This window comes from Oncorhynchus mykiss, chromosome 28 (assembly GCF_013265735.2).
Source record: "Oncorhynchus mykiss isolate Arlee chromosome 28, USDA_OmykA_1.1, whole genome shotgun sequence".
NCBI classification, from domain to species: Eukaryota; Metazoa; Chordata; class Actinopteri; order Salmoniformes; family Salmonidae; genus Oncorhynchus; species Oncorhynchus mykiss.
In genome coordinates, this window is record NC_048592.1 from 4287766 (window position 1) to 4359079 (window position 71314).

The window sequence follows — 71314 nt, forward strand, 5'->3', positions numbered from 1 at the left end:
AGTCTTCGATGGATGGGTCGCTTCTCGGACTGCAGTAGGTCGTTTCTCACTGAGAGACCAGAACAAAGAAGCCACCTGAATGTCTGCAGTAGTCTTCTATAGTAATATCCTACTCTTTGCTCCTAGTCCCGGCAGTCTGTAGTCTCAGCCTAATGCCACATAGATGAATCCCATCATTAAGTACCCTACGCAAACGGAGCGACGGAGTGTCATATGCGGTTCGTTACAGAATTTGAGCTGGACTAAAGTACATAAAATGTACGCTCAGTCACTGGGGCGGGCACCAAAGCATAGCACACACAATTGCCTCAAGGACTATATTGCTGGTTGTTCACAGGAAAGGAAAGACCAGGCAAACAGAGATGGCAGAATGGAGAGGTCTGACATCATTCAGGCAAAGGGAGAACAGCCCCATTCACTGCATTAAAAACAAGCAACAAGCTTTACTCTGACACTAGCAGACACAGGAACCTGTGAAGAGATGATAGAGATGTGTGTAGTAACTTAGGGCCAAGGATAAGACTACCCTGCAGCTTACAGGATATATCAGGGGCCTTTTGTGCTCCAGGTATGAGTTACCCATAGGCACAGCCTAATCTATAACTAACATTACATTTACTTTTGAGTCATTAATCAGACGCTCTTATCCAGAGCGATTTACAGGAGCAATTAGGGTTAATTACATGCTCAAGGGCACACAGATTTTTCACCTAGTTGGCTCAGGGATTCAAACCAGCAACCTTTTGGTTACAGGTCCAACGTTCTTAAGCGCTAGGCTACCTGACGCCTTCATTAAGGAGGGGAAACACAAAACTGACCTCAGATCAGTGTTTATGGCAACTTCATCCAGCTCCTCCTTTTGTGTCTTTTGGGATAAACAGCAGGGCAGTTAGCTGATAAAGCATTCACTTTCAATTTCCCTTTTTGAGTATCCCTCCCCCGGTCCCAATGCTCTTTGGTGTATCTATCTCACCACTTCACCCACCTGAGTACTTTGGAGTAGGATGAAATTGACACTGGTCTAAGGTCAGTATGGTTAGCATTTGGGCAGAGAAAGGTAAACTAATCTGATCCAATATCTGTTTGTAGAGGAAACCTAAAAACTCACATCTCCCCACTTCCCTCTCACACAGAGCATGCATTTAGGTGAGCTGTGGTCATGAACATTACACCAAAGGTGGGGGGGGGTCTCAGTCATACATGCCAATGGGCAGGCTATTCACGATGGTATGATATTGCTGACGTAGAGACAGTTTGTTTCTGTATTATCTTCTGACCTGTTATGAAGAGAGAAGGGGATATGGCATCCATCACTGTGCATGTGAATAGGGCTACTCAGACCCATGCCTATGGCAACTGATCTGGGATCAGTTCTACATATTAAAGTTCTCAATATGGCCATTGTAGGCTGAAAAGCAAGTCGGATCCTGTTACAGGTATTGAAGGTAAGAAGCAACCACAAGACCTAGGGACCCTGGCATGGTGGTGCTGCTTTGCCCCTTGATGGTCAGTGGTTAAGATGTGCACTTGGTCCCCCTGGCGTGTTGAAGGGCGCATGCCCACTGCGGTGACGCCGCAGCTCCATGTGTGTTGAGAAGCGCACTATTTGGCAACAGAGGCGATAGCGGGGAGGGCAGAAAAGATACAAGGTATACCCTGAATTTAAAAAAAATACATCGAATAATTGCAGCAATTGTCACCCTAAATACCTTGGACGAAGCGCAGTCGACGGATCGCTGTTGAATCGACCGAGTAAGTTGATTGAGGTGTTCCGAAGTTTTTGGGGGGGAAGTGGATTGAGGGAAGCCTTTTATTTGGATTTATCGAGAGCCAGCTCCTCTTCCTCCACCTATCTGTGACGATAGAGAAACTGATGGGCTGTTGAAAAGTAGCACTTCTCCGCAGAATGAAGGCGTTTACGGTTGGGAACGGGCTTCATACGTTTATAGAAGTTGCATCTCCGGGCTTTATTCTTATGGACACACATAGTTTGACAATATTTCGTATTTTAATTTCACCTCACCAATCTAATTTTAGAATGGGCTCGATCGAACAGAGACTGTCAATCTGGATTGTCGTGGACTGGGATTATTTTTAGAGCAGCACATCGTTACTTAGTTATCTTTTTTTGTCAACCCATGTAGATGGTTTGCCAGTGCGAATATTCATTATCATGAAGTACTTAACACATGTAATACGTTATACTACTATTTAAATAGAAAGCGACTAGATTTAGCCAGTTTTGGAGTTGGCATTCTCCCCAACGAAGACAAGCTAGCCCTGGCTAACGTCCTAGTAGCTACTTGTTTCTCACGCCTGCTACTTTAGGTTAGTCATTTACTAGATTGGCTTGGTCCAGGTACCTGGTTTATTTTCTAATGCAAAAAAAAAAACTCGCTACCGTAGCGCAATTTGAGCTTTTCGTGTAACTTAAATGCACCAAGTTGTGGTTTCGTGAACTGCGTGTTGGTGTTTCACTTTTTTGGGGACAAATAAATAACTGGACAGGTACTTGTAGCTGGCAAAGTGGACAATACTAATTCCTTGGCATTATTTATGCTCGCTGGCAGCTAGGTTATTTTCACGGTTGCGCGGTTTCTAGACATGTTGTAATCGAACGGTCAGAATACAGCGTGGGCTGTGTTTCGTTTTTAAAGGGGGGAGTTTGCCTGTTCGGGATTTTGATGGTTAATGTGGGGTAGACGGTGGCGTAATGGTGGACGGTGCCTTGGTTTGAGCCCCTACCCTAGTCGTGCCACTTAACCCTACCGGCAGCCAGTGTTCTACTGTATCAAAGTAGTCCTTGGTAATCTTCCTACTTCTGCAACGACCATGGTCTTCCTCCTCTTAAAGCTGAACGCACACACATTTACACAAACTCGCACACACTTTCTCTCCTCCCTAGCGGTATGAGTCGGTGGATGCAGTGCAAAAGTATCTGAGCCAGTCACTGTACTGTAAGGCATGCACAGATTCAGTGAGTTGTGTTCAGTTGTCAGTTCCTGTACACCTCGGGTGTGTCCAGTTTTCTTTCGGCTGCTCGGAAAAGTGCTTTTTTTAAAATTTGCTTTTTTGTTCACTTATGTCAGTTTTGGGCTCACTTTGGTTGGTGAAATATAGGCCAATAATGCAGAGGATTCTTGTTGCCAGAGTGTCATTTAAGAGTAGCCTCTGGGTATGGGTCCTTAGTTGTTCCTGTTCAGGTCACATAGTCAGGAAATACTCAGGCCCCTAGTTATGTGTAACAAAGTAGTATGCCATTGGCTCCTGTTTTTTTTTTAGAAACAATTAGCATCTGAAAATGGTTTGCATGATAAGGCTATCTGCCTGCTGTCGTGCTGACTGGTTTATCTTAGGGATTCTAGAGTAATATGAAAAAAAGGTTCTGGAATGGTCAATCATTTGTTTGGCAGAGCAATCACTTTGGGGGTTCTTTGCAATGTGTTATCACATGGTTGCATTAATAAGCACCCTAATGGAGACAGAGATCTGTATACAATGACAAGATGCTCATGTTTCCGCCCCAGCAATGGGAGTCGTTGTCCCGAAGGCAGGCGACAAGCATAGGTTCAAAATAAGCCCATAGAAACGCATTGGGCTTATTTTGGCGAGTCCAATCAATTGCTTTGCCTCTTCTTCTCTGACAGGGGCTTCTTTAATCAGGGGGACCTTATAGGAAAAGGTGGATACCTAGTCAGTTATGCAACTTAAATGTGTAATGCATTTAACCCTACTCCTCTGAATCAGAGAGGTGCAGGGGGCTGCCTTAATCGGCATCCACATCTTCGGTGCCCGGGGAACAGTGGCACGACTAGGGTAGGGGCTCAAACCAAGGCTCAGGGGCAGAATAATACATTTTTACCTTGTCAGCTCGAGATTCGATCCAGCAACCTTTCGGTTACTGGTCCAACGCTCTAACCACTAGGCTATTCAGTAAGACATTCTGGGCACATTGTAATATGGACTTGGGTGGAGAGAAGCAGAGTAGAGACTTTATATCACTTGGCAGGCCTAAACAGGCTGCCATTTCAGGCAGTCTTTTCAAAGAGCTCTTACACTGAAAGTGCATCATCAATTTCCCAGTATTATTCCAACCTCAGTGTGTGGAAATATATATCAAACACAGGACAATCATGTTTTTGACTGCACTGGGTCTTCAAGTTAGGAGCACAACATATCATTTAATATTTTTTCAATCAATTTAGATATAGCCTATGGGCATTTTCATGTAAAAGGACCCATGATCACCAAAATGTGAAGTTCATAGGAGCATATCAAAATGGGTGTAAAATGAATGCTAATAGTATATATTTTTGGGAAATTAAGACTTAGATACTTATTTTTAAGATGTAAAATGGTTGAAAAATGTAAGTAAAAGCTTTGATTTCTGAAGAAACACATGGAAAAGGGGTCTTAGAAAAACATCTACCAGAAAAGGTCTTCAGAAATACATCAAAGCACAATGTTGATAAAGACCCCTGCCAACTAATATGAACACTTTCTGTATTTCGTTTTGGATAACATTTTTGCGTTTTGTAAGTTTAAGAAACATTGCCTTTTGCCTTGAAATGCCATTTCCAAAAACCCACTTTAAGATATTTTCAAATTTCTCTCCCTCATGAGGGAGAATAATGAAAGTTCACAGAAGTATCAAGTTATGTAGACTTATCAATTAGTTATAGTGATTTTACCAGTATAAATTTTGTTTTTGAAGTGAATAAAACTCATAATTCCGTTGTTGGGTCACCTGCTACTGTCCTCCCTTCCATACTGTTATGTTCAGTTCATAACTTTTTCTTTGTCTTTCTGTCATCTGGTGTTCAAACCAAGAGTGTTAAACCAGTCTGAGTCTGGAGTCGAGTCTGGACTCTTGCTCTCATATATATATATATATATATATAGAGAGAGATATTTATAACTCAGCAAAAAAAGAAACATCCTCTCACTATCAACTGCGTTTATTTTCAGCAAACTTAACATGTGTAAATATTTGTATGTACATAAGATTCAACAACTGAGACATAAACTGAACAAGTTCCACAGACATGTGACTAACAGAAATTGAATAATGTGTCCCTGAACAAAGTGGGGGTCAAAATCAAAAGTAACAGTCTGTTGTGGCCACTAGCTGCATTAAGTACTGCAGTGCATCTCATGGACTGCACCAGATTTGCCAGTTCTTGCTGTGAGATGTTACCCCACTCTTCCATCAAGGCACCTGCAAGTTCCCGGACATTTCTGGGGGGAATGACCCTAGCCCTCACCCTCCGATCCAACAGATCCCAGACGTGCTCAATGGGATTGAGATCCGGGCTCTTCGCTGGCCATGGCAGAACACTAACATTCCTGTTTTGCAGGAAGTCACGCACAGAACGAGCAGTATGACTGGTGGCATTGTCATGCTGGAGGGTCATGTCAGGATGAGCAAGGAGGATATCTTCCCTGTAACGCACACCGTTGAGATTGCCTGCGATGACAACAAGTTCAGTCCGATGATGCTGTGACACATTGCCCCAGACCATGACGGACCCTCCACCTCCAAATCGATCCCGCTCCAGAGTACAGGCCTCGGTGTAACACTCATTCCTTTGACGATAAACGCAAATCCGACCATCTCCCCAGGTGAGACAAAACTGCGACTTGTCAGTGAAGAGCACTTTTTGCCAATCCTGTTTGTCCAGCGACAGTGGGTTTGTGCCCATAGGCGACGTTGTTGCCGGTGATGTCTGGTGAGGACCTGCCTTGCAACAGGCCTACAAGACCTCAGTCCAGCCTCTCTCAGCCTATTGCGGACAGTCTGAGCACTGATGGAGGGATTGTGCGTTCCTGCTGTAACTCGGGCAGTTGTTGTTGCCATCCTGTACCTGTCCCGCAGGTGTGATGTTTGGATGTACCGATCCTGTGCAGGTGTTGTTACACGGTGTCTGACACTGCGAGGACGACCAGCTGTCCATCCTGTCTCCCTGTAGCGCTGTCTTAGGCTTCTCACAGTACAGACATTGCAATTTATTGCCCTGGCCACATCTGCAGTCCTCATGCCTCCTTGCAGCATGCCTAAAGCGCGTTCACCCAGATGAACAGGGACCCTGGGCATCTTTCTGATGGTATTTTTCAGAGTCAGTAGAAAGGCCTCTTGAGTGTCCTAAGTTTTCATAACTGTGACCTTAATTGCCTACCGTCTGTAAGTTGTTAGTGTCTTAATAACCGTTCCACAGGTGCGTGTACATTAATTGTGAAAGGTTAATTGAACAAGCATGGAAAACAGTGTTTAAACCCTTTACAATGAAGATCTGTGAAGTTATTTAGATTTTTATGAATTATCTTTGAAAGACAGAGTCCAGATAAAGGGATGTTTCTTTTTTTTTGCTGAGTTTATATACACAGTACAAGTCAAACGTTTGGACACACCTACTCATTCCAGGGATTTTCTTACATTTTTACTATTTTCTACATTGTAGAATAATAGTGAAGACATCAAAACTATGACATAACACATATGGAATCATGTAGTTGGCAAAAAAGTGTTAAACAAATAAACAAATATTTGATATTCTTCAAAGTAGCCACCCTTTGTCTTGACAGCTTTGCACACTCTTGGCATTCTCTCATGAGGAAGTCACCTGGAATGCATTTAAATTAACAAGTGTGTCTTGTTAAGTTCATTTGTGGAATTTCTTTATTTTCTTAATGCGTTTGAGCCAATCAGTTGTGTTGTAGCGGTGGTGGTATACAGAACATAGCCCAATTTGATCCATATTATGGCAAGAACAGCTCAAATAAGCAAAGGGAAACGACAGTCCATCATTTCTTTAAGACATGAATGTCAGTCAATCAAGAACATTTCAAGAACTTTGAAAGTTTCTTCAAGTGCAGTTGCAAAAACCATCAAGCGCTATGATGAAACTGGCTCTCATGAGGACCGCCACAGGAATGGTAGACCCAGCGTTACCTCTGCTACAGAGGATAAGTTCATTAGAGTTACCAGCCTCAGAAATTGCAGCCTATATAAATGCTTCAAAGAGTTCAAGTAACAGACACATCTCAACATCAACTGTTCAGAAGAGACTGTGTGAATCAGGCCTTCATGGTTGAATTGCTGCAAAGAAACTACTACTAAAGGACACCAATAATAAGAAGAGACTTACTTGGGCCAAGAAACATGAGCAATGGAGATTAAACCGGAGGAAATATGTCCTTTGGTCTGATGAGTCCAAATTTGAGATTTTTGGTTCCAAGTGCTGTGTCATTGTGAGACGCAGAGTAGGTGAACGGATGATCTCCGCATGTGTGGTTCCCACCTTGAAGCATGGAGGAGGAGGTGTGGGGGTGCTTTGCTGGTGACACTGTTTGTGATTTATTTAGAATTCAAGGCACACTTAACCAGCATGACCACCACAGTATTTTGCAGCGATACGCCATCCCATCTGGTTTGCGCTTAGTCCCACTATCATTTGTTTTTCAACAGGACAATGACACCAACACACCTCCAGGCTGTGTAAGGGCTATTTCACCAAGAAGGAGAGTGATGGAGTGCTGCATCAGATGATCTGACCTCCACAATCACCTGACCTCAAGTGTGCAACGCTGTCATCAAGGCAATGGGTGGCTACTTTGAAGAATCTCAAATATAAAATATATTTTCATTTGTTTAACTTCTTACGGCTGAAATCACTTTAACGGGATCGATTTGACAACAGCCAGTGATATTGCAGGGCGCCAAATTCAAACAACAGAAATCTCATAATTACAATTCCTCAAACATACAAGTATTATACACCATTTTAAAAATAAACTTGTTAATCCCACCACAGTGTCCGATTTCAAAAAGGCTTTACGACGAAAGCATACCATGTGATTATGTTAGGTCAGCACCTAGTCACAGAAAAACAGCCATTTTTCCAGCCAAAGAGAGGAGTCACAAAAAGCAGAAATAGAGATAAAATGAATCACTAACCTTTGATGATCTTCATCAGATGACACTCATAGGACTTCATGTTACACAAAACATGTATGTTTTGTTCGATAAAGTTCATATTTATATCCAAAAATCTCAGTTTACATTGGTGTGTTATGTTCAGTAATGTTTTGCTTCCAAAACATCTGGTGATTTTGCAGAGAGCCACATCAATTTACAGGAATACTCATCAGAAATGTTGATGAAGATACAAGTGTTATGCATAGAATTATAAATATACTTCTCCTTAATGCAACCGCTGTGTCAGATTTCAAAAAAGCTTTACGGAAAAAGCACACCATGCAAAAATCTGAGTACAGCGCTCAGGCATCAAAACAAGCCATACAGATACCCGCCATGTTGTGGAGTCAACAGAAGTCAGAAATAGCATTATAAATATTCACTTACATTTGATGATCTTCATCAGAATGCAGTCCCAGGAATCCCAGTTCCACAATAAATGTTTTTGTTTGATAAAGTCCATCATTTATGTCCAAATACCTCCTTTTTGTTCACGCATTTAGTTCACAAATCCAAATTCACGAGGCGCAGGCACTTAGTCCAGACAAAGTCAAAAAGTTATATTACAGTTCGTAGAAACATGTCAAACGATGTATAGAATCAATCTTTAGGATGTTTTTAACATAAATCTTCAATAATGTTCCAACCGGACAATTCCTTTGTATTTAGAAATGCAAAGGAACGCAGCGCACGCTCATGGCCGTGCGCGAGACTTAGCTCATGGCATTCTGCCAGACCTCTTAATCAAACAGCTCTTATTCGCTCCACCTTCACAGTAGAATCCTGAAAACAAGGTTCCAAAGACTGTTGACATCTAGTGGAAGCCTTAGGAAGTGCAATCGGACCAAATTTTACACTGTGTATTGGTTAAGCGAAGACTTGAGAACCTACAAACCTCAGATTTCCCACTTCCTGTTTGGATTTTTTCTCAGGTTTTTGCCTGCCATATGAGTTCTGTTATCCTCTCTGGGATAGGGGGGACGCTTGCGTCCCTCTTGGCCAATAGCCAGGGAAAATGTAGAGCGCCAAATTAAAATAAAATACTATAAAAATCAAACTTTCATTAAATCACACATGTAAGATACCAAATTAAAGCTACACTCGTTGTGAATCCAGCCAACATGTCAGATTTCAAAAAGGCTTTTCGGCGAAAGCATAAGATGCTATTATCTGATGATAGCACAACAGTAAACAAAGAGAGAAAGCATATTTCAACCCTGCAGGGGCTACACAAAACGAGAAATAAAATATAAATCATGCCTTACCTTTGATGAGCTTCTTTTGTTGGCACTCCAATATGTCCCATAAACATCACAAATGGTCCTTTTTGTTCGATTAATTCTGTCAATATATATCCAAAATGTCCATTTATTGGGAGCGTTTGATCCAGAAAAACACAGCTTCCAATTTGCGCAACGTCATTACAAAATATCTCAAAAGTTACCTGCAAACTTTGCCAAAACATTTCAAACTACTTTTGTAATACAATGTTAGGAATTTTTAAACGTTAATAATCGATCAAATTGTATACGGGACTATCTGTGTTCAATACAGGAAGACCACAAACTAACGCTACCTTTCTGGTCTTGCGCAAGCAGTACACATAACGTGACAGTCATTCAAGATGGCTGTACTTCTTCATTACACAAAGGCATAACCTCAACCAATTTCTAAAGACTGGTGACATCCAGTGGAAGCTGCAAACAAGTCTCTTAAATCTAGTTTCCCAATGAAAACTCATTGAATAGACAGTGACCTCAAAAAAAAAAAAAAATCTGAATGATTTGTCCTTGGGGTTTTGCCTGTTACATAAGTTCTGTTATACTCACAGACATGATTCAAACAGTTTTAGAAACTTCAGAGTGTTTTCTAATACTAATAATATACATATCTTAGCTTCTGGGCCTGAGTAGCAGGTAGTTTACTCTGGGCACCGTATTCATCCAAGCTACTCAATACTGCCCCCCAGCCATAAGAAGTAAACCAAAAAAGTGTTAACATGATTCCATATGTGTTATTTCATAGTTTTGATGTCTTCACTATTATTCTACAATGTAGAAATAAAGGAAAAACCCTGGAGTGAGTAGTTGTGTCCAAATGTTTGACTGGTACTGTGTGTGTGTGTGTGTACATGCACAAACACTAACGTTGAAACGTTTGTCACTTATTAATGTCCTTATTGTTTTGAAAGAAAAGCAAAAAAAATATTGGCCATTAAAAATATCAAATTGATCAGAATTACAGTGTAGACATTGTTTATGTTGTAAATGACTATTGTAGCTGAAAACGGCTTATCTACACAGGTTTACATATGCCCATTATCAGCAACCAATACTCCCATGTTCCAATGGAATGTTACCTAATCCAAGTTGATCATTTTTAAAGGCTAATTGATCATTAGAAAACCCTTTTGCAATTATGTTAGCACAGCTGACAACTGTTGTGCTGATATAAAGAAGCAATAAACCTGGCCTTCTTTAGACTAGGTGAGTATCTGGAGCATCAGCATTTGTGGGTTTGATTGCAGGCTCAAAATGGCCAGAAACAAAGACCTTTCTTCGGAAACTCATCAAGTCTATTCTTGTTCTGAGAAATGAAGGCTATTCCATGCGAGAAGTTGCCAAGAAACTGAAGATCTCGTACAACACTGTGAACGGTTCCCTTCCCAGAACAGCGCAAACTGGCCCCTAACCAGAATAGAAGAGGAGTGGGAGGCCCCGGTGCACAACTGAGCATGAAGACAAGTACATTAGTGTCTAGTTTGAGAAACAGACGCCTCACAAGTCCTCAACTGGCAGCTTCATTAAATAGTACCCGCAAAACACCAGTCTCAACATCAACAGTGAAGAGGCGACTCCGGATGCTGTCCTTCTAGACAGAGTTGCAAAGAAAAAGCCATATCTCAGACTAGCCAATAAAAATAGAAGATTAAGATGCTCAAAAGAACACAGACACTGGAGAGAGGAAGATTGGGAAAAAGTGTTATGGACAGACGAATCTAAGTTTGTGGTTTTCGGATCACAATTAAGAACATTCATGAGTTCAGAAAAAAATGAAAAGATGCTGGAGGAGTGAACCATCTGTCAAGCATGGTGGAGGCAATGTGATGGTCTGGGGGTGCTTTGGTGGTGGTAAAGTGGGAGATTAGTACAGGGTAAAAGGGATCTTGATGAAGGAAGTCTATCACTCCATTTTGCAACGCCATGCAAAATCTTGTGGACGGTGCTTAATTGGAGCCAATTTCCTCCTACAACAGAACAATAATCCAAAGCACAGCGCCAAACGATGCAAGAACTATTTAGGGAAGAAGCAGTCAGCTGGTATTCTGTCTATAATGGAGTGCCCAGCACATTCACTGGATCTCAACCCCATTGAGCTGTTGTGGGACCAGCTTGACCGTATGGTACATAAGAAGTGCCCATCAAGCCAATCCAATTTGTGGGAGGTGCTTCAGAAAGCATGGGGTGATCTCTTCAGATTACCTCAACAAATTGACAACTAGAATGCCAAAGGTCTAAAAGGCTGTAATTTCTGCAAATGGAGGATTCTTTGATGAAAGCAAAGTTTGAAGGACACAATTGTCATTTCAATTAAAAATCATTATTTATAACCTTGTCAACATCTTGACTATATTTCCTATTAATTTCCTACAACTTTCTAAGTGACCCGAACTTTTGAACGGTAGTGTATGTGTGTGCGTCATCTCTCCTGGATCTTACTGACACCTACCCATGAGCCTCCTCTCTTTACGTTTAATGTAACCAGCATCCTCACCCACTGAGTACCAACCGAGTTGAAATATACTTGACATTTGGTCAGTCCACCCTGGCCTGGATGTTAACGTCCACAGACGGACTGGACCAAATCCAAACCCATCATTGATGTTTGGATAGCATAGTATTGAGTACAGACCAGTACAGCACCATACTGTACAGTGAGTTGAGCACAGTACAGTACAATACAGTAAGTACAGGTACTGTATTGTACTGCACTGTGCTGTACTGAAATTAAGAAATATCAGAACGAAGCTGGAATATTTATATATATTATATGTACATATATTTATATCTACATATGGTGGTGTTTTGTATGTAACAGTATTAAAGTGACCAGTGTTCAATGACTAGAATACAGTATATACCTTGCGTTTGAAAAGTATTTAGACCAATTGACATTTTCCACCATTTGTTATGTTACAGCCTTATTCTAAAATTTATTAAATTGTTCAGGGGAAAAAAACTATCTACACACAATATCCTATGATGATGAAGCAAAAACTGTTTTATTAATTTTGGCAAATGTATTCAAAATAAAAAACTGAAGGGCTTCCCGGGTGGTGCTTGAGTCCCGGGTTCGATCCCAGGCTGTGTCACATTGCATTTCCTTGTCCCATTGTGCTCTAGCGACTCCTTGTGGCGGGCAAGGGCACCTGCAAGCTGACCTCAGTCGCCAGCTGGATGGTGTTTCCTCCGACATGTTGGTGTGGCTGGCTTCCGGGTTAAGCGAGCAGTGTGTCAAGAAGCAGTGTGGCTTATATTGTGCTTGCAAAATAAACAAATGTGACTCTGGGTGACAACATAAGGAAGACCGTTTTTTCCAACATTAGTACTGTTTTCCTCAAAACATTTATTCAAATCAAAAGGAAATTTTATTTGTCACATGCGCTGAATACAACAGGTGTACAGTGGAATGCTTACTTAGAAGACCTTAACCAACAATGCAGTTTTAAGAAAAATAAGTGTAAAGTCAACATTTAAAATAACAAATGGTTAAAGAGCAACAGTAAAATAACAGTTGCGAGGCTATATACAGGGTATTACGGTACAGAGTCAATGTGGAGGCTATATACAGGGTATTACGGTACAGAGTCAATGTGGAGGCTATATACAGGGGGTACCAGTACCAAGTCAATGTGGAGGCTATATACAGGGGGTACCAGTACCGAGTCAATGTGGAGGCTATATACAGGGGGTACCAGTACCGAGTCAATGTGCAGGGGCAGTCGAGGTAATTGAGGTAATATGAACAGTTGAAGTCGGAAGTTTACATACACCTTAGCCAAATACATTTAAACTCAGTTTTTCACAATTCCTGACATTTAATCCTAGAAAAAAGTCCCTGTTTTAGGTCAGTTAGAATCACCACTTTATTTTAAGAATGTGAAATGTCCGAATAATTGTAGAGTTATTTATTGTAGCTTTGACGGCTGCGTGGTCCCATGGTGTTTATACTTGCGTACTATTGTTTGTACAGGTGAACCTTCAGGCGTTTGGAAATTGCTCCCAAGGATGAACCAGATTTGTGGAGGTCTGCAATTTATTTTCTGAGGTCTTGGCTGATTTATTTTGATTTTCCCATGATGTCAAGCAAAGAGGCACTGAGTTTGAAGGTAGGCCTTGAAATACATCCACAGGTACACCTCCAAGTGACCCAAATTATGTAATTTAGACTAACAGAAGCTTCTAAAGCCATGACATCATTTTTGGGAATTTTCCAAGCTATTTAAAGGTACAGTCAACTTAGTGTATGTAAACTTCTGACCCACTGGAATTGTGATACAGTGAATTATAAGTGAAATAATCTGTCTGTAAACAATTGTTGTAAAAATTGTGTGTGTCATGCACAAAGTAGTTGTCCTAACTGACTTCCCAAAACTAGTTTGTTAACAAGAAATTTGTGGAGTAGTTGGAAAAACGCGTTTTAATGACTCCAACCTATGTGTATGTAAACTTCCGACTTCAACTGTAGGTAGAGTTAAATTGAGTGCATAGATAATTATCGAGAGTAGCAGCAGCCTAAAAGAGGGAGGGGGGGGGGGGGGCAAATGCATATCATCTGGTTAGCCATGTGATTAATTGTTCAGCAGTTTTATGGCTTGGGGGTAGAAGCTGTTAAGGAGCCTCTTGGACCTAGAATTGGCGCTCCGGTACTGCTTTTCGTGCGGTAGCAGAGAGGGTCTGGAGTCTTTGATCAATTTTAGGGCCTTCCTCTAACACCACCTGGTGTAGAGGTCCTGGATGGCAGGAAGCTTGGCTCCAGTGTTGTACTGGGCCGTATGCACTACCCTCTGTAGTGCCTTGAGGTCGGAGGCTAAGCAGTTGCCATACCAGGCAGTGATGTAACCATGCTCTTGATGGTGCAGCTATAGAACTTTTTTAGGATCTGAGCACCCATGCCAAATCTTTTCAGTCTACTGAGGATAGTCTTTGTTGTGCCCTCTTTATGACTGCCTTGGTGTGTTTGCACCGTGGTAGTTTGTTGGTGATGTCAACACCAAGGAACTTGAGTCTCTCAACCTGCTCCACTACAGCCCAGTCAATGAGAATGGGGGCGTGTTCGGTCCTCCTTTTCCGGTTGTCCACACTGCCAGGTCTCTGACCACCTCTCTCATCGTTGTCGGTGATCAAGCCTACCACTGTTGTGTCGTCTGCAAACTTAATGAGGGTGTTGGAGTCGTGCCTGGTCATGCAGTCATGGGTGAACAGGGAGTGCAGGAGGGGACTAAGCACGCACCACTGAGGGGCCCCCGTGTTATGGATCAGCATGGCAGATGTGTTGTTACCTACCCTTTCCACCTGGGGCGGGCCTGTCCAGGATTCAGTTGCAGAGGAAGGTGTTTAGTCCCAGGGTCCTTAGCTTAGTGATGAGCTTTGAGGGCACTATGGTGTTGAATGCTGAGCTGTAGTTAATGAATAGCATTCTCACATAGGTGTTCCTTTTGCCCAGGTTGGAAAGGGCAGTGTGGAGTGCAATAGAGATTGCATCATCTGTGGATCTGTTGGGGTTGTATGCAAATTGGAGTGGGTCGAGGGTTTCTGGGATAATGGTGTTGATGTGAGCCATGACTAGACTTTCAAAGCACTCTATGACTACAGACGTGAGTGCTACCGGTCTGTAGTCATTTAGGCAGGTTGCCTTAGTGTTCTTGGGCACAGGGACTATGGTGGTCTGCACGAAACATGTTGGTATTACAGACTCTGTCAGGAACAGGTTGGAAATGTCAGTGAAGACACTTGCCTGTTGGTCAGCGCATGCTCGGAGTACATGTCCTGGTAATCCATCTAGCCCCCCGGCCATATGAATGATGAATGTTGGCCTGTTTAAAGGTCTTACTCAGATCTGCTACGGAGAGCGTGATCAGCGTTTCCCGGAACAGCTGATGCTCTCATGCATATGCCTCTCATGCATGCCTCAACGCTAGCATAGAAGTCATTTAGCTGGTCTGGTAGGCTCGTGTCACTGTGCAGCTCAGTCTGTAATAGTTTGTAAATCCTGCCACATGTGACAAGTGTCGGAGCCAGTGTAGTATGATTCAATCTTAGTCCTGTATTGATGCTTTGCCTGTTTAATGGTTTGTCTGAGGGCAGAGCGGGATTTTTTTGTAAGCTTCCGGGTTAGATTCCTGCTCCTTGAAAGCGGTAGCTTTCATTGTGGATGTTGCATGTAATCCATAGCTTCAGGTTGGGGTATGTATGTACAGTCACTGTGGGGACGATGTCATCGATACACTTATTGATGAAGCCAGTGACTGATGTGGTGTACTCATCAATTTCATCAGAAGAATCCCGGATCATATTCCAGTCTGTGCAAAACAGTCCTGTATTGAAGCTTCATCTGACCACTTTCTTATTGACCGAGTCACTGGTGCTTCCTGCTTTAGTTTTTGCTTGTAAGCAGGAATCGGGAGGATAGTCTTATGGTCAGATTTGCCAAATGGAGGGAGAGCTTTGTACGTGTCTCTGTGTGAAGTCAAGGTGGTCTGGAGTTGTTTTCCCTCTGGTTGCACATTTAACATGCTGGTAGAAATGAGGTAAAACGGATTTAAGTTTCCCTGCATTAAAGTCCCCGGCCACTAGGAGCGCCGCTTCTGGATGAGTGTTTTCCTGTTCGTTTATGGCCGTATACACCTCATTGAGTGCCAGCATCGGTTTGTGGTGGTAAATAGACAGCTACTAAGAATATAGATGAAATCTCTCTTGGTGAATAGTGTGGTCTACAGCTTATCATGAGATACTCTACTTCAGGTGAGCAAAAGCTCGAGACTTCCTTAGATTTTGTGCACCAGGTGTTGTTTGCAAATATTCATAGACCGCCATCCCTTGTCTTACCAGAGGACACTGTTCTGTCCTGGCGAAAAGCTTAAAACACGTCAGCTGTATGTTATTCATGTTGTTGTTCAGCCACGATATTACAGCTTTTAATGTCCCGTTGGTAGGATATACGTGATCGTAGTTCGTCTATTTTATTTTTCATGGATTGTACTTTGGCTAATAGGACCGATTTAGTAAAGGAGTGGCAGGTAGCCTAGTGGCTAGAGCATTGGGCAAGTAATCGAAAGGTTGCTGGATCGAATCCCCGAGCTGACACGGTACAAATCTGTCATTCTGCCCCTGAACAACCCACTGTTCCCCGGTAGGCCGTCATCGTAAATAAGAATTTGTTCTTAACTGACTTGCAAAGTTAAATATAAAAAAAATAAAGGAAGATTACCCGCTCGCCGTCGGTTCCTTACAAGGCACCCAGACCTTTGCCCCCGATATCTCCGTCTCTTTCTCCTGTGAATGATGGGGATGAGGGCCCTGTACGGCTCGTTAAAGAGAAAGTATTCCTCCAGTACTGGGTGAGTAATCGCTGTCCTGATATCTAGAAGCTCTTTTCGGTCGTAAGACACCAGTTACAACAATGAGAAGTCCCACATTTGCATCAATATTGTTAGATTGACCTCATTCAAATTTGACCATTGCTGATTTCCTTTGTGATGAGAATTTCTCTATGAGTGTATACTTCTGGAAGTTTGATGACCACATACCTCAAGTCCATTTGTTTTGTAACAGCCCACTGGTTTCCTCTGTCCCATTGTCTTTAACTGAATGCCCGTTCTCTTTCCCCTGACGTTGAGGTCTGACAACCTTCTCCGTACAGAATGTTGCTGAGCTGCCGGTATATAAAAACTCATAGGTCTGTATGATTTTGTTTTCTTTAGTATGTTTGATTTGCACAGGCACGATGGCGAGACGACAGCCTTTGTTGCCGACCCCAGTGTGGCCACTAGTGGAAAGAGAAACCATAGCATTGCACACAGTGTCCTCTGTTGTCTCTCCAGCAGACTCTCTGGAAGACCTTTCAACCCTGTCCTTTAAGCGTGCGGAGCACACTGGGTGTTTTTTTCCGGCAGAGTTTTTATATACAGGCAGCTCAGCAACATTCTGTACGGAGAAGCTTGTCAGACCAAGTGTAGCATAGCTTCCTGACTTCAGCTGAAGCTTTGGTTTGACAGTATTGCTTTTGGAGTTCTATTCCCAATGAAAGGGTCTTGGATATCTGCCTCTCAATGAAAAGCACAAGGTTAGTTCATTCTTGAATATCACAGGCTACAGAACTCAAGTTTGAATGGTCATTTTAAAAGGATTATTCTCATGTTTGAGGTGCTATTCACTTAATCCATAAATCCAATATGTTGTATAGCATTGCAGCATCCTTGCACGAAAAGTGCGTTTGTGTGAAGAGCTGACTTGCCTAGTTAAATTAAATAAATACAATTACCATCCTCAGTTTCAATGGCAGACCAGCCCAATTCTCCATGTAAGCAGTAGATATTATCATTTCACTTCCAAAATGCTGTTCTAATAGCCTCCTAGCTTCCCTGTAACCCACCCCAGCTTCCATATGATGACAGCTGCAGACTAGTTCTCTTGCTTGACCATTTGTAAGAAATAAATCTTGTCTTGACTCCTGTCAGCTTTACTGTCTATACTGTGCTCAAAGGCTCTTATGAATGACTGGAATTTCTCTGACAGGAAGTAGACAACCTTTGCTGCTTGACAATGTGTTTAGTCACTTTGCTTTGTCTGTGTAGAACAGCAGCAAATATATAAATTATATAAATTGTTTGGCATATTGGTGCCACCTGTTGGCCATGATGATATATGCTGGTGGCTACTCCTAGGCCATACATCTTGACTGCGCTTTGGGTTCAGGCGAGGACTATTGTACATTTCATCCTCCTCTGGTGAGTTCTCCACAGAAGACGGATTTACCTTTTCCAGGGTTCTAAGAGGCCTCATTATTCTGAACTCCTCATGATATAAATTCATGCAAATCCTTTTGTGTCTTTGGTCCCATTTGTAAGGAATCTTCATGTTCTTCCAGAACTTTTACTTTGGCATTAGATGGGCTTGCATTTCCAGGTTTTACTTTTTGGCGTTTAGCTCAGCTAGTATTTCTGCTTCTGAGTGCTTCTGCCTTGGCCAATAGAGCAGCTCTTATCCTACTTGAAGTTGTGGAGGAAGCCTTTGAGGATCTCCTCGAGTTTTGTGACGCACTGTCATCGGCATCTATTTCAGGGTGATGTTCAGTCACCAGAGATTTTGCATCACCAACCCATTTATCCATAAATTCAACAAACCTTATCATTTTTGGGTCAAACCAATCCATTTGATCCCCACCCTTGTCAGCATCCGACAATAGAGTTTGAACGGATTTATGAAGCTGTATTTTTTTAAACATTTTTTTATTTATTTAACCTTTTATTTAACCAGGAAGGGCTCATTGAGATTTGACATCTCTTTTTCAAGAGCATCCTGGCCATGATAGGCAGCACCAAGTCATTACACAATTACAGACAGACAACATGAAAAACTACAGGTAATCTAGTAAAAAAAAATATAAAATTCACAAGAGTATAACAATAAAACAGCAAATTTAAAAACTTTGACAGGTCAGGGAATCAGCCTCAAATCCTTCTTCAATGATTTAAAAACACCAATCGGGACAAGTTCTTCCAGTTTAAAAGTATTTTGTAAGGCGTTCCAAGTAAAGGTCGACCGATTATGATTTTTCAACGCCGATACCGATTATTGGAGGACCCAAAAAGCCAATACCGATTAATCGTCCGATTTTATTATTATCATTTTTTTAATGTATTTGTAAATATAACAGTTACAACAACACTGAATGAACACTTATTTTAACTTAATATAATACATCAATAAAAATCAATTTAGCCTCAAATAAATAATGAAACACGTTCAATTTGGTTTAAATAATGCAAAAACAAAGTGTTGGAGAAGTAAAAGTGCAATATGTGCTATGTAAAAAAGCTAACGTTTGAGTTCTTTGCTCAGAACATGAGAACATATGAAAGTTGGTGGTTCCTTTTAACATGAGTCTTCAATATTTCAAGGTAAGAGGTTTTAGGTTGTAGTTAATATAGGACTATTTCTCTCTATACCATTTGCATTTCATATACCTTTGACTATTGGATGTTCTTATAGGCACTATAGTATTGCCAGTTTAACAGTATAGCTTCCGTCCCTCTCCTGGCCCTACCTGGGCTCGAACCAGCAACACATCGACAACAGCCATAATCAAAGCTGCGTTACCCATCGCTCCACAAAAGCCGCGGCCCTTGCAGAGCAAGGGGAATAACTACTCCAAGTCTCAGAGCGAGTGACGTTTGAAACGCTATTAGGGCGCACCCTGCTAACTAGCAAGCCATTTCACATCGGTTACACCAGCCATTAGGCTGATAGGCTTGAAGTCATAAACAGCACTGTGCTTGCGAACTTGCTTGCGAGCTACTGGAAAAACGCACGAAAGTGCTGTTTGAATGAATGCTTACGAGCCTGCTGCTGCCTACCATCGCTCAGTCAGACTGCTCTATCAAATCATAGACTTAATTATAACAAAATAACACATAGAAATACGAGCCTTTGGTCATTAATATGGTAGAATCTGGAAACTATCATTTCGAAAACAAAACGTTTATTATTTCAGTGAAATACGGAACCGTTCGGTATTTTATCTAACGGGTGGCATCCCTAAGTCTAAATATTCTTGTTACATTGCACAACCTTCAATGTTAAGTCATAATTACGTAAAATTTTGGCAAATTAGTTCACAATGAGCCAGGCTGCCAAAACTGTTGCATATACCCTGACTCTGTGTGCAATGAACGCAAAAGAAGTTACACAATTTCACCTGGTTAATATTGCCTGCTAACCTGGATTTCTTTTAGCTAAATATGCAGGTTTAAAAATATATACTTCTGTGTATTGATTTTAAGAAAGGCATTGGTGTTTATGGTTAGGTACAGTCGTCCAACGATTGTGCTTTTTTCGCAAATGCGCTTTTGTTAAATCATCCCCCAGCGTTGCATTGATTATATGCAAAGCAGGACACACTAGATAAACTAGTAATATCATCAACCATGTGTAGTTATAACTAGCAATTATGATTGATTGATTGTTTTTTATAAGATAAGTTTAATTCTAGCTAGCAACTTACCTTGGCTTCTACTGCATTCGCATAACAGGCAGACTCCTTGTGGAGTGCAACGAGAGGCTGGTGGTTATAGCGTTGGATAAGTTAACTGTAAGGTTGCAAGATTGGATCCCTCGAGCTGACAAGTTGAAAATCTGGCATTCTGCCCCTGAACAAGGCAGTTAACCCACCGTTCCTAGGCCGTCATTGAAAATAAGAATGTGTTCTTAACTGACTTGCCTAGTTCAATAAAAAAAATTTTTAAAAATTTAATTCGGCAAAATCAGCGCCCAAAAATACCGATTTCCGATTGTTATGAAAACTTGAAATCGGCCCTAATTAATCGGCCATTCCGATTAATCGGTCGACCTCTAGTTCCAAGCTGATGGCGCGGAGTACATAAAAGCCCTTTTTACCAAGTTCAGTTCGGACATTTGGAACAGTTAGCAGGATAAAGTCCTGCGAACGAAGAGAGTACCCACCACATTTCTGAACAATAAAAATTCTCAAATAAAAGGGTACTAAACCCAAATGGCTTTGTAAATAAACGTATACCAGTGACTGAGTCTACGAGTGACTAGAAAAGGCCAGCCAACCCTGGTATATAAAGTGCAGTGGTGTGTAAGGGTTTTGCAGTTTAAAATAAATCTCAATACTAAAATAAAATCCCAACTTCCGATTTAAATTTTTTTGTAAGTTGTTGAATATGCAATTTAAAAGAGGCCGTCATCAATTAAAATTCCAAGATATATATGAGTTTACAGTCTCAATCTCATTGCCCTGACATGTCGTAATAGGTGAAAGGTTCAGTGGTCTATTTCTTGCTTTAGAAAACACAATTATTTTAGTTTTGTCATTATTGAGGATAACCTGTTACGGCTGTTTCGACAACATCCGGTGAAATTGCAGAGCGCGAAATTCAAATTAAATTATTAGAAATATTTAACTTTCATAAAATCACAAGTGCAATAGACCAAAATAAAGCTTAACTTCTTGTTAATCCAGCCACCGTGTCAGAATTCAAAAAGGCTTTACGGCGAAAGCAAACCATGCGATTATCTGAGGACAGTGCCTCATCATACAAACGCATAACAAATCATTTTCAACCAGGGAGGTGCGACGAAAGTCAGAAATTGCGATATAATTCATGCCTTACCTTTGAAGATCTTCTTCTGTTGGCACTCCAAAATGTCCCATAAACATCACAAAACATAAACATCACAAATGGTCCTTTTGTTCGATAAATTCCTTTGTTATATCCCCAAAATGTCCATTTATCTGGCGCATTTGATTCAGAAAAACACTGGTTCCAACTCGCCCAACATGACTACAAATGATCTAATAAGTTACCTGTAAACTTGGTCCAAACATTTCAAACAACTTTCCTAATCCAACTTTAGGTATCTTAAAACGTAAATAATCGATAAAATTGAAGACATAATATACTGTGTTCAATAGCGGATAAAATCAAAGTGGAGCGAGCAGCAGGTCGGGCGCCCCAAACAAAAGAGTCCACTTGGCTTGACACTCACTCAGTCTGAACAGCTACTTCTTCATTATTCAAAAGAAAAACATCAACCAATTTCTAGACTGTTGACATCTAGTGGAAGCCATAGGAACTCTAACCAGGTGCCTCATAAATCTAGTTTCCCATAGAAAACGAATTGAAAACACAGTGAACTAAAAAAAAAAAAATTCACCAAACTTGTTGAGGTCTACAATTAGATTTTCTGAAATCTTGGATGATTTCTTTTGATTTTCCCATGATGTCAAACAAAGAGGCACTGAGTTTGAAGGTAGGCCTTGAAATACATCCAGAGGTACACCTCCAATTGACTCAAATTATGTCAATTAGCCTATCGGAATCTTCTAAAACCATGAAATAATTTTCTGGAATTTTCCAAGCTGTTAAAAGGCACAGTCAATTTAGTGTATGTACACTTCTGACCCACTGGAATTGTGATACAGTGAATTACAAGTTAAATATTCTCTGTAAACAGTTGGAAAAATGACTTGTGTCTTGCACAAAGTAGATGTCCTAAACGACTTGCCAAAACCATACTTTGTTAACAAGGAATTTGTGTAGTAGTTGAAAAACGAGTTTTAATGACTTCAACCTAAGTGTATGTAATCTTCTGACTTCAACTGTATCTTGTTTCTTGTCACAAGTTCAGGAATGGTTAAAAAAATCACAACATGCACTTAAAATGAACCTTACAAATAACAATGTTGGGTGATTTGGAAAGCCATAGCCAGTCAATAAATAATATAATAATACTCACAGGAAAGGTTTTCATCTTTCACAATCTGTGGATACTGTACGATTTAGAAAGATTATGTAAAACATCACTGCACAATTGAAAAATATATGGCACATGGAAACCAAACGAGGATAGTCTATGGTGATAGGTGGGATGGACTGAGGGTTGGGTTAGAGAGCTGAGGTCTATGGTGATAGGTGGGATGGACTGAGGGTTGGGTTAGAGAGCTGAGGTCTATGGTGATAGGTGGGATGGACTGAGGGTTGGGTTAGAGAGCTGAGGTCTATGGTGATAGGTGGGATGGACTGAGGGTTAGGTTAGAGAGCTGAGGTCTATGGTGATAGGTGGGATGGACTGAGGGTTGGGTTAGAGAGCTGAGGTCTATGGTGATAGGTGGGATGGACTGAGGGTTGGGTTAGAGAGCTGAGGTCTATGGTGATAGGTGGGATGGACTGAGGGTTTCCCTGCCCCCCCGTGTGTCTAATTTTTAAAGATCACATGTGTTTTGGAGGAGCCTTATGTTGGCGAAATGCCAGGCCCAACCATGATTCTAGAGCTATCATAACGTGTGGCTCTGCATAGATCCTTTGAGATCGGTCGAATCCCGCGGTGCGGATTGAAAAATGTCTTCTCACCAGGGTTAAGGTCTGTATTGGTGAGTAAACAGCAGGCTGAAGACTGATGTGGCTGCAGATGACAGCTGCTGAGATTAATTTTTTTGCTGATTATCTGATCTTGGAAAATCAGCAATATCATTGCAAGCATACCTACATCTGTATCCAATAGTTGGAATCAACCTGTCAGGTAGCCTGTTTTCCTGTTTTCTCCATGTCGTGTGTTGATGATGTCCTAAAGTTGATACTTGGATATCAGGAACAAAATTATATAGATATGATACTCAAAACAATCTTCAACATCTTGTATACAATTAGGCCTAGTTGGACAGGGACGTACAGAGATTGGGTGAATAGCGGAGTAAACAAAAATAGTATAATTTGGTCAGGAAGGACAAGATGTCACGGAGACAAAGGACTGAAATACCACAGAACAAACAGATGCAGTGATGCAGACGGAGACGCTGTGTTAACTCCTATTGGTCGGTGGTGGTTGTGCAGACACCCTCAGCGTAATCTGCAAAAGTCTGGTTTTCAGGGGAAAAGGAAGAAACCCTGTAACTTCTGCTTTTGGACGTGCCTCGCTGTTTACAGTCCCCGGTGAAACATGTTGCTTTTGGACGTGCCTCGCTGTTTACAGTCCCCGGTGAAACATGTTGCTTTTGGACGTGCCTCGCTGTTTACAGTCCCCGGTGAAACATGTTGCTTTTGGACGTGCCTCGCTGTTTACAGTCCCCGGTGAAACATGTTGCTTTTGGACGTGCCTCGCTGTTTACAGTCCCCGGTGAAACATGTTGCTTTTGGACGTGCCTCGCTGTTTACAGTCCCCGGTGAAACATGTTGCTTTTGGACGTGCCTCGCTGTTTACAGTCCCCGGTGAAACATGTTGCTTTTGGACGTGCCTCGCTGTTTACAGTCCCCGGTGAAACATGTTGCTTTTGGACGTGCCTCGCTGTTTACAGTCCCCGGTGAAACATGTTGCTTTTGGACGTGCCTCGCTGTTTACAGTCCCCGGTGAAACATGTTGCTTTTGGACGTGCCTTGCTGTTTACAGTCCCCGGTGAAACATGTTGCTTTTGGACGTGCCTCGCTGTTTACAGTCCCCGGTGAAACATGTTGCTTTTGGACGTGCCTCGCTGTTTACAGTCCCCGGTGAAACATGTTGCTTTTGGATGTGCTTCGCTGTTTACAGTCCCCGGTGAAACATATTGCTTTTGGACGTGCCTTGTTTTGTCACATATTTGTCACATGTGCTGAATACAACAGTGACATTACAGTGAAATTATTACTTACAAGCTCTTACCCAACAATGTAGTTTTAAGAAAAGTAAGTGTTAAAGTATTTACTAAAATATAAACTGAAGTTAAAAAATATATATATTAAAAATAATACATTGAAGGAAATAGAAAAATAACTTTGGGGTAGAAGCTGTTAAGAAGCCTTTTGGACCTAGACTTGGTAGCAGAGAGAACAGACTATGGTGGCTGGAGATTTTGGCAATTTTTGTGGTCTTCCTATGACAATGCATATATAGATATAGAGGTCCTGGATGGCAGAAAGCTTGGCCCCAGTGATGTACTGATCTGTACACACTACCCTCTGTAGTGCCTTGCAGTCAGATGATGACAATGCATATAGAGGTATAGAGGTCCTGGATGGCAGGAAGCTTGGCCCCAGTGATGTACTGGTCTGTACACACTACCCTCTGTAGTGCCTTGCGGTCGGAGGCCGAGCAGTTGCCATACCAGGCGGTGATGCAACCAGTCATCTGATCAGGGGACCCATGCCAAATCTTTTCAGTCTCCTGAGGGGGAATAGGCTTTGTCGTGCCCTCTTCTCGACTGTCTTCGTGTGTTTGGACCATGGTAGTTCGTTGGTGATGTCGACACCAAGTATCTTGGAAGGTCTCAACCTGCTCCACTACAGCCCTGTTGATGAGAATGGGGGCGTGCTCGGCCCTCCTTTTCCAGTAGTCCACGATCATCTCCTTTGTCTTGATCACGTTGAGGGAGAGGTTGCTATCCTGGCACCACACTGCCAGGTCTCTGACCTCCTCCATATAGGCTGTCTCATCATTGTTGGTGATCAGGCCTACCACTGTTGTGTAGCCGGCAAACTTAATATTGATGTTGGAGTCATGCCTGGCCATGTAGCCATGGGTGAACAGGGAGTACAGGAGGGGACTGAGCACGCATCCCTGAGGGGCCCCCATGTTGAGGATCAGCATGGCGGATTTGTTGTTACCTACCCTTACCACCTGGGGGCGGCCCATCAGGAAGTCCAGGATCCAGTTGCAGAGGGAGATGTTTAGTCCCAGGGTCCTTAGCTTAGTGATGAGCTTTGTGGGCAATATGGTGTTGAACGCTGAGCTGTAGTCAATGAATAGCATTCTCACATAGGTGTTCCTTTTGTCCAGGTTGGAAAGGGCAGTGTGGAGTGCGATAGAGATTGCATCATCTGTGGATCTGTTGGGGGGGTGTGCTACTTGGAGTGGGTCTAGGGTTTTTGGGATAATGGTATTGATGTGAGCCATGACCAGCCTTTCAAAGCACTTTTTGGCTACAGACGTGAGTGCTACGGGTCAGTAGTTTATTTAGGCAGGTTGCCTTGGTGTTTTTGGGCACAGGGATTATGGTGGTCTGCTTGAAACATTTTGGTATTACAGAATTGGTCAGGGAGAGGTTGAAAATGTCAGTGAAGACACTTTCAAGTTGTCCCTCTCCTTGAAAGCGGCAGCTCTACCCTTTAGCTCAGTGCAGATGTTGCCTGTAATCCATGGCTTCTGGTTTGGGTATGTATGTACTGTCACTGTGGGGAAGACACCTGCTACATTAGGTTATTGTGCAGAGGCCTGATTGTGTGTTGTTATTGGCTGATAACTGTTGTATAAGAGAACCAGCGGTCAACTTCCAAAGGTGATGGTGGAGATGATGTTGGTGATGATAAAGATCATGCCGATGTAGACCTGGTAGCCTAGTGGTTAGAGCGTTGGGGTTGCTGGATTGATCTGTCGTTCTGCCCCGGAGCAAAGCAGTTAATCCACTGTTTCCCGGGTGCCGAAGACGTGGATGTCGATTATGGCAGCCCCCCGCACCTCTCTGATTCAGAGGGGTTGGGTTAAATGCGGAAGACACATTTCAGTTGAATGCATTCAGTTGTGCAACTGACTAGGTATCCCCCTTTCTCTTTCCTGTGTGTAGCGAAGGGGGAGAGCTTTCTGATGGACATGTCATCTTGGTGGATGTGTGTGAGCTGCCATAGAGATGTAACCTGATACATGTCTGCCATTACGTCATTCAGATCCTTCCCTGTTAAAAAGCTGAACTGCCCTTGGGCCGGCTGCTGACGTGGTCAACTTCCACTACACTCTATAGACAGTGACACTGCACTTTTCACTGTAACAATAGGAGCAAGTAGAGTTTAAACCAGGGGTGGGAAATGAACTAAATATACTTTAAAATGACTGAAACCAAACGGTGTAGAAATGATAATGGACTTACGTTCATAGACAGTCAAAAATGAGTTTGACACTAATCGAAAGTTAGTTTTGCGATTTCTGCCCTAATAGATGAGTTTAGGATTTGAGGAGGGTGAGCTGATCCTAGACCTGTGCCTTGTCGGCCCTACTGCCTAGGGCCTACAGAAAAGTTCTACCCAGAGTTGTAGTCTTGACAGCAGCAGACATGAGTGTGCTTCAGTATTTTGGGCGATTTATTCCTCCCTCCTTCTCTTTTTTTTCTTCCCTCATCTTCCCGGCAGACGTGTGTTTTGGAACGCTACCTCCCTCAACCCCCCCCCCCCCCCCTCTTTCCCCATTCCTCTCGTCCCCCCCCCCCCCCCTCTCTCACTCCCTATCCCTAATACAAGCGTCTGTTAGTGTAAAAACTGAGTTTCTGTTCTGGCCCTCAAAGGGTTAAAAACTGCTTCAGCCTCTCTCACACACACACACACACACACAAAATCACTCGCCATCCGGTTTAGACTGGTTCTTAGAAAAAGTGCTTTGTGTCTCCCTATGAATCCTGGGAAGGGTCATGTGTGCCTCAGTGATGTCAGAGAGGTTGAAAACAACTTGAGTCAGCTTTCTTTTATCAGATGAGATGTGTGAGCGCGTCTGTGTGGCCCAGGTACAGCCATGAGTGTGGCAGTGTGTGCTGCATATTTGCCGCCATAACTACCCTGTTCTGAGAAAAGGAAAAAGGAGGGTGGTGAAAGGGTTAATGTGGCAGTTTTTTTCCCGAAGCCGTAGCTTCCTGCCGTGCGTCACTGGGCAGACAAGGGGCCTGAGTGAGTGAGTGTTCTGTTTATTTATGGAGGACAGCAGTGGGACCCCAGTCCACATGTATGACGCAGGACACAACTCCTCACACTACTGTCTGTCTGTTTCTTAGTATGACTGTGATTAGTCTTGGAGTATCTCCTACAGACAGTCTAGTCTTGTCTCAGTCTAGTCAAGTCTCTCAACTTCTTGTTTCCTGGCACCTCCTCTGTCTGTCTGTTTCCCTATTGCTGTGTGTGTAAACGGGAGGTAGGGATTAAGACCCGCTAGCATCTGGGTAGTGGGCACCAAGGTGGTCATGTGTGTTCCAATCCCATAGCCATCGGTCGCATTGACAGACAAGGGAGAGGAGAGAGCGAGAGAAAGAACTAGCTACTGTAAGTCTGTCTCCATTCTGTTCCACAGGACAACATCGGGAGCCCACTTAGCGAGGTTAATAGAGAGGGACTGAATCTGGCGTTGTGTTTTGCCTTTGTCCTCAGTAAATGCTTCAAGGTCAGCTGGGCTTTATCTCTAAAAAGGGATTCACGGTCAGCTATGCCTGTCCAAGTTCTATAGACTTTATGTTTTACAACTGATTTGAGGTCAGCTATACCCATCCTGGTCCAAGGCTGTATGCTTTACTGTCTATTGTTGTCAGCTTTGTCTATTCAAGTGAACGTCTGACCAAGTCTTCTTCTGTCTCTTTGTAGGGGGATGTCTGAGGAGGCTGTTCGCCAGACGCGCAGTCAGAAGAGGGCGCTAGTGAGAGAAGTCCCTCCCACTGAGTCTGACCGCAAGAAGCCCAAACTAGACCGGGCAGAGACTGGAGCTCCAGACCAGGATGATGAGAGCTCAACTAAACCGAAACCACAACCCGAAACCACAAAAGATGACCTAGACCAATTTAAACATGTGGTCATGCCTGAGAAGGCACCAGAACTACCCAAGTTAAAATTATCGCTAGTGTTACCATCCCAACCAGCAAAGGAGCCAGAGCGGGACCGGGCCCCGAAACGGTCAGATCCAAGCTTAGACAACTGGACTGAGAGGAATGACCACAGCGACCAGGTCAGGGTGAAGAGTGAGGTGCCTCTAGATGGGCGGAACAGGACCGTGAAGTCTGAACCGATGGTGGCTAGTGGTATGATGACGGCAACGGAGGTGAAGGCTACCATTAAAGTTGAGGTCCAGACAAGAGAGCAGGCGCTGGACATGAGCACCTCTAGAGGGTGAGACCACACTATTTATTATCCTAAAAACTGATGTGAGATCAGCTCCTTTTACTATAGTTCTAGTACCATTTACTCTATGCCATTCAAAACTGACTTGAGGTCAGTTTCACTGTCTACTCAAGTAGTTTCAAGATGGCACTTAGTTAGTTTTAGAATTCTGTTCTGACTGAAGTCAAGTCTTTAAAACCTGTTTGGTGTGTGGGGGGGGGGGGCATAGTGTGAGATCAATGAGAGTGTGTTTTTAAGAAGATTTTGCAATTGTTATCTAAATTGCTTTTATTGAATGGAGTACCTACTATTGGGGGGAGGTGCAGTTTTTAAAATATTTTTTTTCAAAAGAAAACGGTCCTTCAAAACTTCCAGTGTCTGTCCCTCCCTCCATTTCCCCTGTCACCACCTGAACCCTAAAACTCCCCTCCACAAAATGAAGCCTGTGTTGTCACAAACCGGTTCCAACCAGCCGTTGCCATGGTTTCCACTGTGGAAGGAAAGGGGGGGACGTGAGAGGCAGGGTCACGTGATGATGCCTGAGTGGAGGGTCATGTGACCTGCTTTGGATGAGTGATTAATCCACAGGAAGTGGTAATGGGGCGACACACACACACACTCTCAAGGTGCTAAGCCCTGGGGAGGAGAAGGCTGCGTATTGTAATGCCCACTTCTGAGGATTGACAATCTGTCTCATTCGAGTTCATAATTTACTCTACATTTAACTTTCATTTTCCAATCTAAACTGGGTTATTCATATCCATAAATGTTTACAGCAATCCACATTTCAATGATGCTGATCAAACTCAAACAGAATGTCATTAGACTAGCGGCAACTGGCAAGCCCACAGAAGCTTCTGGACCCGGGTCGGACATACAACAGATATAAACTGGTAGCCTTCCAACACAAACCCTGCTACTCCTTATCAAATCAAATTGATTTGTCACGTGCAGAATACAATGGATGTAGAATTGACCATGAAATGCTTACTTACGAGCCCTTTCCCAGCAATGCAGAGTTAAGATGTATGACAATTTGCAACAACAACAATAAAGATAGTAACACAATAAAATAACAATAATATACAAGGAGTACCGGTACTGAGTCAATGTGCTGGGGTTATGAGGTAATTGAGGTAATACTGTGTGTACATGTAGGTAGGGGTAAAAGTGACTAGGCAATCAGGATAGATAATAAACAGTAGCAGCAGCGTAATGAATAATGGCGCCGGAGGGGATAGCTGCCGTTTTACGGGCTCCTAACCAACAGTGCTATTTTGTTTGTAACTCATTTTGTACATAATGTTGCTGCTACCGTCTCTTATGACGGAAAAGAGCTTCTGGATATCAGAACAGCGATTACTCACCTCGAACTGGACAGTGATTCTTTCTTTAATGAGTCTGACGCGAAGGATTACCCGAGACCAGGCCCAAATCCCCGTCATCAGCTTGAAGAAATTATGGAAATAATTGGCGAGTGGGTAAACCGCCTTTACCATCCGTTCTATTGGCCAATGTGCAATCACTAGAAAATAAAAAGTGGATGATCTTCGATCGGGACTATACTACCAACAGGACATTAAAAACTGTAATATCTTATGTTTCACCGAGTCTTGGCTGAACGACAACACAGAGAATATAGAGCTGGCTAGGTTTTCCATGCATCGGCAGGACAGAGCAGCTTCGTCTGGAAAGACGAGGGGCAGGAGTGTGTGTCTATTTGTCAATAACAGTTGGTGCGCGATGTCAAATATGGAAAAGTCTTGAGGTATTCCTCGCCTGAGGTAGAGTACCTCACGATAAGCTGTAGACTACACAATCTACCAAGAGAGTTTTCATCAATATTATTCGTAGCCATCGATCTACCACCGCAAACCGATACTTGCACTAAGACCGCACTCAACGAGCTGTATAAGGCCATAAGAAAATGCTCATCCTGAAGCGGTGCTCCTAGTGGCCGGGGACTTTAATGCAGGAAAACTTAAATCCGTTTAACCTAATTTCTACCAGCATGTCACATCTGCAACCAGAGGAAAAAACAGAGACGCATACAAAGCTCTCCCTCACCCTCCATTTGGCAAATCTGACCATGATTCTATCCTCCTGATTCCTGCTTACAAGCAAAACTAAAGCAAGAAATACAAGTCACTCGCTCAATATGGAAGTGGTCAGATGGCGCAGATGCTATGCTACAGGACTGTTTTGCTAACACAGACTGGAATCTGTTCCGGGATTTATCCAATGGCATTGAGGAGTATAGCACCTCAGTCACCGGCTTCATCAATAAGTGCATTGACAACGTCGTCCCCACAGTACGTACATATCCCGACCAGAAGCCATGGATTACAGGCAACATCTACATCGAGCTAAAGGCTAGAGCTGCCGCTTATAAGAAATCCCACTATGCCCTCAGACAAACCATCAAACGGGCAAAGCGTCAATACAGGAATAAGATTGAATCCTACTACACCGGCTCTGACACTCGGTGGCTGTGGCAGGGCTTGCAAACTATTACGGACAACAAAGGGAAACGCAGCTGCGAGCTGCCCAGTGATGCAAGCCTACCAGACCAGCTAACTACCTTTTTTTTATGCTCGTTTGTAGGCAAGCAACACTAAAGCATGCATGAGAGCACCAGCTGTTCCGGATGACTGTGTGATCACGCTCTCCGTGGCCGATGTGAGCAAGACCTTTAAACAGGTTAACATTTCACAAGACCGCAGGGCCAGACGGATTACCAGGATGTGTACTCAGAGCATGCGCAGACCAACTGGCAAGTGTCTTCACTGACATTTTTCAACCTCTCCCTGACCGAGTCTGTAGTACCTGTTTCAAGCAGACCACCATAGTCCTTGTGCTCAAGAAAGCGAAGGTAACCTGCCTAAATGACCACTGCCCCGTAGCACTCACGTCGGTAGCCATGAAGTGCTTTGAAAGGCTGGTCATGGCTCACATCAACATCATCATCCCGGAAACCCTAGACCCACTCCAATTCACATACTGCCCCAACAGATCCACAGATGATGCAATCTCTATCGCACTCCACACTGCCCTTTCCCACAGATCTAGGGAAGGGTAACAAAACATGTCTGCAGCATTGAAGGTCCCCAAGAACACAGTGGCCTCCATCATTCTAAAAAATGGAAGACGTTTGGAACCCACAAGACTCTTCCTAGAGCTGGCCGCCCTGCCAAACTGAGCAATCAGAGGAGAAGGGCCTTGGTCAGGGAGGTGACCAAGAACCCAATGGTCACTCTGACAGAGCTCCAGAGTTCCTCTGTGGAGATGGGAGAACTTTTCAGAAGGACAACCATCTCTGTAGCACTCCACCAATCAGGCCTTTATGGTAGAGTGGCCAGATGGAAGCCACTCCTCAGTAAGATGCATATGACAGCACGCTTGGAGTTTGCCAAAAGGCACCTAAAGGACTCTCAGACCATGAGAAACAAGATTCTCTGGTTTGATGAAAACAAGATTGAACTCTTTGGCCTGAATACCAAACATCTCGTCTGGAGGAAACCGGGCACTATCCCTACGGTGAAGCATGGTGGTGGCAGCATCATGCTGTGGGGATGTTTATCATTGGCGGGGAGTGGGAGACTAGTTATGATAGAGAAAAAGATGAATGGCGTAAAGTACAGAGAGATCCGTGATGAAAACCTGTTCCAGAGCGCTCAAGACCAGTGCCAAGTATGTAGCGTCATATCCAAGAAGACTTGAGGCTGTAATTGCTGCCAAAGGTGCACCAACAAAGTACTGAGTAAAGGGTCTGAATACTTATGTAATATTTCAGTTTATTCATTTTTATTAATTAGCAAACATTTCTAAAAACCTGTTTTTTCTTTGTCATTATTGGGTATTGTGTGTAGAATTAATCACTCTTTTCTTCTTTGATTAGCGCTTTAAAGAGGGAGAAGTGTTCCCTGTCCCCAGACGATGATGTCATTGTCCTGTCGGCTAATGACTCCTGCAGTCCGCCAATGAACGGCTTGAACCACCTCAAGGAGCTGAACACAGACCTACTTATGGTTAGTGAAAGAACTATACCAGTACCCTGAACTTTAAGTCACTGTTTCTACCCAGTACTTAATCCTGCACCTTCGAGACTGATGCCCCATGTACATTGAACACTGGTCCCTTTAATAATGTTCGTTTTCTAACCACTTCATATGTACAGCACATTTGGAAAGTATTCAGACCCCTTCCCTTGTTACGTTCCAGCCTTATCCTAAAATGTATTAAATTGTTTTGAAACATACCATTTACTTAAGTATTCAGACCCTTTACTCAGTACTTTGTTGAAGCACCTTTGGCAGTGATTATGGCTTTGAGTCTTCTTGGATATGACGCTACAAGCTTGGCACTAGTGATGCACCAATATGACATTTTTGATATCTAATATTTTCCTTGCCAAAAAAAAACGATACCGATATTTCAACTTTTAACGGCCTTTTAAGCATTCTAGTACAGTTTAAATAGTTAACGCACACACATGGACACAGCGGCCTAAGGCACTACATCTCAGTGCAAGAGGCGTCACTACAGTCCCTGGTTCGAATCCAGGTTGTATCACATCCGGCCGTTATTGGGAGTCCCGTAGCGCGGCACACAATTGGTCTATCATCGTCTGGGTTTGACCGGGGTAGGCCGTCATTGTAAATAAGAATTTGTTCTTAACTGACTTGCCTAGTTAAATAAAGGTTACACACACACACACCACACTGACCAAAAAGTTATTTTGTTAGGATTTACCTATGTCCCCATTACCAGTAAAACATAATCAAAACCTATTTCTTTCACTGTGCTGTTTCATTGTTCATTTGTTCAGTCTCAACCAGGATTTCATCATACATGTCAAGCAGTGGAGTTTCAGCTCCGTCTGTCCGTGGCCTCTTCTTCGGTGCGCACGGTCACTGTGGCTGTTTCCATCTTGTCCAGCTGTGTCTAACATTCCACGTAAACCCTGTTTCTTGTCTGCATCGAAGTAGCGGTCCTTGTACCTAGCATTGAGCATAGTTCACAGCCTGTGAACCATGCTCTTGTTCACAGCCTGTGTCGGCAGTTTTGTTGAGCAGGCGTTTCAGTGCCATGACAGAGGGTATCACATCTGCTGCAGGCACAGTTGATGAGCTTATTTCTCAAGTCAGTTGTTCGAATGGAGCTAACCAATGTGTTCATGTTTCCAAGTTTTCAAACACCATTGAAATGGCAGCAGCGGTGTGACAACCAGCACATTCATGAGCATACAATATGACTTTCCTCAGTACGAAATCCTCGACGACCCACTGTGCTGTCAGACTCCGCATGCCCATGGGGCTGATATCGCTGGTCCAAGTGTCAGTCGTGACGCTAATAGCAGTGACGCTGTTACTGTGTAACTCCGGTAGGGCAACATCTGAAAAATAGCGCACTTGGTCACCCACGACAGAGAATGGTTGTCTGTCAAGGACAATGAATTCCGTTATCTTGAAGTTAATGGATTTCGCCATTGAGTTGTCTCTCTGAAATTTTCTTACTCTTTCAAATGACTGCTGGACTTGTTGACTGCTCGAACCACACAGCAGACATTCTGGGTTAGGTTAGGAATGCTGTGTTGCACGTGTAGCGCCACATTTTACGTTATATAGGAATGCATGTCAGCTTTAACATCGGTTTTGCACATCAGCGTTAAACTAGACATCGTCCGATACCGATGTTGGCATTGTAAGCTAATATTGTCCGATTCCAATATGTTCACCGATATATCGTGCATCCCTACTTAGCACACCTGTACTTGGGGAGTTTCTCACATTTTTCTCTGCAGATCCTCTGAAGCTCTGTCAGGTTGGATGGGGAGCGTCGCTGCACAGCTATTTTCAGGTCTCCACTGAGATGTTCGATCAGGTTCAAGTCCAGGCTCTGGCTGGGCCACTCAAGGACATTTAGAGACTTGTCCCGAAGCCACTCCTGCTTTGTCTTGGTTGTGTGCTTAGGTTTGTTGTCCTGTTGGAAGGTGAACCTTCGCCCAGTCTGAGGCCCTGAGTGCTCTGGAGCAGGTTTTCATCAAGGATCTCTCTGTACTTTGCTCCGTTCATCTTTCCCTCGATCCTAACTAGTCTCCCAGTCACTGCTGCTGAAAAACATTGCTACAGCATGAAGCTGCCACCACCATGCTTCACCGTAGGGATGGTGCCAGGTTTCCTCCAGAAGTGATGCTTGGCATTCAGGCCAAAGAGTTCAATCTTGTTTTAATCATACCAGAGAATCTTGTTTCTCGTGGTCAGAGTCCTTTTAGGAGGTTTTTGGCAAACTCCAAGCGGGCTGTCATATGCATTTTCCTGAGGAGTGGCTTCTGTCTGGCCACTCTACCATAAAGGCCTGATTGGTGGAGTGCTGCAGAGATGGTTGTCCTTCTGGAAGGTTCTCCCATCTCCTCATAGGAACTCTGGAGCTCTGTCAGAGTGACAATCGGGTTATTGATCACCTCCCTGACCAAGGCCCTTCTGCCCCGATTGCTCAGTTTGGCCGGGCTGCCAGCTCTAGGAAGAGTCTTGGTGCTTCCAAACTTCTTCCATTTAAGAATGATGGAGGCCACTGTGTTCTTATGGACCTTCAATGCTGCAGAAATGGTACCCTTTCTTCGACCTCATGGCTTGATTTTTGCTCTGACATGCACTGTCAACTGTGGGACCTTATATAGACTGTGGGACCTTATTTTCACAGGTGTGTGCTTTTCCAAATCATGTCCAATCAATAGAAATTACCACAGGTGGACTCCAATAAAGTTGTAGAAAAATCTGAAGGATGATCCATGGAAACAGGATGCACCTGAGCTCAATTTCAAGTCTCATAGCAAAGGGTCTGAATACTTATATAAATAAGGTATTTCTGTTTTGTTTTTGTTTTTTTAATTGGCAAAACTTTCTAGAAACCTTTTCTAGAAACTTTAGCATTGTAGATAATTAACAACTTTAGCATTGAAGATCATTAACCACTTTAGCATTTAAGATAATTAACAACTTTAGCATTTTAGATCATTAACAACTTTAGCATTATAGATAATTAACAACTTTGCAACTACTTACTACTTTTTAGCTTCTTCTCTCTGTCTGCTGTACTGGTCTCTCTCTCTCCGTCTCTCTCTCCGTATCGCTGTCTCTCTCTCTCCGTCTCTCTCTCTCTGTCTCTCTGTCTCTGTCTCTGTCTCTCTCTCTCTCTGTCTCTCTCTCTCTGTCTCTCTCTCTCTGTCTCTCTCTCTGTCTCTCTCTCTCTCTGTCTCTCTCTCTCTCCGTCTCTCTCTCTCTGTCTCTCTCTCTCTCTCTCTCTCTCGCTCTGTCTCTCTCTCTCTGTCTCTCTCTCTCTGTCTCTCTCTCTCTCTCTCTCTCTGTCTCTCTCTCTCTGTCTCTCTCTCTCTGTCTCTCTGTCTCTCTCTCTGTCTCTCTCTCTGTCTCTCTCTCTCTGTCTCTCTCTCCGTCTCCGTCTGTCTCTCTCTCTCTGTCTCTCTCTCTCTCTGTCTCTCTCTCTCTGTCTCTCTCTCTCTGTCTCTCTCTCTGTCTCTCTCTCTGTCTCTCTCTCTGTCTCTCTGTCTCTCTCTCTGTCTCTCTGTATCTCTCTGTCTCTCTCTCTGTCTCTCTCTCTCTGTCTCTCTCTCTCTGTCTCTCTCTCTGTCTCTCTCTCTCTCTGTCTCTCTCTCTCTCTGTCTCTCTCTGTCTCTCTCTCCGTCTCTCTCTGTCTCTGTCTCTCTCTCTCCGCCTCTCTCTGTCTCTCTCTCTCTCTCTGTCTCTCTCTCTCTGTCTCTCTCTCTGTCTCTCTCTCTGTCTCTCTCTCTGTCTCTCTCTCTGTCTCTCTCAATTCAATTCAATTCAATTCAAGGGCTTTATTGGCATGGGAAACATGTGTTAACATTGCCAAAGCAAGTGAGGTAGACAACATACAAAGTGAATATATAAAGTGAAAAACAACAAAAAGTATATATATATAGTCTCTCTCTCTCTGTCTCTCTCTCTGTCTCTCTCTGTCTCTCTCTGTCTCTGTCTCTCTCTCTCTCTCTCTCTCTCTCTCTCTCTCTCTGTCTCTCTCTCTCTCTCTCTCTGTCTTTCTCTCGTCTAATTGGTCTTTATCTGGTCTCTGTGTGTAGAAGACCAGTCCAGAGGACAGGGATCGCATCATAAAGCAGTTGAAAGAGGAGCTGAGGCAGGAGGAGGCCAAGCTGGTGCTGCTGAAGAAACTACGACAGAGCCAGATACAGAAGGACACACTGCAGAAGGTATGGACGCATATAGCCAAGGTGAGTTGTCGTGATGAGGTAGCCCTGCCTGTGACATAAAATCAGTGTCACCCTCTGCCCAAGAAGGAATTTGGTTTCCCAAAGCAGAAAACAGGAGTTCAGATCCCAGCTCTCTCTCACTCACTCACACTCACTCTCACACTCACTCTCACACTCACTCTCACACTCGCACTCGCACACACACACACACACGGTACAGAAAAAGCCACACAGGTAAACACATACATTCACCCAGATGCATACTTCCACAAACCTACAAATAGACACACACACACCCAGCTCATTCTATCCATCTCTGTCTTGTTCCACAGCCATCAGTATTGTCAGGTTCTGCAGCTCCTCCATCTCTGATCCGGGGATCCATTACAGCCAGCAAAGGCTCCCAGCAGGTCAGACATCTCTCTCACACAAACAAGCTTGTATATTCACACAGAAGTTTTTTTAATGTTTAACACATTTCTGTTATTGAATAGTTTAGTTTAAGACCGAGACATGAGTCCGAAGACTTTATTTCATCCCCAGGTGGGGTCAAGTAGGAGTTCAGGCACAGTCATTCCTCCTCCTCTGGTGAGGGGCGGGCAGCAGATCTCCTCCAAGCATGGGTCCCACAACTCCCAGATCATCATGCCACCCCTAGTTAGAGGGGCACAGGTAAGAGAGACCACAATCTACCTGCCAAACTGGTCATCAGATGATATCAATCCACACTACTAATGACTGACTTGTGTGTCACCTGTTTTTTTATTTTCTCTCTCTTTTTGTCTCGGTCTCTTTCATTCCCCTCTTGTCTCTCCACCCTCCCTCACATATTGCTGCTGTGTCCCTCATCCTCTTCTTTCCCATGAGCTGTCCAATGCTCTCTTCTATATGCCCTCTCTCTGTCCAATGTTGGCCCTCTTTATCCCTGCCCTGTCCCTCTTCTCCTCCTCGGTCCAATCTCTCCCCTGACCCCCTTTTGTAGCCAATTGCTGTGTCTCCTCAGCAGATCCAGTCTCTCCGGCAGCAGCAACTGTCAGGGTCTGGCTCTGGAGGCTCTGGCCCCCCTCCCCTGCTGCTGGCCTCCAGGGCCAACGTACCCGGCACCCAGGCCCAGAGAGGCCTCATCAGGGTGGGAAACGTCAACAATACCAGCCTGCTGGTCAACATCTCACAGGTGGGGCAGAGGAAGGGCTCTATTTTTTTTTATAGATTCAAATGCAGCCTATGTGAATTCTAGCTACTTCTGAAGCACATGTTGTGCCCTCACCTAATGTGTAACCCTGTAAAGACATTTGTTTATCATAAAAACCTAAAATGTTGATATAAATACCTGTGATTGAAATTAAAAATTAATTTGTGGAATATTAGGTTTCTACATGATTTAAAAGCACTATTTTCCTAAAATTGTACACTGCCTCTTTTAAGAGCATCACGTTAGTGTTGATAATAATAACAACTAGATGGTTTTTTCCATTAATAAAAATTGTGACTTCCTTCAGTATTTTTGTGGCAGTGGATAGAATAGCCTGAACGTGTGAAAATTGCTTTGGTGTCTCATCTTGAACAGTTCAAGAGTTAGGAAAGGGAAAGAGGGATACCTAGTCAGTTGACCAACTGAAATGTGTCTTCCGCATTTAATCCAACCCCTCTGAATCGGAGAGGTGCGGGGGGCTGCCTTAATCTACTGTTGGTGGGACATTTTTATGCTCATTTATACAGTTATAGTTGATTAACGTTTTAAGGAATTTGAAGTTAGGATAGCCAGAACATGTGCAAGTTGGTTTGGGATATCTAGCTTGAACGGTTCAAGAGTTACTGTTGGTATGTTGCTTTATGCTAATTTATGCAAATGTATATGTAGGTAGTTGATAAAGATTCTAAAGAACTTGAAGTTTGCATAGCCTGAATGTTTTGAAGTTGGTCTTGTAGCTTCATTGGCCAAGGAGCAGGACCATTTGTATTCCTATGTGTTTATGCACATTTTAAATGGTTATAGTTCCAAAAGTATATATCAACTCAGCAAAAAAAGAAACATCCTCTCACTGTCAACTGTGTTTATTCTCTGCAAACTTAACATGTGTAAGTATTTGTATGAACATAACAAGATTCAACAACTGAGACATAAACTGAACAAGTTCCACAAACATGTAACTAACAGAAATGGACGAATGTGTCCCTGAACAAAGGGGGGGGGGGGTCAAAATCAAAAGTAACAGTCAGTATCTGGTGTGGCCACCAGCTGCGTTAAGTACTGCAGTGCATCTCATGGACTGCACCAGATTTGCCAGTTCTTGCTGTGAGATGTTACCCCACTCTTCCATCAAGGCACCTGCAAGTTCCCGGACATTTCTGGGGGGAATGGCCCTAGCCCTCAACCTCTGATCCAACTGGTCCCAGACGTGGTCAATGGGATTGAGATCCGGGCTCTTCGCTGGCCATGGCAGAACACTGACATTCCTGTCTTGCAGGAAATCACGCTCAGAACGAGCAGTTTGGCTGGTGGCACTGTCATGCTGGAGGGTCATGTCAGGATGAGCCTGCAGGAAGGGTACCATATGAGGGAGGAGGATGTCTTCCCTGTAACGCACAGCGTTGAGATTGCCTGCAATGACAACAAGCTCAGTCCGATGCTGTGATACACAGCCTCAGACCATGATGGACCCTCCACCTCCAAATCGATGTAACACTCATTCCTTTGACGATAAACGCAAATCCGACCATCAACCCTGGTGAGACAAAATCACGACTCGTCAATGTGCCCATAGGCGATGTTGTTGCCGGTGATGTCTAGTGAGGACCTGCCTTGCAACAGGCCTACAACGGGCCTCTCTCAGCCTATTGCGGACAGTCTGAGCTGGGAAGGGATTGTGCATTCCTGGTGTAACTCGGGCAATTGTAGTTGCCATCTTGTACCTGTCCCGCAGGTGTGATGTTCAGATGTACCAATCCTGTGCAGGTGTTGTTACACGTGGTCTGCCACTGCGAGGACCATCAGCTGTCCTTTCTGTCTCCCTGTAGCGCTGTCTTAGGCATCTCACAGTACGGACATTGCAATTGATTGCCCTGGCCACATCTGCAGTCCTCATGCCTCCTTGCAGCATGCCTAACAGGCTGACCACACTGCTCGTGTCGCGTGCGTGAGCATTGCAAAATAAATTTAGAAATCCATGTTTTTCAATTATTCCAACCACACTGCTCGGGTGCGCCAACGAGCGTCTGCGTTGCCAAGGGCTAAAATAGAAATCAGTTCTATTTCTGACGCAGATCGCGCTGCAAGTCCTGCCTCTCCCATCTCCTCATTGGTTTATAGAAGCAGGTACCCATCTCTTCATTGGTTATACCCACGTGGGTGACTGAAAGACGAACGAGGTCAGTGACGGTAATGCAGCTAATTTATGAAAGTTGCCAATCGCAATATAAAGTTAAGGCCTGGAAGGAAGAGATGACTAGAAACGATTTGGTTGACCGTTTTATGTGTGGATTAATTGTCGGAGTAGAGGACCTTGTACATTACAGGTAAAATAACAACTCAATGTTTATATCCCAGGACAAATTAGCTAGCAACAGCAAAAGCTAGCTAAATTAGACAAATTGGTATATATATACTAATTAATATACTAATATACTATACTAACAATTTGATACCACAAAATTGGGGAGAAAAGGAAAAAATAAATAAAGAAATATATATATATATATATATATATATATATATATATATATATATTTATATTATATTTATATATATTTATATTATATTTATATATATATATATTTATATATATATTATATATATTTATATATATATATATATATATATATATTATATTTATATATATATATATTATATTTATATATATATATATATATATATATATATTATATTTATATATATATATATTATATTATATTATATATTTATATATATATAAATATTAATTTTTTTATTTTTTATTTTTTTCCTTTTCTCCCCAATTTTGTGGTATCAAATTCAGGTCAGGTTCAGTCAGGTTCTTCCTTGGGAGCAATTTCCAAATGCCTGAAGGTACCACGTTCATCTGAACAAACAATAGTACGCAAGTATAAACACCATGGGACCACACAGCCGTCATACCGCTCAGGAAGGAGATGCATTCCGTCTCCTAGAGATTAACATACTTTGGTGCGTAAAGTGCAACTCAATCCCAGAGCAACAGCAAAGGACCTTGTGAAGATGCTGGAGGAAGCAGGTACAAGGTATATATATCCACAGTAAAACGAGTCCTATATCTCGACATAACCTGAAAGGCCGCTCAGCAAGGAAGAAGCCACTGCTCCAAACCACCATAAAAAAGCCAGACTATGGTTTGCAACTGCACATGGGGACAAAGATCGTACTTTTTGGAGAAATGTCCTCTGGTCTGATGAAACAAAAATAGAACTGTTTGTCCATAATGCCCATCGTTATGTTTGGAGGAAAAAGGGGGAGGCTTGCAACCCGAAGAACACCATCCCAACTGTGAAGCACGGGAGTGGCAGCATCATGTCATGTGGGTGCTTTGCTGCAGGAGGGACTGGTGCACTTCACAAAATAGATGGCATGATGAAGAATGAAAATTATGTGGAAATATTGAAACAACATCTCAAGATGTCAGTCAGGAAGTTAAAGATTGGTCGCAAATGGGTCTTCCAAAATGGACAATGACCCCAAGCATACTTCCAAAGTTGTGGGAAAATGGCTTCAGGACAACAAAGTCAAGGTATTGGAGTGGCCATCGCAGGACAACAAATCCCTGACCTCAAAAATCTGTGGGCAGAACTGAAAAAGCGTGGGTGAGCAAGAAGGCCTACATACCTGACTCAGTTACACCAGCTCTGTCAGGAGGAATGGGCAAGAATTCACCCAGCTTATTGTGGGAAGCTTGTGGAAGGCTACCCAAAATGTTTGACCCAAGTTAAACAATTTTAAAGGCAATGCTACCAAATACTAATTGACTGTATGTAAACTTCTGACCCACTGGGAATTCTGACAATAAAATGGTGATCCTAACTGACCTAAAACAGGGAATTTTTACTAGGATTAAATGTCAGGAATTGTGAAAAACTGAGTTTAAATGTATTTGGTTAAGGTCATTAGTTTTGTATTTGTGATCAGTAGTTGTGTGGTCAGTAGTTGCGGTTGATAGCTGTGGTCCGTCGTTTTGGTAAGTAGGTGTGTGGTTCAGTAGTTGTGTGGTTGTGGTCAGTAGTTGTGTGGTCAGTAATTGTGGTGATTAGATGTGGGGTCAGTGGTAGTGTGTTTGTGGTCAGTAGATGTGGTCAGTAGTTGTGTGGTTGTGGTAAGTAGTTTATTGTTCAGTTTTGTGGCCAGTAGTAATTGTGTGGTCAGTAGTTGTGTGGTTGTGGTCAGTAGTTGTGTGGTCAGTAATTGTGGTGATTAGATGTGGGGTCAGTGGTAGTGTGTTTGTGGTCAGTAGATGTGGTCAGTAGTTGTGTGGTTGTGGTAAGTAGTTTTGGTTAATAGTTTTGTGGTTCAGTAGTTGTGTGGTCAGTGGTTTTGGTCAGTAGTTGTGTGGAAGTGGTCAGTAGTAGTTGTGTGGTTGTGGTCGGTAGTAGTTGTGTGGTCAGTAGTTGTGGTTGTGGTCAGTGGTTGTGTGGTCAGTAGTTGTGGTGATTAGATGTTTGGTCAGTAGTAGTGTGTTTGTGGTCAGTAGTTGTGTGGAAGTGGTCAGTAGTAGTTGTGTGGTCAGTAGTTGTGTGGAAGTGGTCGGTAGTAGTTGTGTGGTCAGTAGTAGTTTGGAAGTGGTCAGTAGTAGTTGTGTGGTCAGTAGTAGTGTGGAAGTGGTCAGTAGTAGTTGTGTGGTCAGTAGTTGTGTGGAAGTGGTCAGTAGTAGTTGTGTGGTCAGTAGTTGTGTGGAAGTGGTCGGTAGTAGTGTGGTCAGTAGTTGTATGGTTGTGGTCAGTGGTTGTGTGGTCAGTAGTTGTGGTGATTAGATGTGTGGTCAGTAGTAGTATGTTTGTGGTCAGTAGTAGTGTGTTTGTGGTCAGTAGTTGTGTGGTTGTGGTCAGTAGTTGTGTGGTTGTGGTCAGTGGTTGTGGTCAGTAGTTGTGTGTTTGTGGTCAGTAGTTGTGTGTTTGTGGTTACTAGTTGTGTGGTTGTGGTCACTAGTTGTGTGGTTGTGGTCACTAGTTGTGTGGTTGTGGTCACTAGTTGTGTGGTTGTGGTTAGTAGTTGTGTGGTCAGTGGTTTTGGTCAGGAGTTGTGTGGTTGTGGTCAGTAGTTGTTGGGTCAGGAGAGGTTGTGAGAGGTTATTTATTAGATTAAAGAGGTTATTTATTAGATAGATATATATAATTATTGCTAGTTATCAGTAGGTCTACATACAAACCTATTCTACATAGTTCTTCAACTAACACAAAAATAATTTTTAAAGAGCTGTCATCACTAGATGCACCATCATATTTCTCTCCCCAAATAATAACCTAAAACGTTCTAATCATTACATCATCATTCAACTAAAATCAAACTTAATTTACACTGAATGCTTTACAAAAGTGTATCGTGTATCTATTTATCTGAAACCCACAGCATGAATATGATTCAGTTGCTTTGCTTTCCTACAGGTGTTGTCCACATCGTGCCCTTTATTGCCATCTTCTGATAGAAGATCACTTTGTCTTTCTTCTTTCAATTGTTTAGACATTTTTGTGATCTAACTGCCCCACAAATCAAAGTTAGAACGTTTGAGAAAGTAGTCTATCAAAGTAATCAGACCAATTATTTTACTGAATTTAACTTTGACTATATTAAACTGCTTTGCTTTAAATATTAAGGTAAAACTTTTTAAACTCCATAACGTAAAATGTTATAGAGGACTAAAGTACTGATGACGTTCTTGAAAACTTGACATCTGACATGCAAAACATTTTAGAACTGTATCAGTGGACTAATGGGGGAACAATACAAACATTTTAGAACTGTATCAGTGGACTAATGGGGGGGAAAATACAAAACATTTTAGAACTGTATCAGTGGACTAATGGGGGGAAAATACAAAACATTTTAGAACTGTATCAGTGGACTAATGGGGGAAAATACAAACATTTTAGAACTGTATCAGTGGACTAATGGGGGGAAAATACAAACCTTTTAGAACTGTATCAGTGGACTAATGGGGGGACAATACAAACATTTTAGAACTGTATCAGTGGACTAATGGGGGAAATACAAACATTTTAGAACTGTATCAGTGGACTAATGGGGGAAAATACAAACATTTTAGAACTGTGTCAGTGGACTAATGGGGGGAAAATACAAACATTTTAGAACTGTATCAGTGGACTAATGGGGGGAAAATACAAACATTTTAGAACTGTATCAGTCGACTAATGGGGGGAAAATACAAACATTTTAGAACTGTATCTGTCGACTAATGGGGGGGAAAATACAAACATTTTAGAACTGTATCTGTGGACTAATGGGGGAAAATACAAACATTTTAGAACTGTATCAGTGGACTAATGGGGGAAAATACAAACATTTTAGAACTGTATCAGTGGACTAATGGGGGAAAAATACAAGCATTTTAGAACTGTATCAGTGGACTAATGGGGGGGAAAATACAAACATTTTAGAACTGTATCAGTGGACTAATGGGTGGAAATACAAACATTTTAGAACTGTATCAGTGGACTAATGGAGGGAAAATACAAACCTTTTAGAACTGTATCAGTGGACTAATGGGGGGAAAATACAAACATTTTAGAACTGTATCAGTGGACTAATGAGGGAAAATACAAACATTTTAGAACTGTATCAGTGGACTAATGGGGGAAAATACAAACATTTTAGAACTGTATCAGTGGACTAATGGGGGAAAATACAAACATTTTAGAACTGTATCAGTGGACTAATGGGGGGAAAATACAAACATTTTAGAACTGTGTCAGTGGACTAATGGGGGGAAAATACAAACATTTTAGAACTGTATCAGTGGACTAATGGGGGAAAATACAAACATTTTAGAACTATCAGTGGACTAATGGGGGACAATACAAACATTTTACAACTGTATCAGTGGACTAATGGGGGAAAATACAAACATTTTAGAACTGTATCAGTGGACTAATGGGGGAAAATACAAACATTTTAGAACTGTATCTGTGGACTAATGGGGGAAAATACAAACATTTTAGAACTGTATCAGTGGACTAATGGGGGAAAATACAAACATTTTTTTGAGTGTGAAAATGGATCTTGTTCATGAAAGATTAAATGCATTAAGTTTTTTGCAACATTCTGGTTTTGATCAGCTGATGCCCACTAGATGTGGTTCACACTTGACTAATCTTAAAAATGGCACAACTACCAATCTCTATTTCTTTTCACCGAAAAGGATGGTCCAAAGTGGTTATGGTAAATTCACCTCAAATATGATCATTTATATAATTATAAATTAGAACACACACGCAATGCATTTAATATACTCATAGCATCATCTGAACTTTTTCATTGCTGGCGCGAGCTTGCTGGCAAGTTACAGTACTTGTCTATGTCATGTAGCAAGTCAAAACAATATTTATCACGTCTCAACCTACTGTCTATGATATCAGCATATTGTACAAAATAACGTTTTGCGTGTATACTTTTAGCCATTTCTAATTAGCTAGCTAGCCACTCAATACTGTTGCATCTTTTCTGGCCTCCCTGTAGTGGCCATTCAAACTGTAGCCATCAATGGCATTCATGTTTCAGATATATTGAACCACTCGAACTCAGCTACCCTTTCCCACTGAATGTGACACCGTTTTAATGAATCTGATCTGTCATGCTGTATTTGCATGACAACCTCAACTGGACACCTCTCCCCCACTTGTCTCCGGAGTGGCGCAGCGGTCTAAGGCACTGCATCGCAGTGCTAGAGGCGTTACTACAGACCTGGGGACGATCCCGGGCTGTATCACAACCGGCCGCGATTGGGAGTCCCATAGGGCGGCGCACAATTGGCCCAGCGTCGTTCGGGTTTGGCCGGGGGAGGCCGTCATTGTAAATAAGAATTTGTTCTTAACTGACTTGCTTGGTTAAATGAAGGTTAAATAAAAGATCTTACCCCCTTCTTTCTCCCTCTCAACCCCTTCTCATTCGTCTCTCCCCCAGGCCTCCGCAACTAACATGAAGGGTCCTTCTATGACCTCCCAGTCTGGAAACAGCAGTGTGTCTGTGGTCAACGTGAACGACTCTCCTGCTGCCTGTCAGGCCGCAGCTAAGCAAGCCCTGCGTAAGCAGCTGGAGAAGACCCTTCTGGAGATCCCTCCTCCCAAACTTCCCACCCCAGAGCTAAACTTCCTGCCCTCGGCAGCCAACAACGAGTTCATCTACCTGGTGGGCCTGGAGGATGTGGTGCAGAACTTGCTGGACTCCATGATGAGAGGTACTATACATATTATGCTTGTGTAAACACTATATAACACTATGCTATCAGAGGTGAAAACACTACATACAGTATTCCATCATATTACATACAATTAATTTACACAATAATATCACTTCCTTACTCACCCCTCCCCCTGCTGCGCTATCCTTTTTGTGTTCTCCAGCTAAAACAGGGAAGCCCCCGGTCAAGCCCTCCATCAAAGAGCCCTTCACCTGCACCCAGTGCAGCACCGATTTTACCTGCCGTTGGAGGCAAGACAAGGCCAAGGGCGGGACCATCCTCTGTGCGGATTGCATGTCCTCCAATCAGAATAAGGCCCTGAAGGCCGAGCACACCAATCGGCTGAAGGCTGCGTTTGTCAAGGCCCTGCAGCAGGAACAGGAGATAGAGCAGCAGATCCTCCAGCAGGCTGCCGCCCCCGTCTCTCACACCCCCTCCTCCTCTTTCTCCTCCTCATCCACCTCTCCGTCGGTGAAGGCGGAGCATCTAGTGTCCCAGCAACTGAAACAGGCCCAGGCCCAGGCTAGGGCCTCCTCTCTGCATCACCATCACCAACAGCACAACAGAGGACAGAGCATTGCACGCCACCACTCAACCAACATCAAACAGGTAGGGGTGACACACTACTCCGCAGTTCCCTGAAACTGTCACATCATCACCTGTGCCACTCCAGGCCCTGTCACATTCAATTACTACAGGCCCTGTCACATTCAATTACTACAGGCCCTGTCACATTCAATTACTACAGGCCCTGTCACATTCAATTACTACAGGTCCTGTCACATTCAATGAGTACAGGTCCTGTCACATTCAATGACTACAGGTCCTGTCACATTCAATTACTACAGGTCCTGTCACATTCAATGACTACAGGTCCTGTCACATTCAATGACTACAGGTCCTGTCACATTCAATGACTACAGGTCCTGTCACATTCAATTACTACAGGTCCTGTCACATTCAATGACTACAGGTCCTGTCACATTCAATGACTACAGGTCCTGTCACATTCCATTAGATATAGATGGTATTGGTGGTATATTATATATGGTATATTATAATATTCACTTACATATGGTTCCCTTTTTAATATTTTGAACAACTACAATACAACATCAATACAAATGGCTGCTCCCATCAGTGGGTGTTCTGATCAGTGGTTACGCTCGCCCCCACCCGGCCTGAGATGCTTTTCCAAGGGCGGGAAGGACCAAGGCCCGCCGACGCCCGGGCAGGCATGGAAGCAAGTGCACCCATAACCACCAGGACCAGCACACCCTTTGCTCACAGCGTGAAACGAAAACACAAAACACACAACTCAACGCACCCCCACCCTCAACCCTGATTAGAGGACCTCAAACCTTTCCACTGTGCATGTGTGTATGTATTTATCCCATCACTCATTCATTCCAACATGCAGCCACAGATCACCCCATCTTTCCCATTAGATCAGCATTGTATCATTTCCTGTTGCAGTACATCCCTACATTCTACCATGGTGTCTCACTAGGGACTTGAACCTCCCCATCTGCAACAGCCCAATGGTTCCCTTGGCTTGTGTTGTATGTTCTTGTCACTCAATCTTCTTTTTCCTTCTCCCCCCCTCCCTTCCACCTCAGGGCCAGCTCTCCCGTGGCGGTGTCCCGTCTGTGGGGGTGAGGGGCGCGTCCCACTCTTTCTCCTCCTCTCAGCTGCAGAGTGCAGTGGCCGCTGCAGGCTTGGTCAGCCGGCCAGGTAAGCATGCCCATGTGCGCTCGGCTGCCCAGGGTTCAAAGGGCAGCTCCAGTGGGAACAGCAGCAGTGGTAGCGCCCAAGCCACTGCATGGAGGAAGCAGAACAACATCAACACAGGTAGACTAATACCGTCTCGGACTCCAACCCACCACCACACCTCACTGCCCCCCCCTCCCCCCCAACCTCTATCTCTACACCCTGAACTTTTGTCCTGTCCAAAAAATATCCCCTAGCCCCTTTTACTAGTCACCCCCACCGTGGTGTTTGCAGGTCTCAATGAAAATAAGTACAAGCATTTAAGCAATATGGCTGGGGCTCCTTTTCGCCCATCAGAGGGTTAGATGGATCAGGCCAGGGATTGTTTTTTGACTAGGCATCTGACTGCTCTTTGTGTCCCCAATGCTCTGTTTTCTTCTCTCTGCTTCAGTCCCTCTGGTGGCTGGCATTCTCCTTTGACTCCCTGGCTAGCTCACCTCCCCAATAGTAGAGTTGGTCCATGATTTCCCTGCTATGATATCAATGTTATGTGTGTGTGTTTTATTCTGCTCAGTGCACCCTCCCACTCAGAGACTGACCCCTCTCCCCTCTTTCTCTCCAGGTGTGACCATGGCCTATGTGAACCCCAGCCTGTCAGTCCATAAGACCTCGTCCACAGTGGACGCCCGCCAGAGAGAGTACCTCCTGGACATGATCCCCTCGCGCTCCATCTCCCAGACAGCTAACACGTGGAAATAATCATCTCATTATCAATAACCTTTTACCAATAGCTACTGTTGTCAACGCAAACAATGCAATTTACAGTTAAGGAAACGCAGTCTTCAAACTTTTGAGGAGAAGCATTATCCTTTCTTTTTTTTTTTGTTGCAGTGTTTTTGTTTCTCTTATGTTATTTTTCATGTCTATTGTTTGTTCTGAAGTTCACCGATGTTTGGTCAGTGTGCATAATCAGCGATTTACTCCGAAGGAAAGAAATACACGTGCCTAAAGGGCTTCCTTCCATATGTTCGTCAGCCATGATGTCTGCGAGTTCATGATGGTTTGAGAATGCTGCTTTTCTGTGCATTGATATCTGACCATGAAAAGGATGTATGGAGCTTTGCCTATTGGACGGAACAATGAGCTGATTGCCCTTTTGTCATCACAGACTCAGCCATGGGATGCAGACAAACTGTCGAGGTGTGTTCAAGATTAAATGACTGACTAGTTGAACTGTTTGCCTTATATTCAAGAGTACCCCCAAAAAATATAAAAGACAAAAAATATGATCAATAAACTGAAAAGTTAGCTTTTTACAACCAAATCTCTATTTTTCATGTAAATTGCATGTTATAGAAGGGTCCACACTTTCTGCGATTTCCCTTCAAAAAGAAATGTACTTACCTGAACCAACAATTCACTTCCTCATGTTCATTGTCCAGTACGGGGGCTCTGAAAAAACATGAACAAATGCTCCAAAAACACCTAAATACAGAAACGCTCTCAGTATAGTGACGCAGGTCTTTAGATGTTGTACACATGCAATTGTGTCATTCCAAACTTCATCCGCAACGTTATATTCCATTTTGTACAACATCTAAAGACCTGAATCACAATAGAGCATTTCAGTCTCTAAAAGGGTGTTTTTAGAGCATTTGTTCATGTCTTTTCAGAGCCCCCCGTATGGCACAACGAGGGTGAATGGCTGTTTGGGGTAAGTTTCTCAAAAACAAGTGAAACTGGGAAAAAAAAGTGTCTAGACCTTTCGAAAAACATGCTATTTGCTTATAGAAAAGGAAAATTCTCTTTTTAAAGAAACTGAGCAGTGATGATTTCAGTGTATAAACTCAAACGGTTGACTTAGATATGTTGGGGTATTTACAGTAAGTTATTGGTTATTTTTTGGGACTGATGTATAAATGAACAATTCCTGTTTTGGTGTTATGGTTTTAAAAACTGAACAATTAATACTCGCCTCATACACATGTATGTTATTCAGCTATTTACAGTTTGACAGAGCCTCTCCTTTCATATGTTTCGCATACGCAGAACAAGTAGAGATGATCTCTTTATTATATTGTCTGTAGCCTCTGCTTTGGTTTTACATCATTTAATTCCCGAGTTGCCCCTTCATATGTGTAATAACATGTCTGTAAAGAGAACTAGTGGCATAATAAAGACTGTCTGAATTACATGCAAACAAAGTTTCAGTGGAAGACAATACTCTAGACTCACAGGAGTCATATCCCAGATCATTTTACAAAATTATCTCATCTGGTGATAAGGAAAAAAGTTAACATTGCAGGTATTGTCACCTGCTCAGGTACATTTCAGGTTTTTGGATTCCATGTCATGAAGCTTGGTTAGGTACAGCAACTTTTTGGTGAAGTTTGAGGATGTACAAAAGACTGAGGAGAGAATAAACATGTCTTATATTGAAATCACTCATTGATTGTGTATGCTTGGCATCAGGACCAATAACTTGCATCTCAGACAGGCCTGTGGTGAGGAAATTGGGTTTACTACAGTGCTTCTGTAGGCTCCTTTTACTTCCTCAACTACAGTCTCATACTCGCTTTTCAGTTTTGTTCTCTTCTACTGTAATTCTCTTCTGTAAAAGTTCCATAGGCCTGCTATGTGGTTTATAAATGAATTAACATCTGTGTTTGGGTTTCTGTCTACTGCTGTCAAAATGGTTTAGGAAATCATTTTCAGTGCTAGTTCAGATGCCATCACTGAGAAATATGAAAAACGTGACACCTAGCGCAAGAACTGAAGTTGGACCACAGAACCACTACGCAACACTGATCGCCTGCAACCACCCCGTTTCTTAGGGTAGCTTGGGCTCTTCACTGTCAAGCGTAACCCCCCCCCCCCCCCCCCCCATCCCTTCATGGAAACTGATTGTCCAATTTGTTTGGTTTAATGTTTCCCAGCTCCAAGAAGTACCAATAAAAATACAAAGTAATTTGAACTCTTTCATTTGGTGGGAATGTGTCATTAAATTGTTGCTTCTGCCAGTCATAGTATTATTTTTCAGGACTTGATTTTCTATTACACTTTTGCTTGGCCGGGGGCGAAAGAGCCCATTCTCCCGTGGTGGTTGTCGCGCTAGACAAGAAGTCGATTAATATGGTATCACGCTCAGATGACCGAAAGTGACTTTTCGTAGCAGGTTAGGATCGCATTTTACCTAACCCTAAACGTTTTCCTAATGTAACCTTATTCTCCTAACCTGCTGCACAAAATATCCTAACTCCTCAATTACACAGACAGGGAATTTGCGTTTTGGTACACCAAAAGTAGATACATTTCCAGAGGCAGTGTGTTCTCGAACATATGCATAACGTGTATGTGTTGAAGGCTTGGCAGAAAGGGTAGCAGAAGGAGAATGTGGTTGCGCACATATCCAGATGATGCGATTGGACACTCGGTGTGATCGAGGCGTTATTGTGCAAATTGGCACGCAAGCATCATCTGGATATGTGTGCAAAATAAATTCAACATTCACCTTCTGATACCATTTCTGTCAAGCAGTTTGCATACAATATGATGTATACATTCGATAAATGCAACGCCACCCAGAACAGATCGCACTGCAACTGCCTCTGCAACGCAATATTGAAAGGCACTTCTGGTGTTCCAAAACGCAAAACATTGTGTGGGTGATCGAGGAGTAACCTCCTACGAAAAGTCACTTCCGGCCGTAGCTGTATACCACCTTGTCAAACCCGTCACGCTCCGGTCTGTTTTGGAGAAGGGAAGGAGTGGAAGATGGCGGCGTCCAAGGTGAAGCAGGACATGCCTCCTCCTGGAGGTTATGGCCCTGTCGACTATAAGAGAAATCTCCCGAAACGGGGACTTTCTGGTCAGTATACTAGTTACAGTTGTAATGGCCGAAGTTCTGAGGAGATCATTTTACAGTCAAACAATTACGCCAATGCTAGTGGCTAACAAGTTCAATATTTTAGCTAGCTAGTGATATTAGCTATTTATTCTACCATGAAATAGTTGTTACCATGTTTATTATCCCACTATTGTACTTTATAAATATGGAAACCGATGTAGCGACGTGTAGTTGCTACCAACTATAGTTTGTTGGTTCAGCTTGCTAGCTTAGCTGGCAAACTAATCAGTTGCCTAGCTTCATGGTGAAGTCCAATCAGTTGCCTAGCTTCATGGTGAAGTCTAATCAGTTGCCTAGCTTCATGGTGAAGTCTAATCAGTTGCCTAGCTTCATGGTGAAGTCTAATCAGTTGCCTAGCTTCATGGTGAAGTCTAATCAGTTGCCTAGCTTCATGGTGAAGTCTAATCAGTGAAACATCATGTACATTCCCCCTTGTCAGTTGTTTGAAAATTAAGGCTGTGGTGTCTTTATTGGAACGTATGCCATGCATGGCGCAGTAATGTAAACAATGAACAGATCAGTCCAAGTTCAATTTAACAGATCTAACTACAAAACAGTAGTAGCTAGGTTTCCATCCAATTGGCCAAAGATTTTCATTGGAATATTCAAAACTCACCATAAAAACAATGTGCATTTTCCCACCAGAGATGCGTTTCCATCAAATTGACTTGTTGCGGATAAAAGTATTTGCTTGATGAAGTAGTGCACATAAACAAACAGTTTGCGGATAAATTCACATGTACCGAATAAAACAATAGAAGTTAAATGAGTTTCCATCGAATTTGAAATAGTGAGTGTGCCTACTGGTATATTGGCATATGCCAACAGCTCGCAGATACAGTGCAGGTAGGATAGTCTACACCACGTGTTCCCAAACTTTTTCACTCAGGCCCCCCTTCCAGCATTGGGGAACATCTTGTGCCCCATCCGTCTATTTCTATGAGCACAAACACTGTTCATGACAGTTTGCCTAATTTAAGTTTGTGACAAAACTACTTAGTATAGCGTAGAGAATCATTGTACAATATAAACCAATGTGAAATATGTGTTCCATAACCAAAAATATTAGATTTTCGGCTGTTTGAAGCTGGTGTACAAAACTAAGTAAAAAATGAATCTCAAGCATGGAAATGGCACACAAAATATATCTACAACTTCTTAAACTTGCTTTAAATGCCAGTAACATCTATAACACAGATTTCTATGTGAATTTGGTCAGGTGACCCAAAAAGTTACATATTGCAGCTTTAAAGCTAAGTGTCTTCAATTCTACACATTTTGCCATGTCTAATGTGTATTCATGTGATATTTGAGGGATTCAAACATTACAACAAAAGGCCTATTCACATTTTTTTTTTTTTTATCAGATATGTACTTTACTTGCATAAAGGTTGGATGGAAACCTGATTAGTAACTTGCATTAGTGGTCAAATTGGTTGTTGTGATTCTTATCTTGCTGAAATAAATGGCTGACAATTAATATACACTCTTATTTTCAGGGTATAGCATGCTCACCATTGGAGTTGGTGTCATGTGTTTCGGTTATTGGAGACTCTTCAAATGGAACAGGGAGAGGAGGTAAGAATTGCCATAATCCAGTTAATGTCACTGATTCATTGCACCAATTCAGATCATTGTGACGTTATTGTTGGTCAATGTTCTGCTGGTGTGTTGTAGGCGGTTGCAGATTGAGGAGCTGGAAGCGAGAATAGCTCTTCTGCCTTTGCTGCAAGCAGAGCAGGACCGAAGGTAAGGGAGAGAGAGTCAAAGGCTACTTCAACAGGGGTATAGGTGATGTGCCAATGAACAGTGTTGGGGGTAACGCATTACATAATCAGATTACTTTTATGAGTAAGGGAGTGAAGTAAAGCATTCTTTTTCCTAATTAGGTAATATTATTAGTCTGTACAGCTGTTTGGCTTACAGTACATATGACAAATTAAGCAGCTGATATGATAGTGCAGCACTTGTAGACTAGCACAGGAAAGCAGCGCCACGGATGAAAGGAGAAACTAGTGATCAAACCTAAGTTAGTAAGTAGCCTATCTTTTACGACTCGGGGAAACCATGCAGTTTAGGCTACCGATGAAATAAGTTATGATGAACTTCATAGGGTGGTGAAAGTGCAAGGTGATGAGCTTGATGCTCCATTCCAATAAATATCAAGGGTTTTATTCTGGTGACATGATGGTCGATGCTTGACTACCGTTTGGGAAAAATATAAATATATTAAATATATTTAATACATACAGTGGCATAGGGAAAGTATTCACCCCCTTGGCATTTTCCCTATTTTATTGCCCTACAACCTGGAATTAAAATGGATTTTTGGAGGGTTTGTGTCATTTGATTTACACAACATGCCTACCACTTTGAAGATGCAAAGTATGTTTTATTGTGAAACAAACAAGACCAGAACTTGAGCATGCATAACTATTCACCCCCCCAAAGTCAATACTTTGTAGATCCACCTTTTGCAGCAATTACAGCTGCAAGTCTCTTGGGGTATGTCTCTATAAGCTTGGCACATGTAGCCACTGGGCTTTTTACCCAAATGTTTCCCCTTAAACCACTCGAGTGTTGCTTCAGCAGTATGCTTAGGGTCATTGTCCTGCTGGAAGGTGAACCTCTGTCCCAGTCTCAAATCTCTTGAAGACTGAAACAGGTTTCCCTCAAGAATTTCCCTATATTTAGTGCCATCCATCATTCCTTCCATTCTGACCAGTTTCAAGTTGTTGTTTTTTTTTTTTTTCACTTCACCAATTTGGACTATTTTGTGTTTGTCCATTACATGAAATCCAAATAAAAATACATTTAAATTACAGGTTGTAATGCAACAAAATAGGAAAAACGCCAAGGGGGATGAATACTTTTGCAAGGCACTGTAATAATCTTATCATGTAGACTAGCCTACCTGCACATATCTGCACTGTATCGTGCTATTGGCTAGCGCAAACATGCCAAGACCAGACTAGGCACATGTACTATTTAAGTGTTTGTGACAAAATTATCAGTACAGAAAAATACGAGGGAAGCACATTGAACTTTTTATTCGTTACATAAAAAATGTAAGCAGAAAAAGTGCACATTTTCTGTGGATGACATCATGCAACTACATTTTTTTGGATCCGCCATAAGTCAGTTTAATGGAAACAACACTTGGGAAAATGTGAATATTTTCTTCATGTAGAACATGAACATATGTCGTCAATTGGATAGAAACCTAGTTACTGGATTATCTGTTTTAGGAGCTCTAAATTTAGCTGATGATTTTTTTTTCTCTCTCTAGGCAACTACGGATGCTGAGGGAGAATCTGGAGGAGGAAGCAGTTGTAATGAAAGGTGTCCCCGGCTGGAAGGTAAAGAGAAGCTTGATTCCATTTCAGTCTAGACACACACACATCTGTTTTATTTGTCAATTGTCATGAAGCGGGAAATGGTAGTTCTAAATGTTCTAGAATATGCACTAAAATGAAAGCAAGAAACGGTAATAACCCTGCAATGCTGCTTATTCTACGGTGAGGATGAATACTAAGCTCCTATTTGTTTCCGTCTAGGTAGGCGAGAATGTCTTCCACACAGACCGCTGGGTGGCCCCCCTCACAGAGGAGCTGTTTAACCTTCGACCCCGTGAAGAGCTTCTCCACAAGCGCTTTGGCTTCCTGTGGTACGTGTAGCCGCACCCCAGTCCAACTGTGTACACCTCAGCTACCATACCAGCCACAGCCAGTACCCTTTTGACCGGAGTCCACAACTCCACACAGCTTGTAAATGTTCTATATTAAAGTCATCTTTTCTGTACCCCATACTGATTCTCTGTCGGTTTTGTTTATTTTAATTACTGAAGGAATATTACAGGATTACCAGGATCTTGAATGTATTCTATAGCCATGGTTGTCATCGAGTTCCTGCTTCTTTTTCCCTCCAGGTTAGTGAAAGTGTGTAGTCTACCCAACGTAAGCACCTATTCAAATCACAAGCCTGAATTCTTCCCTTATAACAATATGCAATAGAATAACATGTTGTCAATGCAATGTGGATTTCCTTTATTAACAATGGCTGTCTGTGCAGCCCCGAACACAGTCTTCCAGCCCTAATGGACGGAGTGATTCTGTTGAGCGGTGCCAAACAGGCTACTCTTCAGACTCCTTTGAGCCTTGTTGGGGAATTTCAACCAAATAAAGTTGTTTTCCTTTTAGCCTGCTATTCAGTGAGATGCAGTCATGTTAAATTGCTCTTCATTGTGCTGGCACCTGTTACAACAGGAAACCTGACTGCAGCGGTCAGTGGAGGCAAGGACCATCACCAAGCTTATTCAGGATTGCTCTATATTATAGAATGCCTAGCCGCATGATAGAAATGTGTTGTGTAGAACAGACATGCCTCTGTCATGTGGAGAACTGTGTCTGCCAACTACACATTACTATTTGCAACCAAAATCCAGTCCAAACAGGCCAACATATCTGATCTTAAGTCAGTTGTGCATGTTATTTATTGTTTTGTTATGGTTAAGATTGGGGCAAGAGGTAGGGAACTGGTCTATCTTCCCAATATAAAAGTCAACTGGCAGACAAATAAAAATAGCATAAATAGGAAAGTATATCAGTTTAATTTGAGGACCAGGATGTTGACAGCTGCGGAGGGGGAGGTTTTTCGGGCGGTAGAGGGGCAGCTCTCGGGGAACGGTGGGGGAATCTTGAATGGTTGGCCTAGCGGTTGGGAGCTTGGGCCGGTGGCTGATAGGTCGCTGGTTCGTGTCCCCAATTTGATTTGGCTGGAGATCTGTTGACGTGCCCTAAGATGGGGCGCTTGACCCTGTTGCTCCTGTGGGTCGCTCTGGATGGGAGTGTCTGCTAGATGACTGAATTTAATGTAAATGTTGTGCGGTTTCACTGCAGGTAGATTGTACGTTTTAAAATACAATAAATGCCCCCCCCCCCCCCAACAAAAAAAAATTGATTGGGGAAAGAAACGCTGATCCTACATCTGCTTCAGTGGTAATGTCCTCAATTATTTTGTCCCATTCAACAAAGGGGGCCAACACTTGTCACTCCACCCAGACTATGTTCAACATTCACACTGAAAGAAAAACTGTGACCGATGAAGAGACTTGCCCTTTCCTTGTTCTTTTCAGCCTCTTGTGGTCTCTGGATGACACCTATCTGCTGTTGGAAACACTGCTTCATAATGTGCAGATGGAGTGAGAGGCCTCAATGCTTTGAATGTTATGTCCAGTTCATCGGTGGGAGCTTGAAAATCGGTTACTAGGTCCCTGCATCTGGCACACACCCACATACCCCTCTCAACTGCTTTGCATTCCAGCGGTGTGTCACCCTTTACTTTAGCTTTAGTTAGACTGTTTACTTTGAACTAATCAGATTCACCCACATTGAGTCCTGAAAGGGCATCACTGTGAGTTTGAGAGACGAGACAAACAAAAATACCAATTTGTGGGAGATTCTGAAGATGAACTACAGCTGTTCTGACCTGGAGGAAATGCCCAGAAAGCCTCCCTCAGGTGAGACTGAACACCGTCTCACTCATGTAGCTACTCTTGTTAAGGCATTCTTGTCATTGGATTGTTGTTTCATGTGTAGTGTTTGAGGAAGTTCTCGCTCCTTCCACAATGCTGAAAAAATATTGTTTCCATGTCATGATTAGCTGTTATTCTCTCAAAATTCTCACATTCCTGTTACAAGTATTTATGTAAATATTCTTGTAAAAATTGTGTCAGATTGATGGTATGTTATGAATAATCCCGCTGTGTGACATTTGAGGATTACCGTGGCCCCATAGGGATTAGTAGAGGGGTTGGGAGGTCTTTACCTGCCTTTAGATGTTCTCTTTTAAATCAGACCATCATTTTCTCACAGAATTCCTAACTAATTGTCTAAATCCCAAAAAAGAGAGAATTTAGTGTATCAGATGAAGAAAAAACTCCCTATGGAGGAAGAACCATTTAGAGAAACCAGTTGCAGCAGTCCAGCCCTCCATCCACCATGCCACACTCCCCCTCATTTCCCCTACCCATCACCAGCTTCCAATCTGAGGCAAAGAGGCCGTGCTAGATACCCCCCAGCATCACTCATTCATGATGGATATACACTGAGTATACAAAACATTAAGGACACCTGCTCTTTCCTTGACATAGACTATCCAGGTGAAAGCTATAATCCCTTATTGACGTCACCTGTTAAATCCACTTCAATCTGTAGAGATCAGGGTTCCCCAACTGGCTGCCTGCGGGGGTTTTATTTTGTCCTCATGTTTTCTGAGCTCCCCAAAGGTTTGTTTCTTTCTTTCAATGTAGGATATAAAACAATGAAACACCAGGAATTCAGCTGTTCCCAAGCGTAAATCTGTTCAAGTATTTCCATGTATAAGAGAGATCATATACAAATGTAAGCAAGGTTTGAAATAATGTTTTTGTCCAATTATCTGTTCGGGCTTCTTGCGGTCAATTTACAGTATACAAATTATTTGTAATTATGTTCCGGCCACCCACGGCTGTATCTAGTTGATGGTCCCTGCTGTAGATGAAGGGGAGGAGACACGTTAAAAATCGACCCACGGCTGTATCTAGTTGATGGTCCCTGCTGTAGATGAAGGGGAGGAGACACGTTAAAAATCGACCCACGGCTGTATCTAGTTGATGGTCCCTGCTGTAGATGAAGGGGAGGAGACACGTAAAAAATCGACCCACGGCTGTATCTAGTTGATGGTCCCTGCTGTAGATGAAGGGGGGGAGACACGTTAAAAATCGACCCACGGCTGTATCTAGTTGATGGTCCCTGCTGTAGATGAAGGGGAGGAGACATGTTAAAAATCGACCCACGGCTGTATCTAGTTGATGGTCCCTGCTGTAGATGAAGGGGAGGAGACACGTTAAAAATCGACCCACGGCTGTATCTATTGATGGTCCCTGCTGTAGATGAAGGGGAGGAGACACGTTAAAGAAGGATTTTAAAGCCTTGAGACATGAATTGTGTATGTGTGTCATTCGGAGGGAGAATGGGTAAGAAAAAATATTTAAGTACCTTTGAACGGGGCATGGTAGTAGGTGCCAGGTGCACCAGTTTGAGTGTGTCAAGAACTGCAACGCTGCTGGGTTTTACACGCTCAGCGGTTTCCTGTGTGTATCAAGAATGGTCCACCACCCAAAGGACATCCAGCCAACTTGACACAACTGTGGGAAGCATTGGAGTCGACATAGGCCAGCATCCCTGTGGGACACTTTGTCCATGCCCCAACGAATTGATGCTGTTCTAAGGGCAGAAGGGGGTGGAACTCCAATATTAGGAAATTGTTCCTAATGTTTTGTACACTCATTGTATATGCTGTTCATAGACCTGTGTATTAGAGCAGGATGCACTGAAAGTTCAACGCTTGCTTCCTGATCTCACAGTGGCCATTGATTAGACAGCAGAGGGTGGTGCGTACTGCCCAGTACATCACTGGGGCCAAGCTTCCTGCCATCCAGGACTTCTATACCAGGTGTCAGAGGAAGGCCCTGAGTGCTCTATTCTTGCCCTGCACCGGGACTTTACAGCAGTGTGAGAGAACTGACTTCCCTTTCCTCTCATTTCTCCCCGCAGAGGTAAGGGAACTCCTATGAATCAATGAATGCTAACCAAGATTCAAGCATCTTGCTTTCCCTCAGACACCGAGGCATCCCCATCGCCAGCGTGGACATCCCCTCATGTGACTACAACGTATACACACACTTGGATGAAAGCATCAAGACAGCCTAATCAATAATAAACTGCTTGATATGATATCTACCTGCAGGATTACCAGGGGCTAAAAACCTATCCAAGGTTAGTGTTATTTGATAGGGTTGGACTGACAATGCCGTAATGTGTTCTTTTACTGCCAGTACAGTATAAGATAAGACATATGATATTGTTGGATAATGGTGCTGGAGGGGATGGCTGCCGTTTTACGGGCTCATAACCAACTGTGCTATTTTGTTTGTTTTTGTTTGTAATTCATTTTGTACATAATGTTGCTGCTACCGTCTCTTATGATCGAAAAGAGATTCTGGGCATCAGAACAGCGATTACTCACCTCTAACAGGACAGAGATTTTTTCTTTAATGAGTCTGACGCGAAGGATATACTGCTTTGTCAAGACAAGGCCCAAATCTACAATTAAGATTATCCAATCAACGGGACATTAAAAACTGTAATATCTTATGTTTCACCGAGACGTGTCTGAAAGACGACACGGATAATAAAAAAAAAGAGCTGGCTGGCTTCTCCATGCATCGGTAAGACGAGGGGTCTATTTGTCAATAACTGCTGGTGTGCGATGTCTAATATCAAAGAAGTCTTGAGGTATTGCTCGCATGAGGTAGAATACTTCATGATAATCTGTAGACCATGGGTCCCCAGATCCTCAAAGTTTTACAGCTTTTTAATTGAGAGCATCCTGACCGGTTGCATCACCGCCTGGTATGTTAACTGCTCGGCATCTGACCATAAGGCACTAGTGCGTACGGCCCAGTACATCACTGGGGCCAAGCTTCCTGACATTCAGGACCTATATACTAGGTGTCAGGCCCCAAAAGTTGTCCAGTCACCCAAGAGACTCGTCACCTGTTCTTTCTGCTACCGCACGGCCAAGTCTAGGACCAAAAGGCTCCTTAACAGCCTCTATGCCCAAGCCATAAGACTCCTGAACAATTATTCAAATGGCCACCTGGACTATTTATAGTGTCATTTTTTCCCCTTCACTTTAGGTTAACTATTTCTTGAACTACATTGTTGGTTAAGGGCTTGTAAGTCAACATTTCACAGTAAGGTCTACACCCGTTTTATTTGATGACCTCTAATTTATGTGATTTCAGGGTGAGACGAGGCCAATGTCGACTGTATAAACCCGACAGTGCTAATACATGGCACCAAAGAAGTGTGCTGTCAGTTTCGGTGGGCAACATTACCTGGTGGGACTAGTTCTTAATTTGAGCCTGATCCTGTTCATCTCTCAGGAACTCAATTTTCCAGGATCCGGTACCTTTCATGACATGAGACATTTTCAGTTTATGCAACATTGTAGCCTATATAGACCAATGTGTGGCCAGAAGTGCACCTATCACATTCTATTATCTCTCCAGCGTTGCACTGAATCATGGGTGCTGGAGGTGCCGTAGCACCTCTGATAAATTGAAATACATTTGTCAAAGTTATAAAATTACTGTCAGCCAAATCAGGCCCTTTGTGACATTTCAAATACAATCGCGGGAAAAGACTGTAGGCTACCAAGTGTAACTTCAAAATAGACCTGAGCAAAGGGAATTGATAGGCAAGAGCGCATTGGCCATCGCTGGTGGGTGAGCTCAACGTCATTCCAGTTTCACTGAGCCAAAGTTTTTTTTTAGGGTTATCATTTCATTGTACAATATGAGGAAATGATAATGTCTCCAGACCAAGGCTGTTTTCATTGATCTCAGATTGTCAAAGGAGCCTGTCATTTCCATCATTTGAGGTATTAAAAATTCCAGGCATCTAAAATGGTGTAGATTTGTATGAAATCAAAGATGTTCCCCATGTGTGCAACTTCTGCAAGTACCGCTTTACACCAGTACGTAAAAGCAATAAGGCATGCAATGCTCTATGGGATCTCTTTCATGCGTTCCGATTCACCAGGTCACCCCAATTTACAAATTAAAACACTGGGCAGGATACATCTTTCCCTATGATAAATGCTCCAGAGTACTGCAACACAATGTCTGAGCTGGGATAACCAAACATTGCTTACCATCTTTCAGGGGTTTTAACTGATCAATTCAATGTCTAATTGAAAGACTCAAAACAGAAGTTTGACCCCATCTTCTATTTCCTTAGAGAAAGAATTTGATAGATAAGCACTTAATGATTTGCACCTTTATTGAAGATACTTGAATTCACAAATACATCATGTACAAATTCATCACATTAAAACTAGTTGAACACATGCGCCAACATGTTGCACAGCCATGAAATGTTGAAACTCAAATTAAAACAAGTGCATTTGTTTCTTCTGTAACATGTCAGTATAGCGAAAAGTGTCACCTAAATGAGGTGCAGCTTGTAGGACCTTAATTGTTGATTCTTTGGATTTTTTTATATTTTAATGTACAAGTCTTCGGACTAATGCAGATTTCTGACTCCACTTCTGCGTACACGCACGTCAACGCTTTACACTGGACCTGAGACCGAGGAATGAAAGAAACCAATTATAATCAATGTATTGTCAGAGCATTAGAACAGTAGCGGCTTAATGGACACGCTTAAAGGATCAACGTAATATTTTTTGCATTGAAATAAATAAAAAAAATCTTTAATATCTGCAGTAATATTGTTTCAAAAATGTTGCAATCTAATGAAAAATTGCCTTCTAATTGTGCAGCCCTCTGATTTCTCAACCAAAGCTGGTCTGTCTCCATTTATCAAATTGGAAGGCTGCAACATCCCGCTCTTCAGGCATCTCAAGCAAGCATTCAAAAGATATCACTGCCATTTCCTAGTAACCAAAATCCTACATTAGCCTAATTTCAGTTTGACAAAACAAGCGTAAAGAATCATTGTACCATCTAAATTGCTGCAAAATGCTGTCTTTTCAATAACAAAAAAGTTGTATGTTCAGCTATTAGAGAAAAACAGAAGACTAAAAAGAGAGTCTCCAACGAGGTTGTGGTGGAAGGGAAGCATCTGAATTCAGTGGTTACAAGTCACCCTAGTTTCCATTAGGAGACTTCATTTTACATTATGCCCCTTTAAAAAAAGGCAATGTCACCCGTAGACAATTCCTGCCCTTGAGCGGAAATGCTTTAGGTTCCACCTCTGAAGAATGACACAGGCTACTTATACACTGAGCAATAAAACTCAACGTATACATGACCTTTTTGGCCATGATAAACAGTTGAAATATGCAGGAGGAAGGGGTTTTGCCTTGAGTATTCTTTTGCAAAGGAGGAGCCTAAGCTTCCTTCACACAACGGTTAATCAATTGTTAACGACATTCCCCAGACGAACACAAAATTAAACATTCCAAAGATATCTGCACTACCCAGAAGTAAAGTTAAGGCTGGTTCTGGAGCTGGATTTGTCAATCAGATTAGGGAAAACTTTGCAACAGATGGCGAAGTCAAAGATACTGGTTTCCATCTATTTGTTGATATTTCCAAATGTTTTTCATCTTCTATAGTATATGGATTGGATTTATATTGTGCTTTTCTACCAACTGAGGAAAGCACTTACATAGTAAGGGGGAAACTCACCTCATCCACCACCAATGCACGGCAACCATTGTGCCAGAACGCACACCACAGTTATCAGATGGAGGTGAGTGACGCCAATTAGGAATGAGGGGGATGATTAGGTGACAATGATGGAATGGTGGCAGGTTAGGTATTTAACCCTGGGGTCGTGGCTAACACCCCTACTCTTACATTAAGTGTCATGGGACTTTTAATGACCACAAGGGTCATGACAACTGCTGGCTTGCCGCTTTTAAAAGGTGCAAATACAAGTTAGCAACCCCTATTTTTAATTTGTGCCATGGCTCAGGCAGGAGTTTCACATTGTATGGTAGAATCCTGGCAGGCTTTGGCACAGCCAACCTATGCTGATGGTTCTCACAGGGGAAGTGGAATGAGATGCTATAATGACTGCTCATGCACATTGCAAATTACATGTAACATCCTGAGCGCGTCGGACCTGAGATGCCAATACAAATCTAACAGCACAACAAGTTACAAATTCCTTGAATTTTTTTTGCAGATGCCTGTTCATTGTAGGATAGACGTAGTTTAGCTGCACCAAAGCCATGAATCACATAGTGAAGCAAAACCATTTGTCTTGGGGACACATGGGGAGCAGCAGCATTGTAAAATGCAGTCAAATCATAAATTGTTCATTTTCAGGTCAAAAATAATAGCGGGGCAAAAACATGTTTGCAACCCTTTATTTGAATTTGCTCCATGGCTCAGGCAACCAAGTGTAGGCTATGAAAAAAATCTGTTTGGATTAGTCAAAGAATTGAAGGCGTTTCTTTCTGATTAATAAACAACGCCATGCTGGTGAGTGGTAATATTCAAATACAACCCAGCCCTGAAAATAAAGACCAAAGTACTAGCACATATCAAATAGTAAAGCACGGCATTGCCAACAAAAAGTTATTTTCCGCTCATGGGCCTTTAAAAATCAAGACTTTACAGGAACAAGAGACAAACCTGAAAAATGTAGCTGCAGCAGTAACTGCAACTCCAGCTCACCACCATCTGACACACGGAGAGTTCAGGACAGGTTAGTCTCCAGAGGGTAAATTCATCCTAACGAGAAGACATTCAAAAGATTAGAACAGAAGCTCACACACCAATACTTTAGCAAGCAGTCGTTTCATAACATGTTCATCTACCCAGACTTAACACAATGCTTAGAACCACACTATAAAAACAGGGTGGGGGGGGGGGTTGTTAAAAATCAGGCCTGAAGGAGGGGACAATTGAGCCAGTTGAGGTAATTTCTGAAGGACATGATGCAAAAGTAATTGGACTGAGGCCAGGTGAATGGTAATTTTGCTAAGGCACATTTGAAAAGGGGGGGACAGTTTTCTATGTGGATTTAAGAGTGTAGAGTTGTGAAATTCAGAAGTGGCCAAGGAACATTGGACTGTGGCAATCTTTGCAGCAGAGGGGGACAATGGATAACATATTTCTGGAAATAATGAGAACTCAGTTTGAAGGATGTGAGCAGGAGAGCAAAAGGAGATTACCTCACGTGAACTGGCCTATCGATTCTCCACAAATGAACTAGGCAAGAGAGCAGCTTTCACTTCTGACGAGCACTTGTTGGTAGGCGCAACACTTCATTCTCCAAGGACTTGTAGGCATTTTCTGTAGCTGAGCAATGGAGCATTAACAGGACCACCACCTACTTCCCACTATTAGGCCCCACTTAAGTCATGGAAGATTAGTCAACCCAAGAGGTTGAAATGTACCCCTCAATTGTCATATGCATGTCTTAGCACTGTTGACAAACTTGTTAAACAAAGTCATACTGAACTGCCAATTTGGAAACTGCCATTGACTACAACTAGAGGATTATATGACCATTTACCAACCACTGCTGTGCCCTGCGGTGGCAAGCCAGCAGAAAATGAGAACAATACTTCAGTGAAATTTTGCTTTGAGGAAACTGGAAAAGTGCATTGACTATACTTTACCAGTACCCCACTCACTGTTAACCACTTAAAGGCAAACACCACACTTGAGTCAGTGGCAACATAAGCCACCAGAGAAGCATCACTTAAGTAGGCCAAAGACTAGACAAATACTGGAACCATGTCACTTCCTATGAATCTCTGTAAAATTTCAAAGTTCTTGTTCTCACTTTTGGGAAGTTTAAACCATAGAAATTAGCTCTAAAGCCCCACATAAGGGAAACAAGCCAACGCTATGAAGATAAACTATTATAATCACTGACAATAAACCAGCCAATTCCCCCATAAGCATGTTCAAGGCACAAGAAAGTATTTTCAACAAATCGTTTTAATAGGCTCCATGAAGCCAAAATTGACAAAATAATCTTCAATGTTGATGATACAAAGAACAGAAAGTACAAAATCGTTCCCAGGTGGAATACTATTGGGCAAGAGCAGTAACATTGATGTTGATCTTTGTGTTCAGTCCATTATAACAAGCACATTTAAAATGCAGGCATTGAGCAGAGCAAAATAACAAAATACCGTGAGCAGACTGAGCATGCTGCAATTTGCAACTTCATGAACAGTTTTACCAGTCTGAAAGGAATTCACTCTTTTTGGAAACTGAACATACAGGACCCTCAGCTATTTTAAGAACCTCAATTGTATAGATAAAGGTTGTCAAAGGAATCATTTTATTTCTCGCTCAGTTTAAAACTTGGCAGGAGGTAGGTCGGACATTGTCGTTTAAAACAAAGGAAAACAGGAAGGTAAACAAGCCTTGTTGGTATCCACAATACTAATATCAAGGATTTAAATGGAGATGTCAGTGCTGATAGGGACAGGGAGTAGAATGTAAAGAACAGTGGGCGTTTATATACAAACAGCCATGTGAAGCAACGTTTTGGTTTTTACAGCACCAACAAGTCAGACATTATGCTTTATCAATTGAACTAATTGCCATAAGAGCAAATTGAGATGCATCCTTTAGAGATCATTAACTTTTTAAACATGGTTTGTAAATTAATGGCCAAAACTCATGGCTAAATTTAAAGACGCTCGAGCTACTTAAACACAGAATAGGACTACAAAAATCAGGTCAACATGTGGACAAATTTCTTGAGGAGCTTTTTAAATACAGCCAGCCAAGGGATGATCTTGAATCAGGGGTGGATTTTTACTCGTGTGCAGCTGAGGACAAGAATTGGGCACACAGGTAAAGACACTGAGTTTAGGAAACAAGTTTCACGAACATTTGAGCTTTATAACATCCCCACTTACCCACTAAACCAGGGTTCTCCAAACAATATTCCTAGAGAGCTACCCCCTGTAGGATCACTCCAACCACTTGTAACTAACCCGATTCAGCCAGCTAAGTATTAGAATCAGGTGTGCTAGATTAGGGTTGGAGCAGAACTAGATCTCATCCTAAACTATTTAGCCGCAACCTAGTAAAAGGTTCAAGTCCAGAACCTTGGAATGAGGAAGTGGCCTAACGCAGGCTAGGCCTATGAAGAAACAAATACATTAGCACATACCTTAACTGTCGTAGCTGTCTCTATAGGAACCCCCAGAGCGGTCCCCATAGCCTCCCTGGCCCCTAACATTGGAAGGGAAAAAATATAGGTAAGGTCCCTGCTCATTAGTGCTTTGGGGTCAGTTTGGTTCCAGCACGATTGTTAATAAATAATTACTGTTTGAATTATTTTCAACATGAAATGTCATTAGCATAAAAAAAAGAAATTCCAGTCAAATATTCAATTGCCAAAACATTCCAGTGTTTGGCAGGTTCACATTGTCTAGACAATAGAAATAAAGTTACTATGAAATAAGATAGGTGTATATTACATAGTTTGATGACTTAATTTCCCAATCCTTAAAATCCAGTCTCTGCTCCCCCTCATGTGTGCATCCAACCTACCATGCAGGCATAAAGTGTAGGCCTATCTGTCCAGAGAGCTGTACACAATGACATGATTATCATGTCCATGCCCACATTGGGCTTATTTTTGGGCAGATTTTAGCAGGTGTGAAACCTCTTAAACCCCCTCTGCCGAGATGGGGGGTAAAAATGTAAAAAGCCAGTCGAGCAGTCTTTCTGGTTAATTACCACGCCTCTACGCTGTACCAAGCTGAAAACCTCAACTCCCTTCAACCCAGCATCCCCCAGTTCTTGACATCAAGAACTGTGGGGGAAAAGGGGCACGTTGGGCTCAAACACCTGAGCTAAATGGAATTTATAACATCAGTTAATCATTCACCACTACAGTTCATTGTAAAGGATGCAAGAGGGGAATGTCCACAAACACCAATTTAGGAAATGTGTAATCAGACGTGTCGCCTCACCTATTGTCTCTGTATCCTCCGCCACCAGAAGAGTACCCTCCGCCACCGCCGCTCCTGTATCCACCGCCACCCCCGTAACTCCGGTCTCCACCCCCATAGCTGCGGTCTCCTCCACCACCATAGCTCCTCTCACCATATCCCCTGTCACCGCCACCATATCCTCCACCACCTGGGAACAAACACCACAAGACTTCAAAAACAAACTCACGGCTAAAGCAAACTCACACTGAAATGTAACTACGGCTAAGAGGGAGGGCAAGACAAAACGCTAATGGATGATGGGGAGCACACCATCTTGCAGATTGCCTGCCCATACCTCGCGAGTAAACTCGCCCACCTCTTCCTCTCCCCCCTCCATAGCCACCTCCACCACCATATCCGCCACCGCCTCTGGAACCTCTGAATCCACCGCCACCTCCACCTCCTGAGCGACCGCCACCCTTGCCGGCTTCATCCACACGAATGGTTCTGCCATCGACAGACTGCAAGAGACAGGAGAGTTACTCAGCATGGGCCATAAACATGTGACTTTTCATAATGGGATAAGGCGTTAACAGGATTAATAAATTACCTGGCTAACGTCGATATGATAAAACCAGAAATAACTTTATGGTTCATTAAGCTACACCTAGATGTATTCTTAGTAAGCTAGTCAGTTATGTCATTAAGGTTATTAAAACAAAAGCAACTCTGATAATTGGTAAATATAAGTAATGATAGCGATATACCTTGCCGTTCATTCCCTCCAATGCGTCCTTCGCATCCTCGGCATTATCGTACTTTACGAAGCCGAATCCACGAGACCTTCCCGTTTCTTTGTCCCTGATGACATCAACTGTGCGAGAGAAACATAAATTAATATTTCTGGAAGTAGCCAGCGATCACTTAGCAAATGAAATAAATGTCTAGAACGCACCTTTTGCGATGTTTCCATACTTGGCGAAAGCTTCCGCCAGAGACTCCTCTGTGGTGTCGAAGCTCAGGCCTCCGACGAAAAGTTTTCCTTCGTCGGACATGATTCTTTGTCTGCAAGGGATCAATACGGGGCAAGTAAAAAAAAAAACTGATTTTTACATTGTGATACTTGCAGCTAGGAGTTGTAAACGTAGGTCACGCCGTGTGCGGGAGCTGTTGTCCGACATATTGCGCACAGAATTAGCCAGATGGTTGGCCTACCGCTAGCTAAGGTGCTGTAGTTGGCTAGCTGCACAGAGTAAATCCAATTTAGGCAAATAACCATTTCAATGTTATTTGATATAACGTGTTACGGTTTGGACAACAGACTGAGCCCACTAAATGAGTCTGGCTAAATGCGTGTTGGGGGAAAAAGCAGGCCAAGAATGTAAGCGCCATTTTGCACCACGTTGGCCTGCTTCGCCACTTGGTGCTAAGCTAACAGGCTAAAGGCGGATGCAATCTTTACAATGAAGTTGATCACTAGCGTAGTTAAATACGGTTCATTATATATTTGCAAGAGTGAAACCCCCGTCGTGTTTTTAACAGATGTTAATATAGCCCGTATAAATGTTCACAGGTTAAGTAAACTGGCAAATTGGCGCGTGTGAAGAATAGCTACTACAGCTAATGTTAGATAACAGCTAAAGCCGCATTCCAACCATGTTTATTCACAATAACTCAAGTCTAGTCATTTACACATTAACTACTACTTAGAATACTTAAATAATAATATGACGAAATTGTGTAGTCAGATAAACACGACCTTGTATAAAATGTACCTTTGACAGACCGAGTGCGAAGAGCTGGTGCTTGAAGAGGCTCGTCGTCGCAAGATAAATGGAAGGTGGTGCTCTGTGGAGAGTGCTGGCTAAATAGGAGGAGGGCGTGATCTCGTCTTATTTGAATATGGACACGTCTTTTTGGCGGTAACATTCTGTTGGAAATGTCCTGATCAAACGAATTGATCAAATTATAACAGCTATTCAATAATATATGAGTTTGCTATTTATCAATTAAGCAGACACTAGTTTTATTTAGGCAACATTTCAAAACATTTGTATTGGAAGTGGAAAAGAGACAAATAATGATAATTGTGTCCATGTATCTATCCCACAGTCCACTTTTTCTGCAAGCATGGCACTCTTTCTGCATATGACACTTAAAAGCTTTTTTAGTTGTATCCATGTGTGTGATGGGGATTTAGCCTACAGAAGACAATATACAAAATTCAGACATTTAAATCTCTGTCTTGCCTACTCTGAGATCCTCTATATCACCTTCTTTATTCTGCCTTTTTGAGAGGGAAAATTACATTGGAAAGATGAAGAGATCGATCAGTGGCGACCCGTCATTCAGGGCATGTGGGCTTGCCTGTTTTGCATGTTATTTTGGCATTAATACGTGTCACATATAAGTTTGCAAACATTGTAAAAAAAAATTAAAAATGTAATCATTGAGTTAATGAAGCTGCATAAAAACATGTTCTATTTTTTGCTTTCTTGCATAAGTTAGCTCCAAAATGCAGGTGTTTCAGCCTAGCTCAGTGCTTTCTGTGGTGGTGGGGCAGCCAGCAAAAAATACGGAGCGTAGGGGATGGTAATGTTCTCTAGTTGTGCTGTGATTGGCTCAGTGTTCAGTCACTCATGGGAACACTACGTCACCGCCAAATCTAAGTGTAGAGCTTGAAAATTCAAGCCCCTTGGGTGCTGCCATAGAGTTACATTAGAAGTGCCCATCCAAGAAGGCTCAAGGTCATTGGCCACAGATAAAATAATGTCAAATCACATTATATCTAGAGTAGCTTTGATTGGACTGATGATGTCAACATAATACTTTTGAAATCTTAGCTAGCAGTCATCATAAATCAAGTAGACAATGTCCTGGCAAATCCTTTTTAATCATCGTCATATGAAGAGAAATAATGAAGATAAATGATAGATAAAACGTATTAATGCTCATTGACCATTGGACATAAACATTACACAACAAGTTGGAAAACGCAAATTCAACAATGAGTGGTTTGGAAGGAATCAGTGGCTAACTGCAAGCTTGGCAAAACAATCACTAGCCTGCTATTCAGTGGGGTGGGTGTATGGTCCCAAGTCTGGGTTTAAGGGTATCTTTTCCAAACTTAAAATTGTAAACATTCAACATTGGCCATGCTGTCAATCCAGCATGATTTCGGCCACGCACAAAACAACTGTTAACTCTGGAACTGGGAAATCTGACTTCAGTGAGTTCAAGACTGGGAACTCGGGGAAAAAACGAGTTCCGACTGGGAAAATAAGTTTTGAACGGTCATTGAACTTGGAATTGTAAGTCGGGAACTCAGGCCTCTTTCTAGAGCTACGACGTAAAGATTACTGACATCATCATGATTCAACCTTGTTTCTTTCAGAGTTCGAAGTTGTCTTGATAGCACCATAAATCCAGATAATTACTGACTTTGATGACAAAGTGTGATGACAAAATCTGCCCACGAAGGACCTCCGTGCCACCTCCTGTTCAAGTGAGCACAGCACAACAGGTGAGTCCAAAAGTGTCTTGTATGTTGCTGCATAAATTATGTAATATGCCAGGGAGATGTGTATACTGTAGATTAGAAAGTAATACTAAGTGTATATTGTGTAGTAAGCTGTTTGTAGCCTATTCCCTCTTAATTTCACCTACTGTTCTGACTTGGTGATGCACATGTAGCCTATAACCTGTTTTAGAGAAATGTAATCATTGAATATTGTAAGAGTTTTCATTGTCTGCTTATTATATGCCTCCTTTATTCATTCTATGGTTATGACTTGGTGTACAGGGAGAATTCTGTCACTGTACATTTCAAAGGTGCTGAACAAATAGTGATATTGACTACGTCCGTCCTAGCTCGCTCATTAATGTTTTTATTTGAAATTACATATTGCCTCGTATTCGCTTGTTGTTCCCTTATGTTATAGTTTGTACATCTCAA

General features: G+C 42.6%; 3 protein-coding genes across 19 annotated transcripts; 2 read left to right on the forward strand and 1 right to left on the reverse strand.

Annotated features, from left to right (window-relative positions):
• The first annotated feature begins 1551 nt into the window (after nt 1-1551).
• Nucleotides 1552-50623, forward strand: LOC110508371 (transcriptional repressor p66 alpha). Of its 9 annotated transcripts, none has more exons than XM_021588854.2 (11): nt 1552-1752; nt 28083-28601; nt 32491-32620; nt 36709-36858; nt 37170-37247; nt 37381-37509; nt 37820-38011; nt 45974-46247; nt 46414-46859; nt 47870-48101; nt 48583-50623. In XM_021588854.2, the coding sequence occupies exons 2-11, from the start codon at nt 28087-28089 to the stop codon at nt 48717-48719; spliced, it is 2283 nt and encodes a 760-aa protein (XP_021444529.2). In that variant the 5' UTR covers nt 1552-1752; nt 28083-28086; the 3' UTR covers nt 48720-50623. The 9 variants fall into 9 exon arrangements, with proteins under 9 accessions (XP_021444529.2, XP_036822300.1, XP_036822301.1 ...); XM_036966405.1 differs by lacking the exon at nt 1552-1752 and adding an exon at nt 13311-13364; XM_036966406.1 differs by lacking the exon at nt 1552-1752 and adding an exon at nt 23023-23152.
• A 765-nt stretch (nt 50624-51388) lies between these two features.
• Nucleotides 51389-55673, forward strand: LOC110508372 (NADH dehydrogenase [ubiquinone] 1 alpha subcomplex subunit 13). Of its 2 annotated transcripts, none has more exons than XM_021588863.2 (5): nt 51389-51828; nt 53367-53445; nt 53545-53616; nt 55157-55226; nt 55425-55673. In XM_021588863.2, the coding sequence occupies exons 1-5, from the start codon at nt 51735-51737 to the stop codon at nt 55542-55544; spliced, it is 435 nt and encodes a 144-aa protein (XP_021444538.1). In that variant the 5' UTR covers nt 51389-51734; the 3' UTR covers nt 55545-55673. The 2 variants fall into 2 exon arrangements, with proteins under 2 accessions (XP_021444538.1, XP_036822828.1); XM_036966933.1 differs by having other exon boundaries at nt 55429-55673.
• A 6066-nt stretch (nt 55674-61739) lies between these two features.
• LOC110508373 (glycine-rich RNA-binding protein) lies at nt 61740-69280 on the reverse strand. 8 transcript variants are annotated; one of them, XR_005040289.1, is made up of 8 exons: nt 69135-69280; nt 68315-68424; nt 68127-68233; nt 67736-67880; nt 67399-67567; nt 66591-66652; nt 64082-64180; nt 61740-62056 (listed from the first exon to the last, which is right to left on the reverse strand). XR_005040289.1 is itself a non-coding variant. In XM_021588867.2 (7 exons), the coding sequence occupies exons 2-6, from the start codon at nt 68412-68414 to the stop codon at nt 66592-66594; spliced, it is 555 nt and encodes a 184-aa protein (XP_021444542.2). In that variant the 5' UTR covers nt 68415-68424; nt 69135-69280; the 3' UTR covers nt 65381-66243; nt 66591. The 8 variants fall into 8 exon arrangements, 4 of the variants coding, with proteins under 4 accessions (XP_021444542.2, XP_021444541.2, XP_036822829.1 ...); XR_005040290.1 differs by having other exon boundaries at nt 61956-62056; nt 66591-66656; XR_002471294.2 differs by lacking the exons at nt 61740-62056; nt 64082-64180 and adding an exon at nt 65381-66243 and having other exon boundaries at nt 66591-66656; nt 67763-67880.
• Between the last annotated feature and the right edge of the window lie 2034 nt (nt 69281-71314).

Excerpts from the sequence above, each read along its gene's own strand:
- LOC110508372 (XM_036966933.1), top strand. The coding sequence starts at position 51,735 with ATGGCGGCGTCCAAGGTGAAGCAGGACATGCCTCCTCCTGGAGGTTAT. Across the intron at positions 51,829-53,366 it reads CCCGAAACGGGGACTTTCTG|GGTATAGCATGCTCACCATT; the intron begins GTCAGTATACTA and ends TCTTATTTTCAG. Across the intron at positions 53,617-55,156 it reads CAAGCAGAGCAGGACCGAAG|GCAACTACGGATGCTGAGGG; the intron begins GTAAGGGAGAGA and ends TTCTCTCTCTAG.
- LOC110508371 (XM_036966401.1), top strand. The coding sequence starts at position 27,332 with ATGTGGCAGTTTTTTTCCCGAAGCCGTAGCTTCCTGCCGTGCGTCACT. Across the intron at positions 27,403-28,082 it reads CAGACAAGGGGCCTGAGTGA|GGGGATGTCTGAGGAGGCTG; the intron begins GTGAGTGTTCTG and ends GTCTCTTTGTAG. Across the intron at positions 36,859-37,169 it reads TATGGACGCATATAGCCAAG|CCATCAGTATTGTCAGGTTC; the intron begins GTGAGTTGTCGT and ends CTTGTTCCACAG.
- LOC110508373 (XM_021588866.2), bottom strand. The coding sequence starts at position 68,414 with ATGTCCGACGAAGGAAAACTTTTCGTCGGAGGCCTGAGCTTCGACACC. Across the intron at positions 67,881-68,126 it reads TGGAGGGAATGAACGGCAAG|TCTGTCGATGGCAGAACCAT; the intron begins GTATATCGCTAT and ends TGTCTCTTGCAG. Across the intron at positions 67,568-67,735 it reads TGGAGGGGGGAGAGGAAGAG|GTGGTGGAGGATATGGTGGC; the intron begins GTGGGCGAGTTT and ends GTTTGTTCCCAG.